Source organism: Dioscorea cayenensis, chromosome 11 (assembly GCF_009730915.1).
Source record: "Dioscorea cayenensis subsp. rotundata cultivar TDr96_F1 chromosome 11, TDr96_F1_v2_PseudoChromosome.rev07_lg8_w22 25.fasta, whole genome shotgun sequence".
Taxonomy (NCBI): Eukaryota; Viridiplantae; Streptophyta; class Magnoliopsida; order Dioscoreales; family Dioscoreaceae; genus Dioscorea; species Dioscorea cayenensis.
In genome coordinates, this window is record NC_052481.1 from 18,405,536 (window position 1) to 18,476,517 (window position 70,982).

General features: G+C 35.0%; 7 protein-coding genes across 12 annotated transcripts; 3 read left to right on the top strand and 4 right to left on the bottom strand.

The window, feature by feature from the left end:
* Positions 1–3,371: 3,371 nt before the first annotated feature.
* Positions 3,372–9,127, bottom strand: LOC120272660 (transcription factor bHLH93-like). Its single transcript, XM_039279539.1, has 5 exons — positions 9,044–9,127; positions 8,807–8,980; positions 8,694–8,715; positions 3,709–3,851; positions 3,372–3,473 (listed from the first exon to the last, which is right to left on the bottom strand). The coding sequence occupies exons 1-5, from the start codon at positions 9,119–9,121 to the stop codon at positions 3,387–3,389; spliced, it is 504 nt and encodes a 167-aa protein (XP_039135473.1). The 5' UTR covers positions 9,122–9,127; the 3' UTR covers positions 3,372–3,386.
* A 747-nt stretch (positions 9,128–9,874) lies between these two features.
* LOC120271681 lies at positions 9,875–12,072 on the top strand. Its single transcript, XM_039278360.1, has 4 exons — positions 9,875–9,919; positions 10,001–10,257; positions 10,364–11,209; positions 11,976–12,072. The coding sequence occupies exons 1-4, from the start codon at positions 9,875–9,877 to the stop codon at positions 12,070–12,072; spliced, it is 1,245 nt and encodes a 414-aa protein (XP_039134294.1).
* Positions 12,073–24,113: 12,041 nt separating this feature from the next.
* Positions 24,114–27,814, bottom strand: LOC120271979 (serine/threonine-protein kinase BSK1-like). The gene is made up of 7 exons (XM_039278675.1): positions 27,280–27,814; positions 27,064–27,200; positions 25,771–25,907; positions 25,529–25,631; positions 25,226–25,311; positions 24,767–24,955; positions 24,114–24,488 (listed from the first exon to the last, which is right to left on the bottom strand). Exons 1-7 carry the CDS (start codon positions 27,303–27,305, stop codon positions 24,405–24,407), a joined length of 762 nt encoding a protein of 253 aa, XP_039134609.1. The 5' UTR covers positions 27,306–27,814; the 3' UTR covers positions 24,114–24,404.
* A 3,793-nt stretch (positions 27,815–31,607) lies between these two features.
* On the top strand, positions 31,608–37,071 carry LOC120272290. Of its 2 annotated transcripts, XM_039279088.1 has the most exons (4): positions 31,608–31,734; positions 31,831–32,010; positions 32,133–32,263; positions 36,062–37,071. In XM_039279088.1, the coding sequence occupies exons 2-4, from the start codon at positions 31,903–31,905 to the stop codon at positions 36,804–36,806; spliced, it is 984 nt and encodes a 327-aa protein (XP_039135022.1). In that variant the 5' UTR covers positions 31,608–31,734; positions 31,831–31,902; the 3' UTR covers positions 36,807–37,071. The 2 variants fall into 2 exon arrangements, with proteins under 2 accessions (XP_039135022.1, XP_039135021.1); XM_039279087.1 differs by having other exon boundaries at positions 31,608–32,010.
* A 1,070-nt stretch (positions 37,072–38,141) lies between these two features.
* LOC120271682 (bifunctional nuclease 2) lies at positions 38,142–43,156 on the top strand. Its single transcript, XM_039278361.1, has 10 exons — positions 38,142–38,619; positions 39,449–39,661; positions 39,747–39,799; positions 39,879–39,935; positions 40,330–40,395; positions 40,516–40,587; positions 40,832–40,941; positions 41,806–41,897; positions 42,012–42,069; positions 42,956–43,156. Exons 1-10 carry the CDS (start codon positions 38,142–38,144, stop codon positions 42,957–42,959), a joined length of 1,203 nt encoding a protein of 400 aa, XP_039134295.1. The 3' UTR covers positions 42,960–43,156.
* Positions 43,157–43,686: 530 nt separating this feature from the next.
* On the bottom strand, positions 43,687–59,219 carry LOC120272332 (serine/threonine-protein kinase ATR). 5 transcript variants are annotated; one of them, XM_039279146.1, is made up of 15 exons: positions 58,982–59,219; positions 58,764–58,908; positions 58,571–58,683; positions 58,158–58,492; positions 57,923–58,047; positions 57,292–57,436; positions 56,616–57,185; positions 56,450–56,525; positions 52,325–52,676; positions 49,749–50,999; positions 46,284–49,647; positions 45,648–46,217; positions 44,708–45,331; positions 44,407–44,601; positions 43,687–44,296 (listed from the first exon to the last, which is right to left on the bottom strand). In XM_039279146.1, the coding sequence occupies exons 1-15, from the start codon at positions 59,139–59,141 to the stop codon at positions 44,129–44,131; spliced, it is 8,193 nt and encodes a 2,730-aa protein (XP_039135080.1). In that variant the 5' UTR covers positions 59,142–59,219; the 3' UTR covers positions 43,687–44,128. The 5 variants fall into 5 exon arrangements, with proteins under 5 accessions (XP_039135080.1, XP_039135079.1, XP_039135081.1 ...); XM_039279145.1 differs by having other exon boundaries at positions 58,158–58,683; XM_039279147.1 differs by lacking the exons at positions 57,923–58,047; positions 58,158–58,492; positions 58,571–58,683; positions 58,764–58,908; positions 58,982–59,219 and having other exon boundaries at positions 56,616–57,121; positions 57,292–57,401.
* A 7,025-nt stretch (positions 59,220–66,244) lies between these two features.
* On the bottom strand, positions 66,245–66,604 carry LOC120271683. The gene has a single exon (XM_039278363.1). The coding sequence runs from the start codon at positions 66,602–66,604 to the stop codon at positions 66,245–66,247; it is 360 nt and encodes a 119-aa protein (XP_039134297.1).
* Positions 66,605–70,982: the final 4,378 nt, after the last annotated feature.

The window sequence follows — 70,982 nt, forward strand, 5'->3', positions numbered from 1 at the left end:
GGTCCACCACGCCACCTCTAAAGGTTGGCCCGTGGGGACCCACTACTGCAGTAGTCGGGCCTTAGCCCGCCATCACCATCCAAACCATTATGTAGATGTAGCAATAATACAATCTGTATAAATCATATCACAGGGTCCTTATCCAGGACAAGCATTCACATATCAAAAATAAACATTATTTCCACAAAGCCAATGTCAAAAGCATAACAATGCATAAAAACTTTCATAAAGTATTCCAATCTAGATAGGTCAACATGTTTAAGAACATTTTCTGTCCAAATGCTAAGAATAGCTCAATAACAAGGGAAGCTCTTTAAGTTGATTGAAACATTGCTTTAGACAATAAAACCAACTAAAATAAATCCACTATAATAACCACAATCCAGATGAACATGGCATTTAGAAATGAAACCCCTTTTCTTGCATAACCATAAATATCAAAAGTATACTTATAAAAATGAAAGGTTTTACAAATCATTTGTAGAAGCAGATTCCAATAGTGTAAAAAGTAATCAGAACAAACATGGCTTTTGGTCTAGGTAAACCTCAAGTTAGTTAGGATCATTCTAGCTTTCTCTTTCCGCAGCTCCCTAAGTCTTCCTCCAAGTACAAGATTAATCACCAAAGTCTAGTCAACCACAACATCCAAGTCCTTTAAAAGTCATGAAAAAATGTGTTCATCTCATCACATATATTTACACATGCCCATATATATTGATCAAAGCCTACTTTACACATCATCAGGTATCTACTTTCACAAGTCTTTACTATTCAACCCTTTCTTATACTCAATTATATCTTAGATCCTTATCATGGTGCCATTACCTCAACATCAATATTTACTTCATCTATAATAATCCCATTGTCAAAATGCTCAAAAGTTGACTATCTCCTCTTAGGAGCATTAAATCAAACTATTATTAGAAATTCACAAGAATATTCAGTTTGGCAATCAACACTTGTCACATATAACTCAAACTATTCATCATCAACCTTCTAAAGAAATTCCATTTACAATAATAATCATAATCATTGACATCCACCCAATAGATACCACAATATGATCAAAATACAATTAAGCACCCTACACTATGCTCACAAGAACAAACCTCATCAACTTTGGTAATCCTGCAGCATAAATGTAATTATGTCATCCATGGTTCTCAAATATTGCAAGGAAAATATTAGCATCAACCTCACTGACTACCCAAAATCATGCATAAGATTCCACAAGTCATTCCAATTCCAATGTACTAGTGTAGTTATATACCCTAGCATTCAAAGGTCCATCAAGTTCCATGTACCATATTTATCACATCATGCCTCAAAACTTTAGAAATTATGCATCACTAGGGAGATTAAATCATCCATTGAACATATATAATCAATTTCACTTATAACACTTAAACTCAATGAACTCATTGTAATAATCAACAATTTCCATTCATCCACCAAGCATGTATGTCCTCAAGTTCAATCTCAACTAACACAACTACATCCTCAGTAAGCTTTCTCATGATTTCCAGAGAATAAACCACAAGACATCCAAATAAACCATAATCTCTAGTGGCCATCTTCACTTTATTTGAACCCACGAAACAGTAATTTTAAAATATGATAAAGCCATGGAAATCAATTTAGAAAGCAAATAAAATATTTTTGATACACAATTAGAATTGTGCACTCAACATAACCCACTCATAGAACATGTCGTCTCGCATGGAGACGCGCACACTGGTCGATGATTTCCTTCCTCCTCGAAGATGTTTCGCCAGCTAGACACAAGCAGGGAACCCAAGAAACAATCAAAACCAAAACTTAGAATCAATATGCATGCATATGTGATGTTACATGTTAGACATGTAACACTAGGGTTCTAGGGCAAAACGACATCATTTTGGACCACCAAATGACCTCAAACCGAAGTAAAACTAGTTCCAATGGATTCCAAGTAAGATGGGCTTCGATTTGGACAAAAGAAATACAAGAAAGGCCAAAGTTTTTCTGTTCTACAGTAACTTCGGATTTGCTACAGTACTGCTACAATCCCTTAAATAATGGTTTCTCGCCGATTTACCACACCAAATCGCAAAAATTTTTTACAAACATTCACACGAATGAATAATAACGACACTGGCTTCGATTTGAGTCCAAAAACAACTCAAGCCAAGGTTTATTTCTAGGGTTTGAAAGATTTTAAAAACGATGAAATACAAAGAAAATACGAAGGAAAAACCTTGAATCGAAGCCTTACCAAGCTCAGGAGAATGAGAGGAAGAGAATAGGAGCGTTGATTTGCCGAAATGCTCCCCAAATGAATTTATTTTTCAAAGATGTTGCTCAGCCGAAATGAAGAAGGAACGAAAAACAAGAAGAAAAAAAGAAAATGACAAACAAAGAATCCACGTTGCTTCTCTTATCCTCATTCAATTTCAATTTTTTTTTTAAATAAAAAAAATTACCAAAATGTCCTTAATAATATGAATAGAAAGAAAATAGTCCAAACGACCGTTTTGCCCCTGGTTTTCGGCTGGTTTGCACACACAACCCACTGTGCAATCATGCAAAAATGCCAATAGTATTAAATGACCATTTTACCTCTAATACATGCATAAGAATTGAAAAAGTCTTTAGGTCAAAAATTAGGACAGGGTACCACACGAAAATTTATGCAGAGGACCCAATACCCTCCACTTAAATAAGCTAAAATTCAAATCCATTTTTTTAGTGGGACAAATAACTTATGCAAGGGGACCCAATTCAAATATACTAAACTATTAGTGTCTTTTATTAATATATTTATATCATTTTGAAATTTTTTTTATTATTCTTTTATTTCCAACAGCCTTTGTAGATTTTCTTCTTTTTTTTCAAAGAATGCGCCTATATTGAATTAAATATAATTATATTAATTAATAATTAAATATTAAATTAAAAAATTTAATATAATATAAGTTTAGAAACGATACTAAAGTATCTAATTGAAGTTGCATAACTGGACCTGAAACTTCGTTTTGTTTGAAGGAAAAGCTGGTTCTTAGAACAACTTTTCTTTCTTTTTTCACTGTGTTACTAGTTCTATTCGTAGCAAGCAAGTCTCATCACAATGCCCCAAAAATTCAAATACTGTGATGATTGCAAGCAAAGGGATAAAAAAAAAAAGAATCATAATTAATTATGAAAGCTCCATGCTAAGTTTGGCTTCATCTGATATTTATTTCTTAGAAATAAACATTTTACAAAATTACATAATCATTAGTCACATAGTAACACAACTCTAATATATATAAATATATATAAACAGATTCTCATCTTCTCACATCATAGATGTCACAATTGATTATTATTGAAAACATTGAACACAAATTGATTGCTCATGTTTCTTGTTACAAGCCCTTTCCACCATAACCAGCACTCCTGAACAATGCTTGCTTGATCTCCTCACATGCCATCCCTGACCTCTTCTCCACATCCTACCATTTTTATCCAATATAAATAAATCAATAAATCAACTTAAATAATTCCACTAGTCCCTAAATATTTAAACATAATATCCAAACCAGATATTTTTATTGGTTGATTTAATTATAACCAAATAATAATAATAATAATAATAATAATAATAATAATAATAATAATAATAATAATAACCGAAATCACTGGTTCAAATAGTTAAACGTTTAAAAATAAATCTCACGTGTGACAAACCTCATAGCAATATTCTTGCAGTCCAAAATCATTGAAACAGGAAATGACACACTGCTGAATCTCAAGGCCCAAAACCTCCAAACTATCCAAAGTAGACAACAACAAGCCAAGTTCCCCAGTGCAGCAAAGCTTTATCCTTGTATCTGTTAGGGAATACAGCTATGTATACAGCTGTATATCTATATTTGTATAGCTACTATATTTATATACCTGTGTATCTATATATATCTTGTACATTGTAGGTTTGATTAATGAAAATTAGTTAATCTTTCCCACCTAACATGGTATCAGAGAGGTTCTCCTAAAACCTTTTTTTTTCGCGTGCCGCCCGCTGCACCTCGTCCCTTGACCCCTCGCGCACCGCGCCGCCCGTAGCGCATCCGCAGCGCGCCTGCCGCCCAGCATGCACCCCTCGGCCCTCGTGCGCGCCGCCCGCCGTCCCTCGCCCCCAGCGCACCACCCGGCCGCCCAGCGCGTCCGCCGCCCTAGCGCGCCCCGGTTGCGATTGACGCCTAGCGCGCGCCTGCCACCCAGCGCACGCCCCCGCGCGTCCGCCGCCCCACGCGCGCCCTCGGCCCCCGCGGTATTTTTTTCTTGAGATCTTCTCCCACGCACCTTGTGCTTTGTGCAGGTGCTCCATGGCTTCTGCTCATGTTTCTTATCTACAAAAGGCGGACGTCATGCTTAATGGCAAGAATTATAAAGCATGGTCTTCCTCTTTACATGTACTCCTTCGTGTACTTAATCTTTGGGGTCATGTTGATGGTCCCCGTTCGCCTCCGGTTTCTTCTACTGCCGTCTCTTCCAGTCCTTCTTCGTCTACAATTACCAGCGCGTCCTCTTCTCCGTCAGCTGACTTGCTCAAGTGGACTGAGGATGATGCCCGTACCATTGCTATCATCTGTCAGTCCTGTAAGCTTCCCATTCGTTTAGCTGTTTGTGATCTTTCTACAGCCAAGGCTATTTGGGATCATCTGCATGCACTCTATCTTCCTTCCAGTCAGGCGTTGTGTTACTCCTTGCTACAGGCTCTCACCTCTAACTATCAGCGTGAGAACTCTGTCTCAGATTTCTTTGCCGTGCTCAGTGATTTATGGCGTCAGTGTGATGAGATGACCCCCTCTCCTTCTCCGACCTGTGCTCAGTATCTTGCCATTACTCAGGATCATGATTATCTCTGCATTTACGAGTTTCTCATGCGTCTTCGCCCTGAGTTCGAGGCCGTTCGGGCTCAGCTACTGCACCAGGTTACACCTCCGTCTTCTAGTAATACTCTGGCATATGTGCTTGCTGAGGAGACTCGTCTTCGGTCCTTAGATATTGTTCCACCACCTGCTGCTCCTCACTTTGTTCTTGCTGCTTCCCAGCAGAACCCAGTGCCGACCATTGCTCCTTTGATGACATCTCCTGGCCTTAGTGCTCATGTCCATCTTTTTTCTCAGTCTCAGGGACCAGTTTCTAGTGCACCTCATCGACAGTCAGTTCGATGTCATTATTGCGATGCTCTTGGCCATGTTCGTCTTGAGTGTCATGAGCTACTGGTGGCTCGGTGACAGAGCCCATGACCCCCACCCCACCCTCAGCTACTCAAGATGGTCCGTTGTCTGCTGAGCAGTTTCAGCAACTTATTCAGCAGCTTTCCAGGAGTCAGATTTCTCCTTCTTTGGCCCCAGTACTCACTCAGGATGTCTCCGACATCTCCACTCACCCATCAGTCGCCTCCGCTCCTACAGGTATTTCTTCATCCTCTTGGTTGCTTGACTCTGGAGCTTCTTTTCATATGACCTATGATGCTACCCACCTTCACTCTCTTCACCCTTTTTCTTCTGATCTTCGTGTCATTATCGCTAATGGCACATCCCTCCCTGTCCCTAGTAATGGCCTCTTACATACCACTCATTTTCATATTCCTGATGTTGCCTTTGTACCCTAGCTCTTGATGAACCTTATTTTTGCTAGCCAGCTTGCTTCTCTTGGTTATCTTGTTATTTTTTGAGTTTGGTTGTCGTCTGTAGGATCATCTTACAAAGACCCTCATTGGAGCTGGTCATCGCTATAGTGGGGTGTATGTGCTCGATCATCTTCGTCTTCTGTCCTCTTCTATGTTACCAGCGGCCTCTATTTCTTGTTTTTCTACTATTCATTTCCATCAGTGGCATAATCGGCTTGGCCATCCTAGTGGTTCTCGTTTGTCTTCTCTTATTCATCATGACATTTTAGGTCGTGTTTCAGTTGATAATTCTCATTCTTATTCGGGTTGTAAGATTGGCAAACAGCTACAGCTCTCATATCCTTCGAGTGTGTCTAGATCTAGTTCTCCGTTTGAATTAGTTCATTCGGATTTTTGGGGTCCTGCCCCGTTTGTTTCCAAGGGTGGACATCGTTATTATGTTATTTTTGTTGATGATTTCTCCCGTTATACTTGGATTTATTTTATGCGTTCTCGTTCCGAGTTTTTAAAGGTTTATATTTGATTTCTCTAATATAGTGCGCACCCAATTTTCTGACACCATTCGTACTTTTTGTTCCGATTCAGGAGGGGAGTATCTTTGTCATGAGTTTCATGAGGTTCTTGCCTCCCACGGCACTCTTCCTCAGCTCTCTTATCCTAGTGCCCATGCTCAGAAATGGCACGCCAGAAAAGAAACATCGTCATATTCTTGAGACCGCTCATACTGTTCTCATTGCCTCCCATGTTCCCCCTCACTTCTGGGTTGAGGCTGTCTCTACTGATGTTTACCTCATTAATCTTCAACCCTCTTCCTTTCTTCAAGGTCGTAGTCCAGGGGAATATCTTTTCTCCAGCCCACCCCGTTATTCTCATCTTCGTGTGTTTGGTTGTTTGTGTTATGTCCTCCTTATGCCTCGAGAGCGGACTAAACTTTCTGCTCAGTTTGTTCCATGTGTCTTCCTTGGTTATAGTCCTGAGCACAAAGGCTATAGGTGTTATGATCCTATTACACGTCGCCTCTATGTCTCGCGTGATGTCTCTTTTGTTGAGGATCGTCCTTTCTTTGTCCCATCCCCTTCCTCTTCTTCTCACTCCTCTACTACATCGATCGATGTTCAGTTTCTCATTGTGTCATCCCCACCTCCACCTATATCTCGTCCATCCTCTCCTCTATCTGTTTCACCAATTGACTGCTGACCCTCCTGTCCAGTTTTCTATTCCCGCTCCTCCTCTTCCTGAGCAGTCACCCCCGGCGCCAACGAGCTTCCTCTTCGTGATCGTCATCCCCCGATCGCCTTAATCTTGCCTCTCAATTTCTTGACCTCCCTATTTCTCCCTCCAATGGCCCTCCAGAGCCATCTTCTTACTGAGAGGTTGTCCAAATACCTAAGTGGCAAGCTGCTATGTCTGCTGAGTTGGAGGCCCTCGAGCGCACCTCTATATGGGATTTGGTTCCCCTTCTTCCTGGTGATGTTCCCATTACCTACAAGTGGGTCTATAAAGTCAAGACTCACTCTGACGGGTCTGTAGAACGGTACAAGGCTTGAATTGTGGTTCGTGGTTTTCAACAGGAGCAGGGACGTGATTATGATGAGACTTTTGCTCCCGTAGCTCATATGACTACCATTCGAGCTCTTATTGCTATAGCTGCTGTTCGACGATGGTCCCTTTTTCAGCTTAATGTGAAGAATGCTTTTCTTCACGGGGATCTTCAGCAGGAGGTTTACATTTTTCCTCCCACTGGTTTTTCTTTTCCTTTTGGTTTGGTCTATAGCCTACGAAAGGCTCTCTATGGTCTCAAACAGGCTCCTCGGGCCTGGTTTAATCGTTTCAGTTTTGCTGTGGTTGCTGCTGGTTTTTAGCCTAGTCCGCATGATTCCACTTTGTTTGTGCACTCTTCCTCTCATGGTCGGACTTTGTTGTTGCTTTATGTGGATGATATGATCATCACTGGTGATGATCCTGTTCATGTGGATTTTGTCAAGCATCATCTTCAGCAACATTTCCAGATGACTGATCTTGGTCGATTGAGCTATTTTTTGGGTATTAAGGTCACTTCTACTTCTACTGGTTTTCAGTTGTCCCAGCAGTGTTACACATCTGATATCCTCGCACGGGCAGCTCTCTCTGACTCTTGTGTTGTGACCACTCCTATGGAGCTACATCTTCAGTTGCGTGCTGATGAGGGGACTCCCTTATCTGATCTGACACACTATCGTCACTTGGTTGGGAGTCTGGTCTATCTTACCCTCGCTCGTCCAGACATTGCCTATGCTATGCATGTTTTGAGTCAGTTTGTTAGTGCACCTACTTCGATTTATTATGCCCATCTTTTGAGGCTTTTACGCTATCTTCAGGCGACTCCGTCTCGAGGTCTTCTTTTCTCTCAGCACAATTCTCTGGAGCTTCGATCTTATTCTAATGCTACTTGGGCTAGTGATCCGTCTGATCATCGTTCTATTACTGGATTCTGTTTGTTCTTGGGCTCTTCTCTCATTGCCTGGAAGTCAAAGAAGCAAACTGGTGTTTCTTGATCTAGCACTGAAGCGGAGCTTCGAGCTATGGCTACTACTGCTGAGGAGATTGTTTGGTTGCGCCGGCTTTTGCATGATCTTGGTGTTGTCTCGCATGCTCCTACTCCTCTACATTGTGACAACACCGTTGCCATTCAGATCACTTTGAATCCAGTCAAACATTCCCTCTCCAAGCATATTGGTGTTGATGCTTTTTTCTTGCGTGATCAATATAGCAAAGGCATTCTGGCTCCCCAGTTTGTTCCCTCTGAGCGTCAGCTTGCGGATCTGTTTACTAAATCTCAGACACGAGCACACCATGACTTTCTCTTGTCCAAACTCTCCATATCTGATCCCCCGTGAGTTTGTAGAGGGTGTTAGGGTATACAGCTGTGTATATAGCTGTATATCTATATTTGTATAGCTACCATATTTATATACCTGTGTATCGATATATACCTTGTACATTGTAGGTTTTGATTAATGAAAATTGGTTAATCTTTTCCACCTAACAGTATCACCATCCCTTCTCTCCACATCAAACTAAATAATGAAAAATAAAAAATAATAATGAGAGATTAATAAAAATAAATAAATACATAAATTAGAATAAAAAGAAAAAAAGGAAAAAAACCTTAGGAGGTGAGTTCTTGACTGAGACATCATCAGAGTTCATCTCCTTGAAAATGTTGAGCAATTTAGAGTTATCAAATCCAAATTGTGCCATCTCTTCACTCAGATTCTTGATCCTTTCCAAAAGCTCCTTCATGTAATCAATTGTGTCCCCCAATATTGATGTTTTATCCATCTACATTTTCCATTTCTTTGTTTTTATAAATCTAAAAAAAATCCCAAAAAAAAAAAGAAAAACCTTGGTGATTTTGGGGATGATGGAACGAAGAAGAGAGAAGCAATCATTGAGATATTTCCTACGGCGGCGTTTAGCCATGAGATTCTTGGACAGAGCGCCATCAGGTTTCCTCTTCTTGGATCACGAGGCGAGGAATGGATGAGGATCGGTGAGGCAATGGTTATTGAGAAGAGGAGGGGATGAGAAGGGATGGAGATCTGGAGTTGTCATTGGATCTAGGTAAAATTGGGAAAAGGAATCAAAGGTGGAGTTGAATCCAGTGAAAGAAGAAGAAGAAGAAGAAGAAGAAGAAGAAGAAAAAGAAAAAGAAAGAGGAGGAGGAAGAAGAGAAGGAGGAAGAAGAGAAGGAGGAGGAGGAGGAGCAAGAGGAGGAGGAAGATGAGAAGGGAAAGTAGAGAGTTCAAGGGGAGGAGAAGAAGAAGAAGAAGTCAGGAGGAGGGGTGGAGAGAAGGAGAAAGAAGGAGGAGAGTGTTGTGTCAGTTGCTCTGAGAATCCACGTGATGAGTAGGTTGCACTGTTGTTAGTCCTTGTTATACATGATGTCACTACATGTATTTATCTTAGTTTAATGTTTTTTAATACTTTGTTGCTTGGTTACTTGTGTAAGTTAGTCAGTTTGTCCCTTAGGTGTTTGTTTGAGAATCCTGTTGACTTATGTTGTTGCTTATCTGGTGTTTACATGAAGTAATGAAGAATGAGCATGAACTGAAGATCATCAGTTCAAGTATTCTGATATTCATCTTCTCTTTTGAGTTCCATTTCTCAACATGCAGTATATCATCTTCTCTATTTTCTTTCAAGCTCTTATCTTAATCAACAGTGGCAGCAGAGATGGCCAATCTAGGTACCAGCTCAAGCAGCTCATCCCAAACCAATGTACCGCTCTTCAATGGGAAAGGTTATGTGCTGTGGAGTCTCAAGATGGAGACCATTCTTGTTTCTCGGGACCTTTGAAAGATCGTTGATAAGGGCTATGATGAGGAAGAAAAGGATGAGCATAAGTTGGATCAGAATATCAAGAGAAATGCTAAGGCACTTGTCATTATACAGCAAAGCTTAGATGAGAAAGTCCTCATCATAATTTCTCAGACGAGAAATGCTAAAAAGGCTTGGGATATATTAAAGAAAGAGTATCAAGGGTGTATAAAGAGTTCAGTTGCGAAATTGTACTCATATCGGCAGGAGTTTGAGATCATGAGGATGAAGAATGGAGAGTCCATTCAGGATTATGTAAGCTAAGTGCTAACTGTCGCTTACCACATTAGAAGCCTTAGAGAGGATCTCACTAAACAAACGGTGGTTGGCAAAATACTTTCACAGTCTTTCGCCGAAGTTCAAACATGTGGTCTCATCCATCATAAAAGCCAAGGATCTCTCTACCCTCACAGTGGATGAACTAAGTGGTTCTTTGAAGGGCCATGAAAGCAGACTTGACATGGAAACAGATCAAGTTGAAGTGAAGGCTTTTCATGCTAAGGGAGAAGGCTCTACATCAAATCCTAATGTCATTACAGGTAGAGGAAGGGGACGTGGAGGTTGCAGAGGAAGAGGTCGTGTGACTGAACAGAAGGAAGGTCAAGGAGAAGGCAGGAAAAGTAAAGCTCACATTCAGTGTTATAATTACAAGAAGTATGGACATTATAAATCCCAATGCTGGCAGAAAGATAACTCAGCTCATGATGTGGAAGAAGACACTAAGGTTACTCAATTGTTCTTGGTGGGAAATGTCTCAGATGAACAAGTTGAAGATGTGTGGTTGTTGGACAGTGGGTGCAACAACCACATGATAGGCATGAAGTCTCTGTTTCAGTCTCTAAATACTACTTATCAGCAAGTTGATCGATTGGGAGACAATCAAATGATGAAAGTAGAAGGCATGGGGACTGAGAGATTTAAGATAAGAGGAGGACAGGTGAAGGAACTTGATAGAGTTCAATTTGTACCAGAAATTGCTCACAATCTTCTCAGTGTTGGGAAACTAGTGGAAGGAGGTTACACTCTTTTCTTTGATGATCAAGTGTGTGTTATTAAACACAAGCAAACAGATGTTGAGCTAGCTCGAATTCAAAAGTCCCAGCATAACTTGTTTCCTCTTTCAATTAATGATGTTAAATCAGCCCATGTAGCAGCAAGCAAACCAGACAACTCTTTCATATGGCATGAGAGGTTTGGTCACATTAATTTTATTAACTTGTAGAAGTTGGCAAAGGACAAACTGGTTCATGGACTTCCAGAAGAAATTACAACACATTCCTGTGAAGGTTGTATATTTGGGAAACAAACCAAGCTCCCATTTCATGTTGAAAGTCTAAGGAGATCAACCAAACCCCTAGAGTTAATTCATGGAGATCTCTATGGTCCCATGCAAACCAAATCGAGGAGAGGCAACTCATACTTCACGTTGCTGGTTGATAATTGCACAAGATATGCTTGGGTGTATTTCTTGCAAGTTAAATCTCAAGCATTGGAATTCTTCAAGGTATTCAAAGCTCAAGTTGAGAAGCAGTTTGAACATAAGCTGAAGGCTTTGAGAACATACCGTGGTCTGTGGAGGCGAATTTACTTCAAATGAGTTTTAGACATATTGTAAAACTCATGGTATTAGAAGACAATTGAAAATTCCCTCATTCACCACAACAAAAATCGGGGTTGTAGAGCGCCAAAATAGAACTGTGGTGGAGATAAGCCGATACATACTGAAGTAGCGTAATCTTCCAACAGATTTATGGGGTGAAGCAATAGCAGCAGCAGTTTTCATCTTGAGCCGATCCCCCACCAAAAGCTCTCAAGAACTACACTCCATATAAAGCATTGCATGGAGTGAAACCATCTATGCAACATCTTAAGACCTTTGGTTGTTTAGCATTTGTTCTCAGTCAACAACGAGACAAATTTGAAACCAAATCAGAAAATGAGTGTTCATTGGCTATAGCAGTGAGTCAAAGGGATATAAGCTATTTGATCCATTGACTGGGAAGCTTCAAGTCAGCAGAGAAGTTGTCTTTTATGAGGAGAAGATTTCGAACTAGAGTAATTCTATTGGTCCACCCCTTATCTCTTCCACATTGAATGAAGCACTGGACTAATGTAATGAAGACACAGCAGTGAGAGAAAATCAAACTTTCTCTCAAAACCATACAGTTCAACAGAATTCTCTCTCCCCTGCTAAAGCATCTCCAGAGAACTCTAATCCAAGGTATAGAATGATATATGAGATATATAACTCATGCTCCTTTGCTGTTGAAGCCAGGGATCCCAATTCATTTGAAGAGGCAAACCAGTAGAATGAATGGAAGATGGACATGGATGAAGAGATGGCTAGTATAGAAAGAAACAAGACATGGACACTGACTACTCTACCAAATGGAAGGAAACTGATCAGCTTAAAGTGGATCTTCAAATCCAAATATCTATCAGATGGCATACTATACAAGAGAAAGGCTCGATTGGTCGCACGGGGTTACTCTCAGGTGAATGGAATAGACTTCGATAAAGTTTTCTCTTTGGTTGCAAGACTGGAAACAGTGAGGTTGTTTCTCGCCGTTGCAGCTCAGAAGCATTGGCAGGTGTTCCAGTTAGATGTGAGGTCAGCTTTCCTCAATGGAGAGCTTCATGAAGAGGTATATGTGATGTAACCTCAAGGCTACATTCAAGCTAGCAAGGAGTGATTGGTTTACAGACTTTATAAAGCTCTTTATGGGCTCCGACAAGCACAACGAGCTTGGTACATGAAGATTGATCTTCATTTCAGTAAGCTTGGTTTTACAAGGAGTCAGAATGAACCAACAGTTTACAAGAAGATTGATGACAACTCAAATGTTTTGCTTCTTTGTTTGTCTGTTGATGATATCTTAGTGATGGGTTCATCACTGTCAATGGTGGATGATTTCAAAGAAAACATGAAACATGTGTTCGAGATGACAGACTTAGGATTACTGCACTACTTTCTAGGTCTTGAAGTGGATCAAAAGCCAGGGATAATTTTGGTTTAAAAAAAGAGATTTGGTGAAACTTTATTAAGGAAGTTTGGCATGATCAATAGCAAACATCAATCCACACCATTAAATGCCAACGAAAAGCTTCAATCAGAGGATAATTCAGGGAGAACAGATGAGAATCATTTTCGAAGCATAGTGGAAGTCTATTGTATCTCTCACACACCTGTCCTGATCTGATGTTTGTTGTGAGCTTAATCTATAAGTTCATTCAAAGACCTACAAAGCACCACTTTGGAGCAGTGAAGAGAATTCTCCACTATACAGCAGGAACCCTCAACATGGGACTTAAATATGAGAGTGTTGAAGATTGTCATTTATATGGATATGTTGACAGTGATTGGGGAAGTTCAGTTGAAGATCGCTAGAGCACCACAGGATGGATCTTTCATTTAGGTTCAGGGGCAGTCGTATGGGCATCAAAACGACAAGAAATTATTGCTATTTCAAGCAAATAGGCCAAATAAGTTGCTGTGATTTCAGCAGCCTGTCAGACAGTTTGGATGCGTCGTCTACTTGCAGATATGGAGGTCCCTCTTATAAGAGCAACCATTCTCCATTGTGACAACTTATCAGTGATTTCTATCGCCCGGAATCCAGCACAACATGGCATAACTAAGAACATAGATGTGCGATTCCATTTCATTAGGAGCTTGATTTCCAACAAGGAAATGGATGTAGTTCACTACAATACTCACCAATAGCTGGCTGATATCCTTACAAAAGCTCTTACAGGACCAAAGCATGAAGCTTTGAGAAATCAGCTAGGTGTTGTAGATTTTCAGAGCAAGGGGAGTGACTGTTGTGTTGGTTGCTCTGAGAATCCACGTGATGAGTAGGTTGCACTGTTGTTAGTGCTTGTCATTTATGCTGTCACTGCATGTATTTATCTTAGTTTAATGTTTTTTTTTAATGTTGTGTTGCTTAGTTACTTGTGTAAGTTCGTTAATTTGTCCCTTAGTTGTTTGTTTGAGAATCCTTTGACTTATGTTGTTGCTTATCTGTTGTTTCAATAAAGTAATGAAGAATGAGCATGAACTGAAGATCATCAGTTCAAGTATTCTGATATTCATCTTCTCGTTTGAGTTCCATTTCTCAGCATACAGTATATCATCTTCTCTATTTCCTTTCAAGCTCTTATCTTAGTCAACAAAGAGATCCCATGTATCTCTTCTTAGGGCTAAGAGCTCTTCTAAGAAAGCATGCTGCTCTTCAACCTCCTCCATTTTTCTCTAACTCTCTCTAATTCTCTATGTCTCATCAAAGAAATAAGCTTGCTTCTGTGCCCATATACCATACCCATACCATATATATATAAATACATACACCAACTAGAAGAATATATATATATATATTGATTTTGATTAATATTAAACAAATTACCAGAGTATGAACTCAAATAAAAAAATAATTTAATATTCATATGAATGTGTTTTAAATTAGTCCAGGGCCAACAATTTTTTTGGTCCATTACAGATTCAAATTTTTGGACGAGCTGAATGAGAGCATAAGTCGATTACACTAAAGTATTAATTTTTTATTTATGCATATTTTTAACGTGATTTATTTATTTGTTATTTAAAAAATTAGGAAGATAAATCACTCAGTGGACAATTTATTTTTATTATTATTTTTATTATTAATTTATTATTAATTTTTTTATACACAACGATTAGAACATGAAACAACTTGTTTAAGTGACTGGATTCTCCATGATTAGAATATTAAATATTGTTCATTCACTATTCACATGTCCCTTGTGCGAGGATGTTGGTTTCTTCTCTTTAGGATTGTCTGGTATAGGAGATTTATTAACTCGATTTAGTCCACATGATATGACTTTAATCACTTGAAGTGACACAGAGTTAATAAATCCCTAAATTGGTCGTTAAACCATTGTAACTGATATACCGCCGTATGTGCCAGTCTTTTGACACCCTTTTATGAGATGGTACTTGTCACTTTTATTTAAAAAAAAACATAAAAATATATTATATAATCATACCTTTATATATAGGAGTTAATATTTTATTTTCCTCTCAAATTATATATACAGAGAGAGAGAGAGAGAGATTCAAATGTTGATTGGTTGCAAAAATCTTTGCAGGGCACGTGACCAGGGGGTTGGGGTATTTTAGACTTGCATAGCTTCAACCAAGCCCTTTTGGGCAAATGATGATGGAAATTTTGTTTGGACCCCAACTAGTGTGGCGCGAAGGTTATCCAATTCAATTATAGTTTATCCCGTTGGAACTTATTCCCTAGGCTGACTAGGGAGAATCTCTTTCTTCTGGAAAGGGCGTCTAGTTGTCTTCCGGCCTTCAGAATGTGTATTCTGCATGTGTTATATTCGAGAAATGAAACCTTATTTTGGAAATATCGTTGGTTTAACGGTATGGCACTGATGAATCTGTGGCCGGATAAATTCAGAGCAAATCGGACTCAAAATAGCATGGTCCAGGAGCTTTGCCATTTATTTGGGGAGGCCCCATTTAGCGAGATTCAAGATACTTGGCAGTATCGAGATTGTCTTGGATTCATTTCACTGGTGCCCACAAATGTTTATAACTTATATCGTTGTGGTCACAAATGTTTTTTTTATAACCGATGGCTACATAACTTTTCTCCGGTAGCACCCATGGCCATAAAGGCCTGTTTGGAGGTTGTTTCTGGTGACTTGGCTGATGTGGAACCCTCCACATCAGCCAAGTCACCGGAAATAGCCCCTCCACGTCAACCAAGTCACCAGAAATAGCCTCCAAACAGTCTTTTACGACCACGGGTGCTACCGGAGAAAAGTTATGTGGCCATCCGATTACAAAAAAAATATTTGTGGCCATAGCGATATAAGTTACAGACATCTATGACCACTAGTGAAATGAAGCCGAATCGTCTTCAGATTCTTGGGGGAGAGCAGGGGACAGAAGATATGGATGTTAACGGGGAATGGTGTTTTTTCAGTAAAGTCATTTTACAATTTTTTAAATGATGGTGGGTTGCACTGCCCAGCGGTTAAGTTCTTCTAGCGTAATTCTTGCCCACGGAAATCACTCTCCTTAACTGGCTTACTTGGAAGAATAAAATTCTTACGCTGGAGAACCTCGAGATTAGAAGATGCAACAAGCTCCCCACGGCTACATGTGTGATGTGTCATTCGGGGACTGAGTCTGCTAATCATTTGGGAAAATTATTTCTGTTATGCCCCTTCGTGAAAATTATTTGGGATTACTTCTCTCATATCCTGGGGTTGCCTGCGCCACAGCAGGAGATGAGCTCTCTTTGGGGCTTGTGGAGATCGCTAGTGCGACCTTCACTTAAAGCCATGAGCGACTTAGTTGTCAAAGCAATTGTGTGGAATGTATGGCTTGCTAGAAATGACTGTATTTTCAATGCTAATGCCATATCTGCTCAGGTTATTTTACTGAAAGTTGATTGCATGCTTTTATCTTGGTTCTCAGCTGTCCCAAATGCCACAAAAGGAGAAGTTGGTAGATTCCATGACAACCATACGTAGAAGTCTGGACTTCATTGGACCTCGTGTGGAGAGCCCAGGTGGGGCTTCACTGGAGCCTCAGGTACAGACACGAGTTAGCGACATCCTGACAGTTTGGGAGGGGGCCCCTCTTTCTCGCAGGGAGCTTGGTTTGTTTTCTTTGGTTCTCTGCTTTTGTTGTACCATTCCTAGTGGTTTTTTGTTTTGTTGTCTCGTCTTTTGGCTCTTTGTAGTATGTTTGTACTGTTCTGATTTTAAATGGAAGTAGTTTATCCACCTTTTCAAAAAAAAAATTCAAAAAGTTGCAATGCAATTTTGATTTAAATTGATTTGAATTATAGTGGTTCTAGTTGTAGCACTAGCAATACTATTATGATATTATTTTCTTTTATTAATTCATGAATTATTCTTAATAATTTTTTTAAGGTAGGAACCAAATAATCTAAATTTGAGTTAAAAACCAAATTAATAAAAATATTTAAGATTTTTAAAAAAAAAAACATATCAACCAATATTAATCAAATCAAATTCTCATAACTCCAAATAATAATTTTCTCAAAAAGAGAAAACTCAAAAACTCTCTTTCTAAATACAAACTTGGGGAATTAGAATCACAACACACTCCCACAAAAAATAATACCTCCAAATTAAGCCATCATTGCGGTGCAAAAGAAGAAGATCTCTTCTATATTAATGACTTGACTTTTTAAGACATTAAACCACCCAATTAATGACTTGACTTTTGTATGACATTAAACAAGTCATTAATTGGTACAAAAGTCAAGTCATTAAATGGGTCTACATGAATAACTTATCTTGCTTATCATCATCAATACATGATTTCTATTTTACATCATTAACTATCAAAAAATATGAAAAAAAAAAAAGACAGAGTACTGCATTATTCCTTGTTGATACATGACTAGAAGTTTGTCATGGTTGTACAAACACGGGAGGATTTTTTAATGGCAATTTGAGATGGAGGAAGACAGGTTTGACCCACAGATTATGTCCGGTATGAAAAAAGATAGGACCTTGTCAGGTTATTTCTTCATCGTGATTAATAGAAGAAGTTAAATATTGCAGGGGTCACGGTAGTCAATAATGTTTGGTTGTTTTGTTGGTATTTGTAAGAAGACAATAGAGAGAAAGAAAGAGAAAGGTTGTTGAAAAGGGAATGTATGTATTCATTGAATGGTAAGTATTTATTGAGGATTGAACATAGTCTCTGGTTCTTTCTAAGATTTTTTGTTGGAGACTTGGATGTTGATGGATAAATATTCACGAGTTGTTGTTTTGATGATGTTGGAAAGAGGTGGTGTCACTGTAATTTTATTTTATTTTTATCTTTAAAAATTTTTCTTCTTTTTATTATAGTGAGTGAATATTATATCAGAATGTTGAACGTTAAAAATAAATATACTTAAATGATGGAGATAAAAATGTTAGAATATATGGCAGGACTTATTTGAGAGGATCTATTGAGAAAGGAATTTATTTGAAATATATTACAATTGTATATATCCTTAAATTACTGGTTGATGGCACATAAGACAAGTGAAATTTTTTATTTGGTGGAGGGTAGAAGAAGAAAAAAATAAAATAAAACCTAAAAAGTGTTTAACGTGATTGGCTTTAGTTTATCTATTTTTGGCTCTTAGTAATGGAATACGCTTAAGAAAAAGCATTCAGACAATTATTTTAAATAAAGGATTTTTAAATGCATACCTTTGTAAAATCATGAATTTACTTAAATACCCTAAAAAAATGATATTTGCTTGTATACCCCTACAAATCAATTATATTTGCTTATATGCCCCTATGGTTAAGTTGACTTTTAATGGTGTTAAATCAATAGATGGAATAAGGGTAAATTACCAAAATGGGTTTGCTTATATACCCATCTAATTTTTTTTTTCTTATTTTGTAGATATTACTCATTTATTCAACAAATAACCATTATGAGTTTGTTAATATACCCATCAAATTTTGTTATTATATTTTATAGACTTTAAATTATTTAAATTATAGATAACCAATGTAATTTTTTTATATACGTTTTAGTTATTTTTAAAAATTATTAAAATCATGAATTTTTGAATAAATTCATATGTTTGAAAGTTTTTACAAACATCTCTAAAATAATTTTACATTATCACATGCTCTTTACAAACACAACCTAAAAATAGGTCAAAAATTACGACAAGTAACAATATATTACAAATAATTTCATACACCTAATCAAAATATAATCACATATGAAATTTATAAGAAAGAAGTCCAATAATTTTTTTTTGAACATCCATCCAATATCAAGTTTTTTGCCATCAAGTTCTCTAAAGGACATAAATTTTTTGAACAAACAATTTTCCCGTAAAATTCTTTAAAACAAATTACATCCAACACCAACTTTTTTAACATCAACTAAAATAAAAATCCACTAATCCAATAGTGTGGTGGAGGATCCAATTAGTACAGTAGTTGTTGGTGTTTGGCTTGCCGACCATGAACACGATTGGGAGGTTCTCTGAGTAAGTTTCGGCTAGCGTTGATCACGTTGAGACCTCTAGCTGTCAAGGTAATGGCACATGCGCAAATGCCACGGCGTCGGATGTAGCCGGTTCTCTGAGTAAGTTTCGGCTACAACGTTGATCACGTTGAGACCTCTAGCTGTCAAGGTAATGGCACATGCGCAAATGCCACGGCGTCGGATGTAGCCGGTTTGATATGTTTCAGTAGGGTTATGTTGAAACCTCCATGGATGGCATAGATGTCTTTGACGCCGATTTGAAAGAGCTGACGAATGAGATGGCGTGGCTTGAAGGGATTGGTGAGAAGGGAACCTCAAAAAATAGCAGCTAAGTGGTTGAGAAGTCTGGGACTTTTTTTTTGGTGGCTTAGGTTAGATGATGTTAAGGATAATTGTGTAATTTTGTTAAGTTGGGTTAAGTTGGAACTATGGTTAATTTCATTAACCCTAACGATGGGTAATGGTAACTAACGGCAGGGATATATAAGTAAAAAAAGTTAGTTTTATGGGGATATGCAAGTAAATAATATTTTTTTATGGGAGGGTATTTAAGTAATTTTATGATTTTGCAAGGGTATGCAAGCAATTTTTCTTTTAAATAATTGGTACTAGTGGCTTATTGATGTACCAATGTGTAAATTTATTTGAATAGATTATTATAGAAGGGTATTTTAAAGCCCAATTTAGAAATAATATATAATAACTTTTTATGTATGTTATTTTAAATCTTAAAAGAAAATAATTACAAACGTTTATGTAATAAAAGTCATAATTTTGATTTTAAAATTGTTTGTTTTTAATTTAGTGCTTCCTTCGTTCCGGAAGTATCAATAATTAAAATTTATCTACATTATTTTATTATGTTGCTAAGTGCGTGGGTATATATTTAATGGTTTTGCTTAATGATTATAATTTTTTTAAAAAAAATTAGTTTAAAATTTTGTAATTCAAAGTAGAATTTGTTTGTTTTCTATGAAAATCCAATGTTTTTTTCATTTATAAAGCATGAACAAGCTACAAATCACAGGTACATATGTAATAGTAAAATTAAACTTTTAACACACATGTTTTATTGTAGAAAACTGATATTTTTTACAAGGTACTCATACCAATAGAGCAGTGGTCATTTCATTCATAGGTAAAAATATTTGCACTTTATAATATTATGGCCTTAAAAAATTTTTGTCACATAAATACTACTTAATTTTTCTTCTGTTACACGTGAGACCATAACGGCCCTTTTTAAGGTTGTTTTTAGTGAGTGTGTTGATGTGGTGCTGATATGGTGCTGGAAACCACTTTAGAACAGGTCATTATGACCTCAGGTGTAACTGAAAAAAAATTAAGTGATTTTTATGTTAAATTTTTTTTTTTAATGGTTGTAGTGTTATAAAATAGAGCAAGATGCCATTGGATCAAATGTATTGTTTTAGTTTTCTAAATAAAAATATGTTTTATTTCAATACTTGCCTTTTAGAGATGCACTTTATTTTATTTCTTTAACTAGTGTTGACTCATAATAGTGCAACACGTGTCTGACATACCAGTTGCCCTATTTTAGTTTGAAAAGACCAAAAAATAAAATTATTAAATATAAATCAAAATTAACATATTTATTTTAAAGACAAAAATTAACAGAGGGCCATCAGTAACTTTTAGCCTAAAATTAGATTTACCGATCTTGGAAATGTGATAAAATTTGAAATTTTTTATTTTTATTAGAATCAATTTTACATAACTTACATCCAACAAATTTTTTTATGATCACAATTTATTATTACTTAAAACACAATTATAATAACTAAATAAAACTATTGTTTCGTCTTTTTAAACAAGTGTAACAAATACAATTATAGTAGGGTGCACTCACACAAGACATAATATGGTTTACTCATACACTCTCATTTAACTGATTCAGAAATTGGATTGTAAATCTACTTTATACAATTAGAGACTCATGACAACATTATATTCAACACATTTTAAACCTAAATAATAAATCTAAACAACAAAATTATGCAAAATAAATCTCAGCCCAGTGCCACAGTATCAAAGACTCTTTGGCCTATTGTTATAATAATTAAACTGTCATTTTATATTTAGTGCTACATTTTAAAATATATACGCTAAATCAAACAACTTAAATTATTCGACTGTAGCAGAAGGCTTGACACTGCATCCAAGTCTAGTTTCATCCAATCGTCTACCGGGTCATCTAGACTTTAAAACAAATATTTTCCTTTTATTTTATTTGTTTAAAAAATATGAACAAACAATATTTATATAAAAAAATATTATAACACCTTCTCACTATCAATATAGTGCTGTAAAAACTGAATCATTTACTTTGTTATAATTTCTAATATTTTTTTTAATCATGAGATAGAGAGAGGATGGATCTTAATTTAAAAAAAAATGATCATTTGCAGGATATAGACAAGAATTAAGCACTTATTGGATAAGAATAATTGCTGTAAGGGTACACATTTGTAGGGCTTGAGATCCGGGATTAGACTAGAGATATGCATATAAAGAAGCAAACAAAAGAAAGCTCCATCACTCTAGTTTGGATGTCATCCATCTCTAATATAATAAGTGGAATATCCATTAGATTCTTCATGTAAAGTGTAAGAGAATGCTAAAAAGTGTTAATCTATTTTAGTATATAAGCATAAACATAGGAAAGAAACAAAGCAAAGAAGACAAAACTCTGTTGCTTAAAAGAAAACCTCAAACTTAATTTAGGTGACTTCTTTATCTAGGCTGTTTACTATTACTATATCATGTTCAGACTGTGAGATACTTCACAGAGACTAAGATACAAGAGGAAGAAGACAGCAGACGGACTAAGATAAGTCAATTGGTTGGACTGTTGGACAAGGAGCATGTGTTGAAAACTTCTAAACTGAAAATAATCTCATAGTAATTTTTATTTGTTATTGTTCCTCAAATCTCTGGGGAGGATGTCCAGGGTTGCAGGCTTGCAGCAAGTTTCATTTTCATATAGCCCAGAAAATTCAAATTGTGATCATTAGGTATAGCTGATTAATTTTAAGGGGCTAAACTTATAGGGGGAAAAAAGTTACCTATGTATTCAACCTAATAAATAATTAGTTAATGAATGGGGGATTATCACTTTTTTGCAATAACAAATCTTAAATAAATACAAACAAAAATAATAAAAACAGTGCTACTTTCATAGTGTCGTATGATTACCCTTAGTCCCAAATAAATTATGGACTAATTTTGATATCATAGGGAATTAAACACTAGCTGATCGTGTTGACGTGAAACTCTATTAAAAGACTATAGTTTTACACTATTTTGTTGTTGATGAATAAAATGGTCTTTGATATTCTGGCTCAAAGGTAAACAAATAATTTTTGAAATTCTAACTTGGATCATCGTGTTTAAACAAATGAACTCTAATATTTTGTTTTTGTTATAGTAAATTGGGATGGCATATGTTTTGGACTGTTTGATAGATCGTATTTTCATTAAATTACTTTGATTTCTTGTTGTATTATTTTGATAGATCATATTTATGTTAACTTAGTTTGATTTCTAGCTATATTATTGAGATGCTTGCAATGTTACATTAGTTGTATTTGTTTCTAAATTTTTTTTACATCTACATAATCCTAATATTTTTAATGATTGCTTACTAGGAGTATGTAAATTAGCAGGGTTGTTGAATAAAAGTTGACTATCATTTTCTTTGTAGACTTGAAACTTCATTTTATTTATCTTGAATAATTTTGTAACTTCAAACCCCAATTATTTTGTTATTGAACTAGTTATCATATGTCAACGTAGGTTGTTTTAAGACCGGTTTTGAGATGCATGCTTACTAAGTTTTACCTAATGGCTATATGCCACCGTTTATTGGCACACTGAGTTCAAAGCTTGACATATATTCTTCAAATTAATTAAGACTATAATTAGAATTTATGTAAATAAGAGATATCTTCTAACAATAGGGTAGTATACACTTAAATTTGACACATAATATTCTTTTCCTAACTACCCTGAATATGTATTTTTTAAATTTATTAAGATTATAATTAGGATTTATATAAATATGTGATATCTTCTAACGATAGGGTAGTATACGACTCAGAATCAAATCAATGATTCTTTTCCTAGCGGTCCTGAATATATATTTTTTTCAAATTAATTAATATTATAATTAGAATTTCTTTAAATTTTAAGTTTTTTAAAGAAAAAATTGTATAAACTATATTTATTTTAAAAAAAATAGTACAAACCGACCATAATAACAACAGTACAAATAGACAACAACGGTATGAATACTAACTTATTTATTTACTAATAGATATTAATGTTGTGCTAACGTTATAAATCGTTTAAATAAATACATTTTATATTTAAAAAATAGTTAAGATCATTGTGATTATATGGATAAAATACTTAATAAATGAATATTTTAAATTTACTTTTTACAAAAAATGAATTGTGGGGCCTGAAAACAAAAAAAAAATTTAAGATTTAAAGATTATAATTATTTGAATGAGATTATTAATAAATGAAAATTTAAGCATAATTTAAAACAAACATAATTTTGACAAAAGGTTCCCAAAATTAAGCTTCACAGAACTGTACATGTACTAGTATTACAAATAAGACCTGAGGCCAAGTAAAAACTAATGTACTTCTGAAACAAAAGTTTCCAATTTTACCATGCCTAGCTAAGTATGCAAGTTTATCATCATTCTAGAACTACAGAAAGACTTGAACTAGATAGAGTCACTAAATTATACAATGAAATACTGTAGTAAAATTAACCAATATTATGGAACTATATATTATCTAAAGTACATTTAATTCAAACCATGTAGATGTATTCCCAGAATTCTGGGCATATTCAATGACAACTGTGGATGTACTATCATTGTCACTCACATGAACTTCCTTCACAAACTAGCTCAACTTCTCATAGAAAAGAAGACCATTGATAGAGAGGAATTAATTCATGATCCTGTTCATTGATGGCAAAACTGAAATCTATGTAGGAAATTAAAATGTACGTAGTAGCTCACAAATTTAATATTCATATTCACATTTATCTATATGCACCAACAGTTAGAGAATATTATTCACAGTTATCTATATGCACCAACAATTAGAGAATATTATTCACAGTTATCTATATGCAACAATCAAAATAGAAAGAAAAAAAAAACCAAAAAACTGATGCATCAAAATGATGAAGTCATAGGTGTTTCTGATGCAAAGATTTACTGCAGTTCAATTTTGGCTTTTGGCAAATGTGGAAATGTGATGCTGCTGTACACCTTGTGTGGAGAAAGGTCAAGTGCGTCATCAGTTATCTCGCTTTCGACCACTCGGAAAGCATGAGAATTTAATTGGTTTTTTTGAGTCTCCTTTGATGGTGGGGGATGGTCCCTGCATCAAATGTGACAAAGCATCAAATCTCACTAATTTCAGGATAAAATTGGGAAGGTTATTGGTTAAATTCCAAGCATATAAAATACAAACACACTGCACACAGCAGATAGAGCCTCGCTCAAAAATTAAAATTGGGAAGGTTATGGGTTATATACAAATTGCAAGCTTACATCATGCTTCACAAGAATTGCATTATTTAAAAAAGGAAAAAAGAAAAATCCCGCACTGGTAACAAAGATATAAAGATATCAAAAATGAAATCACTAGTTGCTCACCACATCATCACTTAAAACCTGTGCAAGGGCTGCAACAACTTCTTGTATAGTGGGCCGGTTGCCGGGATCATACTGCATACAATGTTCAGCAAGGAGCACTACATCTGATGACTGATTTCTCGGATATTTACCCATCAAACGAGGATCGAGAAGCATAGGGAGTTTTTTACCCAACGATATATCTAATGCCTGGCAACATGATACATGAAACATGATTATTACAAATAAATCATAAATTATTTTTTAATACAAGTCCAGAAATGCCGAAAAGAAAATTTGAATGTGCATAATTATAATGCTTTTGGCTGGCTCATAGAAAAGTGAATTGCAGAGACTTTTGATTCACTCCTATGCTTAAGTGCTCCAGTAAAATTGAAAAAAATCTGTCTAAAAGAGAATCAGTAGAAGAAAAGAAGCAGAAATTTATGAGATATCTGACATGTTTAAATGCCTAATTACCTGCTCTTCTGAAATTTGCTTTCCCGTCAGCAGATCTCGTAGCAGAAGGCCAAAACTGTATATCATGCTTTCACAAGTGATCAATCCTACAAAAAGAAAAGAAATTAATTTCTTTTCTTTTTGTAGGAAGGGTTCACGCAATTACATGGCTAAGACTTAATTGTATGACAGTTTTAATTCGAATACAAAACTAAGTACATAATAATATTTTCTTTACCAAAAACGAATAGAGCGCATGACAACTATAACATGGTCAAATATAATGGTCAACTACATAAAATAAATTTCAAGCTAAGTCAATACCGACTGTGGACAATGGAGGCCTATAAGCAATATTAGTGCTGTAACATCTAGCATCCCGGTGATTTTTTACGAGTCCGAAACAAGAAAGACAAGGATTGCCAGCCTGCAAAAGAACAAAAACATCAACAACCGCCAACACCGACATTGTTGCGGAAATTGGTATATAAGGAGATTTGCTTTATTAATCAGTTTTATTATTATCTTAAGATCGATTTCTTATAAAATTAATTACTAATACGCACCTCATCAAAAAGAACTTTATTTGGGTTTAGGTCGAAATATAAAGCACGTCCTTCATTGATGCAATATTCCAAGGCTTCTGCTATATAGTATGCGACTCTCAAGCGCATAGACCACTCCATGGTCTTCCTTTTAGTAGCTGCAGAAACAACTAAGAAATCAATTAATGTCTTAAAACATGATGGAATGAAGATACATGGAAATTTGTGCAAAATGCATATAGAACATGCTATTATCAATCTCAAGAAATAAAATTGGTCAACATAAACAACATATAAATCCATGAAAACTCAAGTGCAATTTAAGGCACAACAAGCAAAAAGATAGACGGTCAACACACCAAAGCAAGTATAATAGTAAGCAACACTTGATGAGAAACAAGTACCATCTACTTTCAAAAATTGCTGACGGTAGTTGAAAAAAAAACCTTATTTTACAATCTTGCATAATAAAAGCAGGGTATAATTTGAGCACACAGAGGTTTGCCCAGCATACTATTATACCAAACATTTTCATGCAGCAGAAAAAATGAAGGGCCTGTGTAAACCAGATGGACTTATCTCCACTTGAAAATCATTCCCAATGGAGAAAATTACAGGAACTATCTCACCCATGTATCCAGAAAAAGCACGAAGCTTGGACAGCTATCCCATCCTGTTTTTCCTGATGCCATTTTGGACACTCTAAAGACATACACTTGGAAGTATATTTTTTTACCTAACTTATACCATGGCAGTGCAAATTTAGAAATAAAATCAATCAACCACCACTAATGCTCTTCCAAAAAAAAAAAGGGTGCTAACAAAGACTTCTCACCCATATGTTTGCTGAATTGATACTGTTGTGAATTCTATAGAGGTGGCATGTGCTTACAAGGAGGAGAAAATCTGGGTTTACAGCACATTATTTTTTTGTCACATTTCCAAACAAGAATTTATTTTAGTCTCTGAACAGTATATATAAGTCCTGGCATGGCTAACTAATCTTAAATATGTAATTAATGAATGAGATTACTTGCTCCAAGAAAGCTGAATTTGTCTAGCATTGACACAAAAACAATAACAACAATACCACAAAGCTCCATGCAACACATACCGATTCAAGCGCAGAACATCAAATAGAGACTCAAAAAGAATCCTAAATTTCATTCAATGACATGACATCTACAAATAACAAAGAATCTTCTCAAAAAGAATCCTAAATTTCATTCAATGACATGACATCTACAAATAACAAAGAATCTACTCAAAAAGAATATTAAACCCAAATCAAGAACAAATACAACGGAGACATACCCTTAAAAAGATGGTTTCCCAGAGAATCATTGGGCATGAACTCCGCAACAAGAAACATCCATGGCCCATCAAAACTATATCCAATCAAAGGCACCAGTCGAGGGTGGCCCGAAACTTCCCGCTCTAATTGCCACATCCTGCAAAACACCACTCCAAATCTCTCACCAAGAATCACAACAAGATCACCAAGAAACAAGGACTTAAACAAGAACGAACCTTGAAAATGGTCGGAGCTTGACCATGCCCTATTGGAGAACTTTTTCACAGCAATTGGCCGGCCGTCACCAAGAATGCCCCTAAAAGTGGAAGTCTGGAGATCACCATCTCCCACTATCGGATATCAAATTCTCTTGAGATAATGAATTTGTAGCGGTTCATTAGGTCAGCAAAATCGTAGCTTCGGAAGGGCATCGTTCCCTCACGAAGCCTTCTTGGAGCTTCAAATGGACTCGTAAGCCTCGATAAAGGGATCAGCGGGAGCTGCGATGGCGCCGGCGCGTTCTCCACGGGGGCTGTAACGCCGGAAAGATGAGGGGACCGGTGGGGAGCTGATGAGGGAGGTTGACGTTGGTGACGGTGGCGGTGACGGTGCCGGTGGCGGTTCCGGTGCCGGTGGCGGTGGCGTCGTCGGGCGGGTCGTCGGCGGCGGGGGTAGTGAAGCAACAACCCATCGATGCGGATTTGGGGGTTTGGGGGAGTGGGAGGGAGCGTTAGGAACCGAGATGATCTCTGTTCTTGTGAAAATCGAGAAGATGATCACTGGCATTGTCTAAATGCCTCTAATCAGTTCATGCTTTTATAGCCCACGTGGTTTTTAATTATGAATTTCAATTTACTTTTACGGTTCCCGCCTATTTCTTTTTTATTTATTTATTTATTTATTTATTTATTCTTTTTCAGTAATGTTATATCATCTACATGATATTAAAATTTTATTTATAAATAAATAAAACTGATTAATATAATAAATTGAGTTATTTTTATGCCGAACATCGATAGTTCCACTCTTTTTCAAAACATACTTGAGAGTTTACGGTGTGTTTGGTGGCTTATCCTAATTGTAAGAAAAAAACAATCATAATTATACTGAGTTAATTAAAATAATTTCACCAAAAAAATTAATCAATGTCATACAATATAACATGATTTTCTAATTAATTCAGCAACTTTAATTGTTTATATTTTTTTAATAAGAATAAAAATTGTCCTTGGTATATATTAACACTTTCATGTATAATATTAAAGAACAATAACAACATCAATCACATTAATTTTAACATTATAAAAATTAAATTAAAGTTGCCTTGTGTTGAACTGAGGCAAGCCGAGTGAATTAAGTATAACAAAGGCGTGCAAATAGTCTATAAAGATGATTGATTCTATTCATGACTTTGTAAGTTCACTGATTTTGTGGATTTAATTTTTTCATGTTTGTTATTTCAATATATAAAAAAAATAAAAATAAAAAAACTTGTAATTTAACATATTTGTAAAATAGGGATAAAACTTTTTTTTGAGAATATATAATTTCTCCAGTTAAAAAAAAAAAAACGTTAACAGGATTAGCTGAATTTAGCTCATTCTTTCTTGATAAAAACAGAATCATCAATTTATTAAAAAACAAACTCATATAGCATAAAAACTTTTTTTTGTGTATATTAATCCATTCTAAAATTCAACTAAATAAATAAATACCCCAAAACCAAAAATAAAAAATTATTAAAAATCATGTTTTTCATGCAGGTAGATTTTTAAATAAATTGATAATTTTCCCCTTGGGGCAAATAAAGAATAGTTGGCATCATTTAGGATTTTTTTTACTTGAAAACCATATATCCTCGAAACTTCAAAAAGAAAGAATTGTTTATGTTTGGTTGCCATCAATCAGGTTTATGGAACATGAACATGCCACTTGCCTCAACCCAACTCTTGGCACACTAGAAAGAATATTAAAAAAAAACACATGTATTTAATTTTTAGCTTTTATTTATTCCAATCCAAATTCTCTAGACTCTTGTCTAAAAATATTTTATTTTCTCATTTTGGAAACTAGAAAGGTAGTTATATGTCAAGGGTTTGATATATGATTTATTCACATTTATTAAAAAATATAAAAGTTTTTTATATACAAAGGTTTTTTAATTTTAATTTTTCTAAGCCATGATAAAAAAAAATTATTTAAGATAATTTAATATATAGCACAACAAAATAACTAAATAATTAGAACACTTTTTTTAAAAAAAAAACTATGTACTACCTATAACACTATTAGGGGATTTTTTTTTATTGGGTTGAAAATTCATTTTATAAAAAAAGAAAGTCGTAAAAAAAAAAAGCATTCCATAGGATGTATGATGAAAAAGAATTGATCAATTAGTTTTGAATTGTTGGATTAAAACTACTTCCTCATAGATTAATTTAGTAAATATAAATATAAATACGTGAGAATGAGTTTGTGAACTTGTTAGTTTATTTGATATTATATTTGATTTGAAGTTTAAAAATTGTAACATTTATTTATATGCATCTCTATCTATAAAGAACAAAAATCTAATATTACAAGATGGAAAAAAAGAGATTGAAAAATTACACATGCTATTATAAATGTGGATATTTATATGAAATTATAAAGTTTTTGTAAAGCCATGTTCATACTTGAAAGAAAAAAATGGGAAAAAGAAAAGAAAAGAAAAGAAAAGAGAATAAAAGAGTAGGGATTCCATGATTAGGAACTAGTGATGACAAGCAAAGTTTAGCAAATGGAATCAATGGAAACTCTATTCCATTTTTCAAACCATATCAATAATTTGATTAGATCTTGTAGTCTCTGTCACACCCAACTACTCTTTGTGAAAACATTTCAAGCCACTCAATAAAATAAAATAAAATAAAAAAAAAATAAACTAGTGTCGGTGTGGAATTAAAAGTACAATAAGATTAGAAAATACCTTTTTCAAAATAAATAAATAAATTATTTCTTTGATCCACTAATTTTCTAAGAAGTACTTATATGAATATGAAGTTCTCTCCTAAAGTATATATATATATATATATATTTTTGCATACATAGAGATTAAGCTCAAAATCACTTGTTTAAGTGATTCAAATATTTATTAATTAAATTAATCCCGTTGGTATTGATAAAAAATTTTGCAACCTAAATTAAAATACTTAATCTTGTTAATATTAATGAACACCACTGTTAATTAATATATAATTTTAATTGTAATTTATTAATAAAAAGATCTTGTCACCACATCCAAACAACCAAATCTCAAAATAGAAATAAAATAAGGTGATTATGATGTGGCATATAAGATCAAAAATAGAAAAAAAAAATCTAAAATGAGCAAAAATAAATAAAACCCTAAAAAATTAAGCTATTTCTCTCAACCTTTCAAGGCACCACTTTAGTTTTAAATTTTTTAAAAAATTAAAAATAAAAAATTCACTCTGAGCCCTTTCTTTGATTTGTACTGAGATTCTTTCTGTCAAGTTTATATAATATATCAATTATAATTAAAATATGTCTTCCCTTTTGATATTAAAAATAAAAAGCCTACGTTGGTGTATAGATTAAGCTAAAAGAATTTTATATTTTTATACTTGATTATTGGCATTTATTAAAAATTAATTATTTTAGTTTAATCAATTTATGAAATTAAAAAAATGGTTGTTTGTATTCTTAATTATTACAAATTTGTGTTTGGTTGAGGAGATTGAAATAAATAATTATAATTTAACTAATTTATGTTTTTAACTAATGATTTTTTTAATAATTTATATGTTTGTTTTTTTATATTTATTAATATTATTTATTTTATTTAATTTTTGAATTTTGCAAACAGAATGTTTGCTACCTTGTTATTCCAAAATGATGTATGGCTAGAGAGGTTGAGATAAATTAAGGTAAGTCATCCTAATTTATTCTTTCTAATGTTAGCCCTATCTTCCCCCACTTGATATTTAAAATAAATTAGTTACTCTTTTGGGGAAAAAAAAAAAGTTGTTGGATATTTCCCTTATTTAATAAATTCATTAAATTTTATATTAAAATTATTTAAATTTAATTAAAAATAATCAAAATAAGAATTTTGTGATCAAAATAAAATAAATAAATAAATAAATAAATAAATGCTAAAGTAATTTTTATTAATTAATAAATTATTTTATTAGCAACTGCTACTTAAATATTGTATTAGTATTGTTTATTCATTAACACTATTTATAAAAAAAATTTATTCAAGTTTACTAAAGTTTAACTTAATTATATTAAAATTTAAAATAATAAAAAATTATTAATGTTAACATTTTTTATAATTACATAATTAAATCTCATTAAAAAAAACTTTTAATAAGTTCCGAAGTGCCAGGAAAAAAAAGAAAAATGAGCACATGGCTCGTCAATGACGTTAGCATTATTTCATTAAACTTAAATTTACTTTATTTTTTAGACATTTTTCCAAATATATAAATGAATATATATTAATATATATATATATATATATTTCGAGACTTTTTTTTTCTTTAAATTGCGTGAAAAATCCCACAAATGGGAGCAAAACCCCGAAATCCCAACCCAAAATCAGATCTACGCCTTCGCGGGGCACTGTTGCAGTCCTCTGCCCGGCCAATTCCTCTCCGTTTTCGTCCAGAATCTGCTATTTTTAGGTCGCATCGGAGCTCTGTTATGCCGGAAAACCCGTAGTTTGGGAGTAATTTGGATTTTTTTTGAGGTTTTTTCTTTGGAATTGATCTGGGATGCAGGCGGAGAGTGGGAACAGAGGCGGCGTGAATTCGAATGTGGTTTCGGAATCGAATGGCTTTGATTCGATTTCCATGGTATCGACTTCGTCCTGTTCTCCGGCTTTGGGTGTGAATTTCATCGAGCACCGGGTTTCGAAGATGGATACGCTTGCCGGGGTCGCGATTAAGTATGGTGTTGAGGTAATTGGGAGTGAATTTGGATTTTGTTAGGGTTTGGGGCTCTTTGTGGTGTTAAATGTTTTGAGCGATTGATGAAATATGGTTAGGAATGTGGTAAAGATTTGAACTTTTTTGGTTTTTAGGTGGCGGATATCAAGAGGATGAATGGCTTGGTGACGGATCTCCAAATGTATGCTCTTAAAACTTTGCATATTCCTCTTCCTGGGAGACACCCTCCATCGCCAATCTTGAAGGATGATTCGGCAAGTAACGGGTACTGTTTTTTGTTTTTTTGTTTTTATTTAAAATCTTCTCTCCAGTTGTCAGTGCTTCTAATTTTGATTGATAAATGTCGCATTCTATCTTTGTCGATCTTTTCTTCAAAATTTTGGCTCTAGTTCTTGAGTCTGGTTGTTGTTTATCATCCTTTGATAACATGTTTGATGATTTGCAAGAAAGGGAATAAAAGGATCGGCGCTTGATATTTGTACTTGTATGAATGCTGTTGTGTTGGACCTTATATAGATCATTGAGTTTTGTAAATGTTTATGAGGGATTTTGGAAGAAATGTTCTCTTTCTGTTTCTTTTCCTTGAGAAGGATATCTCTTTTGGGCTAGTGAAAGTTGAGGACCGCTAATTGTTTATGATATTTAGGTCTTCAATTTGAGGAAAATAAGGGGAACATTGTATGATTTCCTCTATTTCAGGTAACCTTTGTGTCATGAAGTTGGGGAAGTCTCCAACTTTACCTGATAATCACTTCGGTATAAAAATAACTGACATGGGAAAGAGGCTATCATATAAAAAAAAATGCCACAACAGCTTCACTTTATTTCTTCTAAAGTGAGCACCAGAAGTGTGACTTCTGTTTTACTTCCCTTTCTTCAAGGAGCTAAGGCTTTCACCTGACTTACCCAATTTAGCCACCTTCCTTAACACCTACTTAGCAAAGATATGTTTGCGGAAGTACGGAGCACTGACTTTCGATGTTCACTTTTTTGAGTTCCTTGCCCAATGATTTATGTAATTTTTCCTTTTGATGTAATGGATAAAAATGCCAGTGGTCAGCCATAAATAAATAATCATATTTATGAATAAATCACTGGACTTTGCAGGTGTTGCTATGACGAGAACTATTTAATTTGGATGAAATGCTTGATTTCCTTCCCTTTCTTTTTATTGTTAAAGATATGAGAACAACTGATTTTTTTATCTTTGAACACCAATTGTTGATTGAAGAAAAGAACCAACCCTTCAAGTTTAGTCATGATGGGGGCAAATGGATGGATATCAAATGAAGGATTGAACATTTCCACCCAAAATTTTCATGATAGTGCTTCTTTGTCATTTTTCCCCTCCCATGGTTCAGTGTTTCTATATTGGTCTTGGGCAAGTTGTTTGATTGGCAAATGATCTATGTTCATGAATAAATTTACATGTCATGACATGTATTAACCCATCTGATAGGGGGATAAAGATGCACACAATAAATCAACTATTTGTGGAGTGTTTGTTCATTGTTGCATCTGCAATAGAACCAAATGCCAGCTTTTGTTGTGCCTTATTGGCCTAGATAACTCTGATTTTTATCCCTGCCCCCCATGGGGAATAAGTTCAGCCCACCATGGGACAAACTGTACATATAGTGATTACTTTCCAGATACACATCTTTAAATTTTTTAGTGGCCAATATCTATATATATATCGAATCATGTGTAATACCACTTTTGTTGGCTATTAGAATATTCAAATATCAGTGAAAATATTTTAATCAAAATAATTCAATGTATTATATATACATATATATATAAACATTTGTGATTCGATGTTGAAGAAATTAATTTCATGTTCTATTTTTCAAAAATTTAAAAAACAGAGAGAAATGTATAACATGCCAATGGCATTATTGGTATTTGGCATTTGTGTGTGCCAAACGCATTCGAGAATAGTAACATTGTCTATCCAAACATAACCAAAATATCATGGAGATTATGAGGTAAAATGTTGGTCCTCATGCAAGCATAATAATCATCTGTGAGCTGCAAAGTCTTATTCCAAATTTAAAACATGCTACCACCAACAATTTGCTGTTTTGTTTATGTTGTAGTTTCTTCCCTATTATGCCAACACCAACAATGTGTTGTAATTTTTGAAATACAAGAATGATGATATTTGCATTTCTTTTAGTTGTACACAGCCCCCTTTATTGTTGCTAACTGGTAGCTATCAATAACTTTAGGACCCATATACTAGAGTTTCTTTTTATAGCCAAGCCTTGATTTTGTCTCCTAAAACATTGTTGAAGTAGGTCTTGTTTAATAAGTTTGGTTTAAAACTTGTTTCTGAAAATATTTTCATATTAATTTGATCATTTAAACCATTTTTTAATATTTTTATATTTCTGTTAAAATTATTAAAAACATTTAGGAAATGGAAATATTTCCGAAACAATCAATATATTGTTACAAAAGAACAATTTGGAGTAAAGAAAACATCTAACTCCATTCTTTATATCAGAAACCTTGGTGTTATGTCTTTCTTTGTTTGAAGAGAATTCACTCCCATAATTTTCCATTTCTTCACCAATCTTTACTATGAGGGGAAACAATTTTTTTTTTCCTTCGCCCATATATATATATATATATATATAGGTTTTTAGCAATTTTGGTGTTTCAATAAAATAGAAATGAAATAATCCTATTTCAACCAGCTTCAAGGAGATCATGGCAAGTTTCAGCATCACTGGTCCATCTAGGAGAAATTTCAGAATCATGATCCTAACTTTTGGTGTGAAAATCAGCTTCATGAAAACATTAGGTACCCGTGTAAACTTGTAGAAAATAATATTTCTCTATCCTGTGGTTAATTACTAAAGAAAGCAAGTGAGAATCTTCAGGGCAGGCTTTGCAATATGTTAAGCTTGTTCACTCTTAAGACAAATATCTCTTTGTGGGAGAAAGAATGAACTATTACTTCCAAGATCAAATACATTGATGGTGCCGACTGCTGAGTTTTCAATTAAGGAATGAGATTTAATCTGAGTTGAAAGTGAAGCTGTGGTAGCTTCCTTTTTCTTCCACAAATTTTTATTGCCTAAAATAGTAGACTTGTTCCTTTCTTGTTTTCTGCTTGCAACTATTTTGTTAGTTTAAAAATGAACCTTCACTATTATCTAAACTCCTAGGCATTGTTTGAGTATCAAAGTAGACGACAGCACCAGAATGGAAAGGAGATCATGCTTTGGTTAATTGGTTCAAAAAATTAGTGGAAGTTTCTAGTTTCTGTACCAATAAGAAAGAGTATTCTAGTCCAAAGTATCAATACAAGAACTAGTGCATGATGCATTAAATTAAGTTTCCTAGCTTATGATAATTTCACTTGGGTTTGACTCATTTGAGAAGGGTAGAAGCTACCTTTGCAAGTGTTCGTCACTCAAAAATTGCTATCATCTTGATTTTTACTCTTTGAAACTTTAAAATGTAGAGATTTTATAACTCGTTCAACAGAAATTTGGATTGGACCATGGATTGACAGTTTGATATCATATTCTTATAGGGGCTGATTTAGGACTTGAGAATTTTCTTTTTTCTTAGTTGCATATATTGATTCTATTTCTGTGAGTTTGCTCTTGATGCCTTACTTCTGAAATTTTATTAACTATTCAAGCATCATAGTGCTCAGAGATGGTGAAATCATTATGCTTTTTTAACTATTGATTATGGATACAACCTATATGTCAACTTCTTGTGATTAAATTATCTGATAGTTGAGGGTGTCCATCATGACAAATAGTTCAACTGACATTCTCATTGGAGTAGGCTATTGTTGACATTTGAAGTTCAATCAGTATTTAATCTGATAGTGTTTTGTTTATATTGTTTGTCTAGCTACTTCCTCTTTGTAATGAAAATTTTATTTGATTCTTGTTAATGGTTTACTTGTTTTTGACAACCACTGCTGCTAGTTGAATTGTGTATTTACGAACTTGTTTCATGATTCCTCTATCATACATTGCAAATTTGCAATTGCAGAGAAATTTAGTTTGTCTAAGAGTCTCAATTGTTATCGCAGAAAACAAACTTCAAATCAGCATAATGACGGTATCTTAGACTCATTTCAATCTCTTAAGTTGAAGCCACCCACTCACCGGAAAGTCTCAGTAGCTATGAGCACTTTGCAGGGATACTATAACCTTACACCGTCACGGAAAGCAGTGCACTCAGAAGGAACAGAAATGGCTGTATATAAAAGTAAAACAGGCAGGGCTCTCTTCTCAGAAGATGATCCCTTGCCTAAACAGTCACCTGCTTCTGATCCACTCATGAACCATCACCACAAGACTAGAAGTTTAGTTAATGGATTCTTACCTGAGAATGGGAAGGTTGCAGACCAAGCGGCAGTTATTAGCGTTGGGGAAAGCAGCGACTCAGAGAGAGCAAACAGTGAAAAGTCTGTGAGGAGGCGACAAAAAGCTGATACTGATCCTTTTTCATGGGTGCCACGAGTGCTATTTGAGGACTCCAGTGTTGTATTATCTGGGAAAACAGCGAAAGGAACAGCCTCCAAACCAAAGATTGGAAGCCAGACAGATAATGATATCATCCGGCCGAATGCCATTTCTGCTGGAGATTCGTCCATGGCTAATGCATTTTCGGCTGTTCGAAAATCGTCAAGCACCTCCAGTTTGCAAGATTCTGAGAATGGGTCTTCTGTTTGGTCACCCTGGAACTTGAAGCCTGATATGATTGCTAAACCTATTTTAGATGGATTACCTAATCCAATGAATATATGGAGAAACAAGGCGGCGTTAGACTAGTTCTGCTAATCAACATGTTGTTCCGGTCTCTCGATTTTGTTCATCTCAATCCAGTGCTCGCCGCATCCCATTTGATCAAGTTTTCCATCATTCAGCAAGTGAGACACGACGAAATATATATTGTATGTATCATTATAAGAAATGGAAATAGAAACTCAGATAAGTCATAAGTTTAGATGATCAAGCTGTTACATGTTAGGACACTGTACTGAATCTTCTCAAGTAGTGTTATATTCATCAAATGTGATATCAAATTTTTACACTATTTGTTTTCTTACTTTATTGTTTGATGTATTTCATCTAATTGTAAAGATGAAATGCTAACAGAACCAATAAATGAAGTATCTGTTGATGTATGCTTATGTGCTATAATTTGTGAATGAAAGGGACAATTGGCTATTGTTTATTTCATGGTAGCAAACCAGAATGTGGTGGTTAATCTTTGAACCTTGGTTTGTGTTTTATATTTGGCTGATCTAATTGGACCTGAAATTTACATAATTAAAATATTTTTGTTATCAAAATTTCAAAAAATAATACATAAATTCAATTTCTTGTAATATAACTACATCAAACAAACAATAAGCATAAAACAATCATAGCTAATAAATACAATAAATACAATATATATATATTACAAATAAGTGACAAGCCTCACTTAAATGAGAACTGAGAAGTCAAACTAAGAGAACTGAGAAGTCAAACAATGAGAAAAAAACAATTATACCAAATAAATATAATATATATATATATATATACAAACGAAAGTCAGAAATATGCATAGTATTGTAAAATTATGGAACTGAGTAGAGCATGATTACAGCAAAAGTACTTAAAAAATAACAACAATAAAGATGGATACAAAGTTTACATGAAAAATCTCCAAAATAAATTAGGGTAAAAACCACAAGCAAAGTAAAAGAATTTCACTATAATAAAAATATGAGTTACAAGTTTTTTATTAAAAAAAAGAACAACAACTTCTTCTTTCCTCTCCTCTCATGTAATAAAAGTAACACAGCTTTTTCATAGGCAAGAGTGTAATGTGAATAAAGGTTAATTAACTTATCTAATCTCACCCACCAACCAAAAATACTGTAGTCATTTTTGACAAATAAAAACATCACATAAATATAGCCCATCATCCATATTATTTTATCATATAGAATTTTAGGTTTTCTTTAAAACAAACACTTTATTCAAAAACCAAGTATCAAAAGGCCAAATAAATATTTTACGCGAGAGATCCGATATAAGAATTTATCACCGCCAAGTGTATAAATATAATAAATATAATGGTATTTAAACCAAATTAATTGATTGGGAATCTATATCATGTTTGATAATCTCAAAGCACAAGTGTCTCCCAGAGAAGAGTTCGACAACAGATCCTTTGAGAGCGAACGATCGAAGTTCCACATCATTGCTTTCCTTTTCTTTCCTAATTCGCCTTCCCTTCTTCTTCTTCTTCTTCTTCTTCTTCACCTCCGCCCAGATACCTTCTCCCCTTCTCTTCTCCGGCGACGCACCGACATGCTCTGGATCCAATGCCGCCTCCCTCCAACGCTGTCTCCCCCAGTCAACCTCCTCTCTTCGACCTCTAATCGAATCCCCAATCACAACCCTTGTTCCCTTTCCTTCTCTCCCAAGTTCTTGAATCCCATCCGGCTGCTTTGCGTCCAATTCGATTCCATCCGAAGCCGGCACCGCCGCTCTGCTGTTCTCTCTTGCAAGGGATCATCGGACGATCATCGGTTGGTGGATGGACCTGGAGATGAGGATCAGTTTATTGAGGCCTTTCTCCTCGTCTCAGGTGAATTCGTTGGTTCTTTTCAGTATCTTTTTTTTTTTCTAGTTTTTCTCTCTCGATGTTTAAATGGATATATTGCTATGATCTGTTGTGATTTTGATTGAGAAATATATGTTTTTTTTTTTTAACTGCATTTTGGATTTTTGTTCTGTTAATGTTATGTTGATAGATAATACACTTGCATTTATCGGTTTTTGATCCTGATGCTATGAAGAATCATTCGTGTGCAATGCTGGTAGCGTAGTGTTTGAAGCTTATCAACTACTGAATTCGCCATCTTCTCTTGATTTGTTCTCAAATTTGATAATATTCTTCGAGTTTTAACTCACTGATCAGGTTTAGGGATTGAGGTGTTGTTATGCTGTTGGCTGAAGAGTGAAATGCTGCAAGGTGTTTAGGTATATTTTTTGGATGACCTTTATCAATTACCTTGCTTTCACAGGTGAATGTTGGTGAGCTATGATGCAGGAAGAACTTTTTACATGTAGCCAGCTCAGATTTTATCATGGGAAGTTGATCTGCATGTGCTAGTATGGTTCTTCTTATTAGCTATCCTTGCAAAATTTTACATCATCTTGAAATTGAAAGCTGACTTTCTACGTGAATGAATAAATTGAATGATGATATGGCTTTTTGAATTTGACTTGGCTATTTATTATGCTGTGCATATTCTCTAGAAGCCATTTATTGGGGTCATTCTAAAATTTGTTGATGGTTTGTGACTAAATTCTGCGCTTTTCTTCATTATAGTTCTATTGTGAAGTGTTGTTTATGTTCAATATTTCTTTAGCTCTATGTAATTCTTAGACATTCATTGTATATTTAAGTGCAGAAACTGTCAGGCATTACAACCTTTGGAAAAACGGTTTTGTAAATGACACAAGATGGCAACCGCCTGGTCATATGTATCCTTTTTCCAATCACACAAAGGGGCCAAACTCAGATGTCAGTTCCATTGGTTATGGGTTCCTTCGTCGATATCAAAGCCCTACAATCTTTCTTAAAATTGCTTGTGAGGAGGATCTGTTCTTGCCAGTGGTTGTAGGTGTGTATATGCCAATGGTGTCAGCTTATTTTGGGCATAGTTTGGTGCATATAAAATTGATAGCCATTATCATTTTTTAATGAAGGGGAAAATGCTGTTGATATGCTTATGGCTTCTTTTGGAGAAGATGTGGATGAGGTAATTCTCAAATTTTTATACTGTGTGTTTGCATAATTATTCAACTATAATTTCATTACGGAATATGGGCTTCATGCAGGAATGTCTAGATCTGTATCAGTTGGTACAAAATTTGGTGGGGAAGTTTGGCTCTGTGGTAAGACATTTTGTGCCTGAGCGCTGCTTGTCTCAATAAGCATAGAAAATGTTCAAACTATGTTTGAACTTGACTTGAACTTGTTTAAATTGTCAAGCCAAACTTAAATGGAAATTCAGAAACTTGAAACTATGTAATAGAAGCTATCTCTAATTTTTCAGAAATATATTATAAACAGTCATCTATTTGCCAATGGGTTGCTGCTATTATTATGAAATACAGCTCAGGCTGTAAGGTTAGGGTAGTGGCCTTGACCACAAGAAATATTCAGAGCCTTGCATTGGTGAAGTAGACCATGGCATGGTCATCAGCTAGGAACACTTCTTGGAAGGTCTAACATAGTAAATTTTGGAAAATAAATTGTATCTTTAAATCTATTATTTTCTATTTGCAGGTAAAAATGGTGCGGATCACAAAAAGAGTACTCAATACATACTGTGCTCAAATTTTCTTCGAGAAGGTTTGTAATTATCTGCCTACTTAAATCTCTGCAGTCCTAGAATATGAATTTTATAAATTATAATAATTTTTAGAGTATATTGAATTTGTGAAGTGATGGTGTATATCCTCTTTTATGTAGTTTGAAGATAGAAGCAATTTTAGCATTGATGCACACCCCTCAGATGCTATTACTTTGGCAAAAAGGTCAAAGGTACGGCATACAGCATCTGCTGTGAACAGGTTTTCTTTTTGATGCTATAAATGTCTCTATTGATTGTTTTTTACGCTTTGGTGTTATATGATGTTGCTTGTTATCAAGGCTAGTTTTGGATGTTACTAATATTATATTCTCCAGTTTCGTAACTCCTTTCTTGTCTGCTTCAGTTTTTTGGTTTTATCTTTGTAGAGTGTGTGTTATTATTTATTAATCAGATTTAGAACTCATTTTGATGCAGGCACCAATCTATGTAAGCAAGGATGTTGTTCTAAAAGACACGATAAAAAATCTATATGGGACATGGAGAAGATCTAGTGTTAAAACCGTCTATGATGTAACCTTGGACAGGTAGCATTCATTCTCAAGCCTCATAACTGATGCCTTCAACTACAATTAGTAAAAGATATCTGCATTCTTCCCAAATAAGAGCTTGTAACTGATCATGTTTGTTAAAAGCACAGCATATTCAATAAGACTGTACCACTAAAAATGAGCAAGTTTGATCACTACGGTCAGCTTCTATGTGATTTTTTAACATTACACCTTAATTATTATTGACTATAAGCTATTTTGCAAGTAGCATCAAATTCGCACCCGTATTCCCTTTGACTCTAGTTACAAACCATTATAATACTGCAAATCATGGCAAATAAAACATGCAGAAATTGTTGTCAATCTCAGTTCAGGAATGCTCGTTTTTTCTGTATGTAGAAAAATGAAAAATTTTAAATATGCAGCAATATGAAACCAGGCTAACTGTATGCAGAAAGATCTATTAGGGCCCTTAAGTTATATTTTGGGTGTTGACTATAAAACTGTTTACCATGTTGCATTTGTTTCTGTTATTATTCAACTACAGTTTTGTACAATTTTTTAACCAAAATAATCATTTTATTCCTTGCAGTCTCATTTTTATTTTGACATATTTTAAAGTTTTGTTTTCAAGACCATCACGTAACTATGTTTCTGTCTCATAAGCTTAGTGTGGCACATGTTCTCTTTTTCTTTTTTCTCTAATTGTCATGGAATGACAACACATTCTAATATTTTCTGCTAAAAAATTGTGACAATTACATGCCTCTGTCTTTCTTCATCTTTAGAAAGTGGTTTCCCTTTAACATATTCCCAGCCCAAAAGATCCTAGATTAGCATACCATTTGACAGTTTTTGTTGCAGTATTGACAACTGAGGATTGAGTGATTTTTTTTTCAGTGCAGCAGATGGTCCTGATAAGCTCCTTGAGGAGCTTGATTTAATGAAGAAGATGGATATAGCAGTGCTGGAGGAAAGTTATGAAGATGCAGGCAAGTCTTTAAAAAGAAAGTCTTTCAATTCTTACTGAAGAAATTAGCTAGAATTATAAATGTTTCAATAATGCATGTGGTATATGCCAATTGTAACACATTGTTTGTTAATAGCTATATGGAGAGACAAACTCATGAACCTTCGCGCTCCAAAAGATGGACTTCAGATGAAGTAAGGTTTGAACACTATCCTGATGTCCCCTAATATTCAACTTGTGAGTAGAATATTTTGTTTGCATCTTGTATTTTCCTCGTCTTAAAATTGCTGCTTATCTTGTTGTGGATTGACCAAAAGACATGTCACACTTCATTTCAATATTAGACTATTCCACTACTTATTTATGCCATTAGTAGTCTCTTATGCTAAACCAAAAATTTTTCCAAATCTTTTTTTATCGGGGCCTATGAGACCACTTAGTAATGTCGGATGAGGAAAGAATAAAGGAAATCATGTCAAGTATGATATCAAGTTTGCATGCTTAAGGGATGATCCAGACAATGAAGACCATCTCCACTCTGCACTCTGCAGATGCTATTAACTAGAAAGTCATGTATGTATATATATATTTGTGTGTTTTTTGGTATAGTTAAATAATCTTATCTAGTCATGAATTAGGTTATCCTTGTGCACTAAGTTTTGTGTTTTTCTAGTGGATCTCTCGGATTATGTGTCATGCAAACAAGTTGTTTGGATGTTTTTCCATTTTTTTTTTTTTTAGACCATAATTTTTGGACCTCCACACACAAGCTCTTATTATGGCATTCTTTTACAGAGTTCTTGAAACATCTAGTTTAATTGGATTATTGTTAGAGTTTGCCATCTCTGACTTTTTTTATTGCTCTTATCTGACATAAAGGCTGATGTCATAAAATCTATGCACTAAATAGTATGCAGTTAAGATTAGTAATTGCAGATCATGGTCTAATAACTCTTGTGTTTGGTTGTCATGAAGATAGGTTTAAGAAGTGCAAGTAAGATAGGGTTAATTGCATTGTTTGTGTATCTTTGCATTCCTCTCTTAACGGTAGTTGTTATTTGTCAATGCGGTTTCATGCAGCTAAGAATTTAATGTTTTCAAGTGATGGATAGTTCACCTCCAAGAACAATAGTTGAAGCCGAAGCAAGGTATGTACAGCTGCATTTATATATAAAAAACCTTGAAATGTGAAGCTGAATGTGCTCATATTGCTTGGGCTTGGGAGCTGAGTCGTGGTTGTGTATTTTTTATTGACTACTTATATATTCGGTGTAAATAATATATATGGGCTTTTTGGTGTGTGCGCTTTTATTCAAGTTTCATTTTCATTAAAACTTACAAATGTGGTTCAGTTTTTTTCAAAATGCTTTAGAGAACATGCCTACGGAGCTTACTTCCCAAAACTTTTTTTATTTTTCTTTGCTTCGTATCATTATCTCACTCTCTGCATCAGTGGTTAAAAACAAAAGGCACAAGTTTGTTGCTCTATTTGTCAAATTATTGATTTCAGAAGTCAAGGAAAAATTCGTTGTGATGTTAACACGATGGAAGAAGAAAATAAATAAAAAAACAAATAATAAATAGGGGGGTAAAATATAAAGGCCATATTAAATACTTCTAAAATAATAAATCGAAACTACAATATAATAAACTAATAAAGGAAAGGAACAAAAACTCATTTAAGTGATAAAAACAAAAAAAAACAAAAACATATTTGCTCCATTCTTATTTATTAAAACAGAAGACGAAGAAGAAAAAGAAGAAGCATCCCTGCACTTGACATTGTCGATAAACAGTTTTTCACAACTTAATGATCACAATAGATTCAACAGTTTGATTCCACTATACATCATGGTTTATATGTACACTTATAATACCTTTAGTTTTAAGTTAACAAAACTCAATAATACAACAGCTCAAGCATCACAACGGATAAGACTTGTTAGTTTCAATTATATAATGCATATCCTTGTTTTCTCTCCATCCAAAATTGCACACCTGATGGATGGGTGCATCAGACCAAAATATAACAAAGCATGCGGTTGAACCCCCACAATCAACTGGTCTTTGTAACAAGGCTATTCATCCGGAAGTCATCAGATAATCTGGCGATGGATAACTTAGTAACACCATCTGCAGACATTTTTAGGACCAAAAAGGATCAAGTGATGCCTCCATTTCAGTGTATTCATCTTGACAAGCCAAAACATGATGGTAGAATCAAAGGGATAGAGGGGATACTTCCACCAACACCTAAAACCAAGCCATCCACCAGATGTACATCTTTCCGAGGTTTTTGTGTGATACTGCTTCGGCTATCAAGCGTCGTGCCTGTCCTTCTACAGCTAAAGGAAGAGATGGTGCCGCACCCACACCAACCACAACTCCTTGCAACCGAGCTTTGATGTTGCTAATTGCCCTCTGAAATTTAAGCAACAGAAAGTTCAAATCAGTTTCCAATAGTAGAATAGAGATTGGTTAGTACTTTACTAGTGTATGCTCATGAGAAATGGCGCAGATTTTTGTCAGACCTGAGCATGGGGATTTTGAACCTCTACTCCACTAGACTTATGAGATTTCGTCCACTCAACCAAGGGATCATGGATGAAAGTTTCAAGAACACTCATTAAAGTCTCCTTGTGTGCCCTTAGCACTGACAATGTGATCTCACATACCTTCAAAAAGACACCCTCGTAACCAGTGATGCCCAGACCATCAATCATGTTCTGCCAATAAGAAAACAATAAATGAATTAAGGATCATGTGATGTGATCGAGTACAATGAGACCCTTGAAAACTCAGAATACATGAACAGAAGTACAAAATTCCTACCTGTGTCAACCTGAAAGGTACCAGCTCAGGCTTCTCTAACTGCAAACCCTTATCAAACAAGCAGCTGAAATCCACATGAACAGTGTCACCAGTGGTGGAATCAAAAAGGATATTTTCCCCATGTCTGTCACCTAACCCTACAATATGCCCTACCATGGACCAGACAGCAGAGGTGTGAGCATAAGCAACCCTGGCCCGGAACCAAGCTGCTGGTTCCGAGAATGTGATCAGGAACCACTTGTGAAAAACTGGAGGGAACATCGGGAGAATCTTTGACTTGAGCATCTCATCTTCGGGCATCTTTCCTGAACACTGATCATATATCCTCTTGACCAGAGGATGGGTCTTCTGACGATCAAACTTCCCATCGGCTACATAGATGTCTTGAAGAATCTGTCGAAGCCCACGAGTGTGAGGCACCCATTCTACCATTCCACAATCCTCGGTAAGTGGTATTACTGCAAACGTGCGAATGTAGAGTTTTCTCCTCCGGCTCTCAGGGAATTTGGATAGCAGACGGTTGATCATTGCAGTGAACTCCATCATGCGAGCATCTTTCCTAAGATCATCCTTGGGTTTGCAAAGAAATGGATGATGAGCCCCATCACTTCCAAGAAAGACAACCTGAAATTTGAAACAGTAAATATATATTAAAAAAAAACAGATGTCACAGACAAGCTTGCTATCAACGGAAAGAAGTCAAGTAATCTAAAATTCTAAAACTAGAATCATTGATAATAGAAAAACATTGCACCATCTCTCATGTATTGGCTTGAAGGATTAAGTTTGTGATTTTTGCTGCCCACATCTAGCTTCATTTGTTTTTTTCACACAAATTAGTCTCCTTGATTCCCACTGTCCCTCCAAACATTTTGACGTTCTAATGTCTTCATTTTTATATTAAAAGCAGAATAATCTCACAATAATAATCTCAATTTACCTTCTTTGGCCGCTGAAGAGATGAAAGAACTTCAGCCTCATCTGCTATACCAATTATGGTAACATGATCAGAATCCGAGAAAACATTAACATCAGGCGGATCAGAGGCACTTGCATCATAAGATGGTAATGTAACAGTGAGAGCTTGTTGAAGTGGCATTATAATTCCTAGTGGCATCATTCGTTTTAATGCACTGAACTCAGTCAGGATGTTAATTATCCTTGCTTTTGGTTGCCCAGGATGAAAGCACAGCTTTATCAGATGATCAATTAGGCTGGCAAATTGAGTAAACAGGCTGCTGTTGTCTTTCCCACGTCGGATCCCTTTACGTGCTGCCTGTATAATCTCAGCAGCAGCTTCACGTCTTGCAGCAACAGTTGACTTTGACACTGCAGCCATCATCCAAAGAGCTTGCTGGGGATATTCTTGCAAAACAGATGTAATAATATGCTTAACAATTCGAACAATATCTTCATTTTGGTGGCAGATCCGGGAGATCAACTGAGACAAAACTGTAAGCCATTGATACGTGGGGAGATCTTTCAGGCAACCCCGCATGATGCTCAAGACCTGAAAAGCAGAAGTCAGAGGAGGAAAGACGGTGAGAAAGCAATTGTGCTAAAATTGAGCATATACCCTTGTATGGACAGTTTTCAAAGACTTGTTGGACGATAACCCATCCCTAAGATACCAGCTTCCAAATTCAAACCAAAGAGTTAACAATCTTGGTAGAGCTTGAAAGAGATCCTTATGGCCTCTGTGGAGTCCTTTTGCATAAAACAGTAACACATCAGGAAGGTAAGACCACCAAGGCTTCTCCTCCGTGTTGGAACTCAAAGATTGATTGCTAACAGAAGAAGATGACATCATTCCTTGTCCAGACCGCATACCCATTAGAGTATCCTCCTGCCTTTTCCTAGCATCAACAAGCAAATCATCACAATATTTGGCCATGAAAAAATATCCCTTCTCCCACTTAGGTTGTAACTCTCTGACTCTAGAATAAAGGTTGATAATGTCTTCCTTCTGCTTTTGACCAGTGCAATGAATCCATCTCGTGTACAAAAGAATTGTTTTAGCAACATTATGATTTTCTTTTGATGCCTGTGTGGTAGAAAAAGTTAGTGGATTAGGTAGAATGAGTGAAAGGCTAGTGAGAGACGAGATGGCAGCAGATCCCAAAACTTCTGCTGGCATGTTGAGAAGCAACTGCTGCAGTTCAGATAATGCAGAATCACATTTTCTTGTGCTCCAAAGAAGTTTTGCCTTCTCAATGTGAACATTTGGAGCACCTGAAGCTTGGGCTTCTAACACTGCTCGGTTAGCTGTTTCATAATGACCTGCAGAGCGGCACAGCTTTGCATATTGAAGCCAACAATTCCCAACTTGAGCTCCCATATTACTTGCAGTGAAAACTAACCGGCGGAAAGCTAGCAATGGCTCCCTTGCCCAAAGGGATGGTTGTGTGAAGCGAAGACGACTGTCCCAGTCCTTTATTAATTTTGAATATCCAGGAAGATCTTCACAAAACTGCTTTTCAAGAAATGATTCATCCCCAAGAAGAGCATGGAAGTCTTCCAATTCACGTATCATGTGAAGTTTTACCACAAATGGGTATGCACGCATGTAGGAGTCCATACCTGCAGCTGCCAAGGGGGCAAGCAATGCTTGTTTAGCCTGGGCAATCCTCTCAGCAACCAGAAACTGGTCTTTCTTCATCATTGCCTGGATAATCTTGGCAAGGCCCAAGTCAAAGGAAGCATTGCTCTCGATGTTGCTACATATTAAACCCTCTTTATCTGCAACGGAGAGATATTCTTCCATCAGATCCCATCTCCCTAACCTCCAAGCAGCCTGCACTCCTTGCATGCTCCACGTCTTCTTATATTGAGGTATTCTACAAATCAAACCATCAACATGGGTAACCATCGCTTGAAGGTGGCACATGTTCAACAAACTCTTCAGAACGTCTGCATGCCTCTGAACAGACTGAGGTTCCATCTGCAAAGCCTGTTCACATGAAGTCAGTACTTCAGCCCAATTTCCTACCTTTTCATTGATAACAAAATGGTCTTGAAGGTTTGAAGATTTCCTCAAGTTCGCAAAACCAGAAAGACCATCAGGCTCATCTAAACCACTATATATTTCCAACAAAAAAGAGATATCTTCGTCCGCAAATATCCCACTATTCTCAGCCGCTGGGTTAAAAGAACCTGATTTCTCCCGCACATGCGACTCAAAGTACATTAGAGCACGAGCATGCGCCTGGCAACGAAAGGAAGACTTCGCAAGGGTAACTTTTGGTATGGCAGACAGCAACCCTGAGACATTACTGCACTGGACAAGGAGGTCCTGCGAATCCACATGTGGATTAGACCCACTTTTCAACTTGGCAGTTTGCTTTGATCCTGATGCACACATTGACTGCGAGAGAGCAATTTCTTGTTTGAGATCATCAACCCATTGCCCAAGATTATCAAGAAGTGTAAACACAGCCTGGACACAAACCTCACTCTGCCCACCTGTGATGCCATGAACAGCAGCAGCACTGTTCTCTGAAGCTTCTGCATCAAGAACTGTTAATATCTCCTCATTTATGCCATTACGAGCCTCATGGGTACCATGGCAGACAGCATTTAGTACAAGATAAGGTAACAGGTAAAGAGCTGTCTGCATGTCATGACGAACAATCCCACGGCATGCACTGAAAATACCAGAACGGGAACCAGTTGCATGTGCAGTTAACTTCCTGATCCAGAAGAAAATCCATCTTCTGAATGACATTGTTGGACGATAAATGGGACCAGGGGATGTGGTGTCAGTCGCACTAGGAAGTTGGAATCTTGATGTCAAGCATGGTGCAATAATATCCTTAACATAATTAGAAAAGCGGTCCCACAATCTCTGACCCCTCTTTCTTGCTGTACTTTCATTGGAGCCTTCAGAATTGTCTATCTCCACATGCTCCTGTATGCTTCCACTGAGCGACTCTTGGCATCCTGCCAGCTTGAGAAGCTCCTGTATAGCCAATGCTGCTGAATCCTGGACAATGGTATCAGAAGCAGCTCTAAATGCCCTCGCTAAATGCTTGTGGATTAACTCAAAGATTAGATCATCATCAGAACAAGCAATCTTAAAACGCTCACTAGATATTCCCTTAAACTTAGCAGGGTCAACAGCACCAAGTGCCCCTAAGCAATCTGCACAGACTAATTTCAGCCTCTGCCCTACAGCAGTTCTTGATTCCTCTGCACACCCTCTGAGCAAGGACGTGATCAAGGAACTAATTACATCCAAATCTGTGAGGGACTCACCAGATATAAGAACCATGACATCTTCTCTTTTTATGTTCAACAATTTGCTCAACTCACAGGCCACCATATACCTCACATTTAAGCTCTCATGGTTCAGACCATCAATGGCATCTCTTAATTGATCTCTGAGGGTCATTGATCCCCTTACCTCCTGTATAACTTTGTTTACTTCTGATACCTCTGGTACACTAGGTAGCAGTGGGAGTTCACGTATTTGCTGCTTAAGAACCAATTTGTTCTCAAGAATCAGGTCTTCCAAAACTTCAACCATTTTTTTCAAATGCAAAGAAGGCATTTCCATGCACCGTTCCAAGGATGGAATAAAGGCCGCTACAACTTGAGATATCACATGCTTAGTGCTAGAAGGTGAAAGCTTCGCCAATTGTTTGATAAAGAAATGCAAAACATTAAGACCATCAGTTTGAAGGGCTTCTTTGTCAATTGCATACATCAGTAGGACCATGATTTTGGGCACATAAGTACTGAGATAAGAGCCCATCATCTCAATCAACTTTTCTATCCGTTTCAATGCCTGCTTCTGAATCAAGAGGTCATCAGCATGAAGCATTTTCCTATCAATGCTGTTTAGCAGACCAACAAAATGATTTTTCAGAAAACCAGGAAGATCATCAGAGCCTGTCAAAATTGTAGCCACGTCCTGGATCATCTTAGGAACTCTTATTGTCCTGACAATAACACATTAACAACAATAAACAGTACACAAATATAAGGTCCATTTTGAAGGCAAAGAATTTATGTATGAAAGCACTTAAATGAATAATATTACCTTTTGTCGATTTCATCCATGTCCCCCTCACCAGTAAAACACAGAAGTTCATCTAAGAGTTGGGGCAAAGCAGCTGAAAAAATCTCTCTATTGTCAGATCCTGTTTCTACCTGATAAAAATGCAAAACAGAGGATAACTCCTGCCCATCTGCATGGAAAAGCGCAAAAGCAAGCACTTTTGGCAACCAATTAACAACCAGTGGTACAAGATCTGTGTTCAAATAGTTTGCCAACTCATGCAATATGATGACTGCTTGATGGTTATGCTTTTGAGAAACCACAAGCTTAGGGATAACAAAAGGAACCATTTTTCCAATAAGTTCCTCAACCCTGACTCCAACAACAGCTTCTGCAAATTCTTTGACCATGGCTGGTCGACTCACAAGCCTTAAACAAAGATGATCAAAGAGCACATCTCGAATATGAAAAGATTTAGAGAAAATTAGTTCAAAACCACCTTTACGATTAACAAAGCAAGACTTCTTTATTAACCTTGAAGCAGTAATTCTTACAATCAGATTAGGATTATCAAGCTGATCAACAAACAAGATAAGTCCACCCACAAAAAGTTGATTGTGGCTGCCAATGACACTCATAACCTCAGCCATTGATTCCAGGAGAGTCTCAAAGACTTGTGGATCTTCTGCTCCTGCCAAAGCATGTTTTATTCTATCAAAAATTCCGTGCTCTTTTGTATTGCATGTTCCCTCTTCATCCATAAATAAGCAATCTAGAATGTGATTCTGAAGAAAGCAGCTTATTTCAGAAGAAAATGCTTCCCTCATGGCCCTTGTTTTGTGAAGCAGACAAAAATCAATATACTCAATCCACTGTAATCTTGTTTTCAGCAGAACATCTCTGGCTGAATGCCTAAGAATACGAGACATTACTTGAACACCAACAGTTTGGAGCTCCTCTGACAACTCAACAGAAATAAGCTGAAAGAAAATGTGGTGCAGATAAATAAAATCAAAATCAACATTAGGGCTTCCTGTTGGTAGATGGGGCATGCTGACACTACGCCATTGCTCTTGGTTGTGCACAACAGAATTGTCACACTGAGGACACCAGAATCCTCGCAATAAAATATCCAAGGTATTAATATGAATTTCATAACTATCACCAAAGAACAACTTGCAAGAACCATCCACTGCATATGAGGGTTCAATAGAGTGATGAAGACATGACAAGTATCCAAGGGAAAGGAGAACAGATTTGCAAACTTGATCACCTCTATTGCTACCCATTGACCTGGGAATTTATCAAGAGTAAACAATATTAACAACAAATTCAGAACTACAGCATGTTTCTTAAACAAGAAAGCTTATAGAATCAGTCATCACCAACTAGTTTTATAATGGAATTCACATTCTCACTAATAGCATTACTGACTTATGACCTTAGGCTTTCTACAGTGAAAGCAAATCATGTTTCCTTTCCATGTGTGAGCAGACTCTCAAAGAGGCTACAAGCATTCAACAAGATTTGGTAACATGGTATTTCAAATTTTCATATTAAAGCCTTCTTAAACTATGAACATAGGCTAGCAGGCATTTTATCAAAGATCTTTCTCTACATGAAACCTAGTAAGATGATATCAAAGATCCTGAGCTTCCAAAAAAAAAATAGAAAGAAAGATTCTATGATCATGTAATTCCCATCAACCTGAACACAAAGAGAACTGAAGTCACTGTTTGTCCAGCCAACTCTTAAACGAAAGGCTTACAAAAATTGAGATGGTGAAACTTCGGTGGGAACTAACAACTTGAGACTGGGGTTCTTAGCTCAACAAAACATCTCATCTCATCAAAGGGAATAGAAAGCATTCATCCAGAGAATCTCAAGCACTTGGTAGATAATTCGAGGCCCACTTTGAGCAATTCATATTTCCATCCCTTGATTGGATTTGTATATATAACAATTGTCTAATACTGCTCAGAATCTTAAAGTGGAACTATGGACACATAAGAAAAAGGTCTGTCAATCATGAGACAGCTTATTAGGCTGCAAACCCGCTTACTTTTCAGAGAAAGAAGCAAATAATTTTGTAGTTGACCGCAATAGAACCTGTATACTGATTTTTCACAAGTTCAGGCATGTTGAGCACATTTTATACAAAGTCACAAACAACCAAACCCATTTGATCTATAGGGAAACCAAACCAATGGTAGAATTGATAGAATAGAACAATGAGACAAAACATAAAAGAGATGATAGAGCAACCTATCTAAAACATAAAAGCAGCATAACATCAAGTAAACAAAAACCAAGATTAATTCAATCTTTAATCAAAAAAATAAATAACATGCTAATGCTTCAAATTAAGGAACTTGATCATTCATAACGTCTTCAATCAGGCTTCAAAGCATTAGCTTGTTTACTCTCCCTATGAAGTGGCAATTTTCAAAATCAAAATTATGCAAAAATGATCAAACAAATAGTTGTCTAACTATGGAAACAATCAAATTAAGTTATTGAATAATAGCCAGAATTAGGCCATCATATAAAGCCGGAAAATATGGTTGAGTTAAAGAGAGAGGTTGAAAACCTTTAAAAAAAATAACATATCTACTTACTTCAGTCTATTCCACATACTTGCCAGCGGAAGGTGACCTGAGTACAAGACAATCACAGGCATTGATATCAAAGCTTCAGCTTTAACTACTTCAGCTTCATCAAGGATAGCCAAGTCAAAAACTTCAAGAATGGAGTCAATGCTTTTCTTCATGCTAATTTTAGATAAAACTTGAATACAGAGGCATTTTAGCTTCCATAGAGTATGATCTTGTGACACAAAACAGGGATTTTTCCATGCCAATTTTAGTAATTCTACAAGATCAGCATGTTTTACAATTTCACAGTTAAAGCTTGTTGTGTCATTCAAGTAATCATCATCTTGAAACAACTTCATCCTTGTGAGAAGAAAACCTGCGTTACGTATACAGCTTAATAAATAGTATTGAAACATACTATGAAAGGCGTCGCAACATATGGGTAGTATGTTAACATCAAACTTTAGAAAGCAAAAACAATAAAATCTGAAATTGTCCAGAACACAACCAATAAATGGCAACACTAGAGCACAAACTGACTACAATATGGATCTTGTGACTATCATAGGTCACAAGAAATAAAAAATAATAACAACATGAAAAAGAGTAGGATTTGTCATACATTTCTCTTGATCGCCCGAATAAAATAGCAGATAACTCTAAAGAAAACAGAACAATACCAGAAATTCATTAATAAGACATAAGAGTTATATAATTTATAGCACTGAATCTATCACCAGGACTCAGACTCATTTTGTTTGAATCACACATGATGAAAACCTGGCGACAAACAGGATTGACAGAGTTGATTAGGCAAAATAGATTGGATTTCTTGTTCAAATACCTCAACATGCAAAAAAGGCATATATTGTTCAACACATCAACTAAGATGCTGACAACAAAACCTTGTCTTTCTCCTTCATGTTGATATGATTGCACAACAGTAGCTTGTACTTGTACAGGTACTCAAAGTCACTCCTAATTGCGTCAATTACGCCATTAAAACCCATTGTCAAAGCCTAATTGTGAAAGGATTTTTTCCTTGTTAGTAGACTTTTAGTATCATGTCAAATGCAAACCAAATACATTATGAACTCAATCCAAACCAAAAAACTAAGCTAATAGGATGAAAGATGTAGATTTATATATTATGAAACTAATGTTATGAAAATATTTTTTTTTAAATAATATTATGAAAACAAATAATGAATAAATCTCAGTGCGACCATCACAAAATAAAAAATGAAGTAGCACTCCTCCTAAAATATAAATTAAACTAATGTTATACCACTGCATTAATCCATGCCATCCCCATACTTTCGAATTTCTCTTTCTAACATACATTAACCCATGTGACCCCAGCCATCTTATTCATATTTGCTTTTAAGGTTTTTTTCTAACGTTATTTTTATTTTTAGATTTTATTCCCCCATTTCTCTTTGCACTCAATGTTCATTCGTTTAAAGTTTCAGTCATGTCCTATTAAATTCATGTATTTGTATCTTAAATCTAATATAGATTTTCACAAACTCTACTGAAATTTAGATAAGTTCATGTTCAAAACATTTTAATTTTTATAACTTCATCTATGGTTTCAAGCTTTGATCATCATAACCTTTTTTGTCAAAAAATAAAAAGAAGAAGAAAACCAACTAAATGTGATAAAGAAATATGACTGCATTTGCATTGAATATTTTCACTGCAAAACAACAACCATAAATAAACAAGCTAAACTTGAATCAATGCAAAATATTTTTACATGTCTTCAATTTTGAACATATAAGCTCATCCTACTCTAATTTCTAAGTGAATAAGTAATGATCCAATAAAACTAACTCACAAAATAGCATCAATGGTAATCATATTAAGAGCTTCAGGAGGTAGTGAGACATATTTTTACTTTATCATGTTCTAAATTCAATTTACTTCTAAAAGTTTGAGTTATCTCGAATATTTCCCTATTTGGCAATTACTCTTGAAAGTAAGGTTGGACATAGATCGATCTATGGTATGGGTTTTTAAAAGAAAGACTAGGGTTTACGGAAGATGATAAAATCTTTTGTCATCTCTTGTTGAAGAAGAGAGCTTTAAAGCAAAATGAAACACAGAAGTTAGAATTACATGCACCGATGTACATTAAACAAAGAAAACCAAAGAGGGTTGGAGTCATATGAGTTATTATATAGTAAGGGATGATGTGATAGATGAGTTAAAGAGGCATAACGTTAGTTTTGTAAATATTTTAGGAAAAGCGTTATTGTAATAATTATTTATTTTAATAATGTTATAACCCCTATTTATATCTATATTTATTAAATGGGATGAGCGTCTAATCCCCATTTATCCACCACAATAACATGGCTATGTTCATAATCCTAAAAAACATATTTTCTTATACACATCTAAAAATTAGAGATAAATCCATTTAAATATATATATATATATATAGTCTATAACCATAAGCCAAGATCAAATTGACTCACTCATCAAAATAATTTTATTTTAACTAATATTGATTAAATTAAAATTTGGTCAACTTCACAGGTATGTTTTCCATCCAAAACCATTTCAAACATCCAAATCTTCAACCCAACATCCAAACCCCCTTCCAAACATGCCCTAGGGGTTTAAATACATAAATTTTATAATATAAACACGACTAAGCTTTTGGTTTTTAAATGCATAAATTTTACATGCTGCTATGAAAATCTTCAATAACTAACGATTGTTGAGAGCACAGACTCCTTAGTTATTTCACATTTTAAAAATATATTAATATTTTATTTGATAAGGCGATGAGATTAAGTTTGGGGAACACAAACAAGAATTCAATTTTTAAAGGGGATTAAAGAAAGCTATTTTCCCCCGCACTATACAGGAAGTAGGCCATTTTTATTGGGTGGGGAGAAGGGAAAAGGGGACACTGGATAATATCTCTTATTGAATTAACCGATGCAATGCAAAGCAATGGCGTTGACTTCATGAATAAAGGTGGAATTGGGCTGGAAGACAACCACAATGCATAGGATTAAACAGCAAGCTATCCTTTTTTCCCCTTCCAATCTTGCACTGTCGCCCACCAAATAACTAAATTTCCTTTGCAATTTGCTTCTCAAATGGATGTGCGATTTCCTGATTGACTGAATAAATAATATGACTAAGGATGGTCCGCAAATATCCTTGTGTCCTTTTAAATAAAAAGGAATCTGATGATAGGTTTCAGATTAGTTTTCAAATGTAATTTTGATTTGCACCAAAGAGAAATCCCTCAAGATTCGTTTTCAATGAATTTTATTTGTTGAATGGGCTCTCATTCCACGCCAAATGCGAAGCAAACCAAAACAATCAAAGAGAGAACTAGCAATTCATTGATAAATCTATAGACTCCAACCTACTTCTAGAAATACATGCCAGAGGTACCACACTCTTATAAAGAGATCAACAATAACCCTAACTAGATTTTTTAGTTGGTAGATAAGAACATCAGGCTAAGAGAATTATTTTCAAATATTGGGTTAGAGCAAAAACTTTTTTTTAAACTAACCAAAGTTTGGCTTAAATTAATATATTTTTGTTCAAATAATTAATTTTTTATAAAATTGATGTACAGTGCTTATCCCACTTCGTTTGGCCAAGCGAATAGGTGTAAAGACAATATTATCTTCTTAAACTAAACTAGGGCAAAAGCCTAACAAGACATAAATAACCATGAAACTAAATAATACGGCTATAACAACAACAAAGCATAAGTTTTTTTCTTGTATAATTGAACTAGGAAAATAAGCAGAAATATTTTAGCAGATGACTAATAGTAAAAAATAAGCAAGCATATATTCTCCAAAAATGTGCCTCCATTTAGATGAAACTGAAAGGTAGTTATTACACATATGTAACCACCACCAATACAACTGCTCTATTAAACATGAAGCTATGGAAAAAGAATGCTATTTTGCCAGCCAGGCTTTTATATGCATAAAATTGAAAGTAAGTTATTGAATACATAACCTAGTACTAATGGGGAATATTTTATGGACATAATCGAAGTTGAAAATGAATATGCCAAGAAGATGCAATTGCCTTTTGTGTTAAGAACACACAAGTTCAAACTTGAAAAATAAATGAGAAAATTTGAAATAGATAAGTTCTCACCTTGTAGAAGCAGAACACTATGAACAGCTTCCAAATATATGGATATATCAAATTCAAGAAAGTCTTCTTCTTTAGCCTAAAAAACATCAATTAATCAAAAAGCTAAGAACAAACAGCCATCAACTAAAAGTTCTGGAAACAAGTTTTTCTATTCTTTCTAATTTACCTGCTTGCATATCCAAGGTATCCATGAAAGCACTTGCTGAAAGATGTTGACAGAAAGCCCCATTTCAGGATAATCATAATAGGCAAGACAAAGCATGCTAAGAGCTCTTAATGCAGTTGCTGGCTTCAATGAAACAGTTCTGCAACATTCAGGTTTAAGAAGACCAACAAATTTTAAGAGTGATTTTTGTAGCTCAAGTGCATATTCTTCATCCAACTTGCATGACAGTAAACCAGCAGTGCCATTACCAAAAAGTATGTTTGACCTCTGAAGCAACTTATTTTCTTCTATTTTTTGACGTTTACGGTGATAGTCATCATTGCTCTCAACTGATCGTTTCTGGCCAGCTTTTGGTAACACAAGTTTCTTGGTACTTTCCAACATGTTTCTTCCAACATCAACATCTTTATCAGCCAAGCAACCACAGCAAACATCAATAACCATTCTGATGCAATTAATTAATGGCAAGCAAGGTGTTGGAGAGCACAACAAAGACAAGATGATTCCTGGCCTCCAAATATGAGTAGGGCAAATTTTAGCAATACGTAAGTATGCACTACACATAGCAACCTGAAAAGACTTAGCAATTCATCATCTTTCATACCTTAATGTAATTCATGCCTAGGAAAAAACTCAGCAAGTAAGAAAGCACCAAACATGGAGCCAGGGGTCAAACCTGAAGTTCAGAGCTTTGTGTCCTCTGAATTGACACAGGAAAAATCTTGGCTATTTCACCAGCTATGTTCTCAACAACATCATCTTGACAGGCTGATAATAATGCATGAAGACAAGTGCCTAGGGCAGAATCATAAGCTGTATCTCTGCAACAAAGCCTTGTCAGTCTCTCCTAATGCCTCACCACAAAAGGTACCACTAGAAGCAAAAGAAGGAAGATGCGCAAGTCCAAATAAAAATTAATAATAAGAATAAACAAAGGCTAATATCTAGTAAACTCGCACTTACCAACCTAGAGGTCCTTGAGATATTTTTATAATTTAGTTGATCTGAATGAGTTTAAAAGTCTGAGAAATATATAAACAGAGATAAACTCAACCTGAAATGAATGGCCAAAGTTAAAGGATTAATATTGATCAATGAATAGGAATTCTATGGCATTCCCCTACAAACACAAGATTTATTTTAACAAGGAAGCCCATAATAATCCCCTATACATAACTGAAGATTACTCCACAATGTAAATCACACAACAGTCATAGATGGTGTCCAATGGAAATCAATGATACCTATACTAATTGCAGAAACTATAGCTCAACGACCACAAGAGGAATGTCAAAAATATAATGTACCTGAATATGGAAACTTCCTTATCATCTTGCTCCGAAATACATGATATTGATTTGATGATCTCTTCAACAGGAACTACATCTACATCTATAACGGTCGCCACTATCCGTGCAAAATCAAAGCAAGCCTGACAAGATATCGGAAACATAAAGGAGACTTCTGAGATATAAATCACAAGAAAATTTTACTACTTCAACCATCTTCAAAAACAGATGAATCATCCAACAACTCACCCACCATGTGCAGTGTCGCATCTCCATAGCACAAAAAGGAACATGCTTTATAAACAAAAGATGTGCTAACAAGCCCTTCCACATATAACGTCCCCTCTGTCAGGAACCTGCAAACAAGCTTAACCAGCCACGCAGCAAAATGCTGCCACCTCACCTCACTGGTAAGATCAACCAACACCCCAGGACCATCTGGTGGGCGACAACTAGCAAGTAGCTCCCCAAAAAGCACTGGAGCATCGGATATCAAAGAAAACGACTCACAAAAACACTTTACTGACACTTTATTCAAAGGAACTGGGGCAGATTTCTTCTTATACAGCAAAGCAATACAGGAAACATCTGTGCATTTGATTCGGGTCACATTCAGATTGTAAATTGAAATACAGGGATATGATATGAGCAAGAATTGGAGACTACCTTCGACAGCGACCATAGCGTCCAAAAAGACCTGGCGATAAGCTTCACGGTCGCCCGAACGGAGGAGGGTGAGGAGGGAAGAGATAGTGTCAAAAATAATCCCATGACGAACTCTGAAAGAGAGACAAAACAAGGATTAGATCTCAAATTGGGGATGAGATAAGAAAATAGGGTTAGGGTTTAGAGTCGGGACCGGAAGGCAGGTTCCGCGAGGAACGGGAGGATACGGCCAAATGCTGGGAGGACGGCGGCGGAGCGGCCATGGAAGAAGACGCCAGGGAAGTTGCGGGCGGTGTGGGAGAGAAGCTTGAGGACGGCCGTGACCTCGCGCTCGTTTGCTGTGAAACCTTGCAGGATTAAGGAAAACCAAGAACCAAGAAAGAGATGGAGGAGTAGAGAGAGAAGATATACCGGTGGAGGAGGGAAGCACGTAGGCGAGGAGGAGATTGGGAAGGACGGTACGGAACTTGGTCTCAAGGGGGTCCTCACCGGCGCCGGAAATGGAGGAGGAGGAGGAGGAGGCTGCGATCCTCTCGCGCAGTTCGTGGATGAGGTTGGAGAGGTTCGCCATGGAAGGCGGCGAGGGTTTCCCTCGCCCTCGCACTCGCACTGGCCAAGATGATGGAGATTTCCCTCCTGATTTCGAATGGATTAAGAATTAAACTTGGGTTATTTAAAATAATAATAATACACACACATATATATATATGTAGATATATTTATTTATAATATAGGTTTTTTTTCTAAAATGTTTTTATTTTTTATTTTTTTATTTTTATTTTTATTTTTATTTTTATTTTAAGAGAGAGGTGGGCAAGTGATAAGCCAATTTTTTTTTAGTAATGATATTTAGACCGAATTAATAGGTCGAATTAATAGTCGAAATAATTTGGATGCCAAGTTGGCATCTATGTTAATATCCATGTTATTCTTTATTTTATTTTTTTTTTATAAAAAAATAATTTCTTTTTTTATCATCTAATAAGTTAAAAACCCCCTCTCTAAACTCTAAATAATAAATATCAAATATCAAATCCCCTACGGGATTTAATGTTTATAATTTAAGGTTTAGGATTTAAGATTTAGGGTTTATGTTTTAGGATTTAGGGTTTAGGGTTTATGTTTTTTAATTTTTGGTAAAAGATTTTATGATATTTGATTTAATATTTTAAGGTATTATTAGTGTTTAGAGTTTAGAATAAATTTGTAAACTTAAAAATTATAAAACAAAAGTTTAGATTATAAAAAAATTATATCTTTTGTAAAAAAAGAGATAGATAAAGAAAGATGTGAATGTTGACATAGATGCCAACTTGGCATCCAAGCCATTCAGATTACTAATTCGGCTTATTAATTCAACCTAAATAGCATTACTTTTTTTTATAAAATTTAAATATTTACGTAAATATGTAGGTCAATTATTTTTTTAATATTAAAATTAAGAAATAAAAAAACCAGTCCAAATAATAGAGGTTGGATTGATAAAAAAGCCACCAGTATTATCTAAATATTGTTTTTTATTAAATAATAAAATAAATATTTAATCACTACTTAACAATAATTTATGAGTAATTAAACCAATTAAGTGTCGAAGTTGATGCTGAATTTAATTTAAAATAGCAGTAATTACCATAAAATAATCAAGGAAATAAACAAAAAGTCCCCTTTGAACTCGGTTATTAAAAAAAGCCTTGCAAGTTCCAATATTTACACTAAGTCCTTTTTTTGATGAGTTTTTTTTTTCAATCCTTCTGTCAGCAAACTGAGTGAAATTTGGAGTGTTTTGATGAAGATGCCCTCCATTCATTGTCTTGTCATCAAACATTGGGAAGCAAGTTAGGCGGTTCCAAATTCCAAAGAGTAAATGGTGATCATAGATTAGTTTTCTATTTAGAATCGTGGCGTTGTGCTTGTGAATTTGTTTTTCTATTTATAATTGTGAGTTTCCATATACAATACAAGTTTTTTAATTAGTATACTTTGTTTTCATCTAATATTTTACCTCCCGATTAAGATACAACATTTACATATACAAAAATTAAGTGAAAAGAAAGGAAAAAGAGATTGAAGTAATTGCTATCCGTACACCTTTTAAAAGTTGGGCATGACTTAGCGAGATTTTTCCCACCAACATTGAAGAGCAATTTTGGAATTATTTAAAAAAAGAAGCTAACGAAGTGGGGTGCAATGACTAAAAAGTAAATAAACTAAAAGGAATTGTCTATCAAATTCAAATGTCAGAAGGAATGATTGGAATATTTTAAAAATTTTAGGGACATGTAATTGATTTTTCCTAAAATAATTTACTTGTTGTAAAAATCTTTATTCATGCTTCATCTTGTTTAATTGTATTTTGTTGTTTGAAAATTCATTATAAAACATTTATCTTAATGTTTATTTTCAATTTTCTTTCATGATTATTATAGATTTTTGTTTTAATTTTTTGTATTATTGTATTTTTAATATATTCAAAATGTTCTTTCACTTTGCTTAAAGTTTTTGACTTGATTATTAATTTAAAAACAACTCAAAACATAATTATATCAATTTTTTTTTAATGTGACATTTTGCTAGTTTTAAAAAATTTTATAACACATTTTCTCCTACTATTACAAATCTTCCGACCCCGATGCTATCTTGATCCTTAACATCTCCATAGGGCAACTCTCCTTGAATTATCTTTATTCGTTGCTATTAGGTAAACGTCCCTACCATCAAGATTGGTTATGAGTTATTCATATAATCATATTAGGATTGGTCACTTGGAAGTCCAAATTCCTCTCTCTTAATGGAAGATGTTAGAAATCATTTGCCTAGACGGGGATTTGGAATTGCCTCCTAGACTTTTGAATTGCCACTTTTTAAGTTGGCAATGGAACCATCATGTCCTTCTGGCATGGTCATTGAATTGATGGTCGAGTTTTTCTGATTATTTGGCCATATCTATTATACAGCTAGCATAACCATGCTAACTTGGTGAGCGAATTCCTAGCTATCACTGTCATCCTCCTTTCACCCAAGGCTGCAAACCTACTAAAGCTTTTTTCAGGTCTTGATGCTAATCAACCAAATACTCGGTCAAGCTCTAAAAAAGTAACCGGATCTTCTCCATCATATATTTTTACCCCTTTCTAGTTTAAGGTGCTCAATTAGCTAGATTTGGTGGAAAAGCATGTCCTCACAAAATCACACACTTTAACTAGTTAATCTAGGATAATAAAATCTAAAAGAGGTTGTTTCAGACTCCTTGCAGATAGGCGTGAGTTAAAAAATCCGGATTCAATAATCTGATCTATTATAAAATTATTGACCCAAATGTTTAACTACCCAATCCAAATTTCGAGATGAAAGCTAGATCAAATCTAGGTATGAAGAAAATAAAAACCGAGTACTTGGATCCAATCCAACTTTTAGCATATTCCTATTTATTAATAATTTAATATTATATTCAAAATGTGTAGGTTTAGCCAATTCTTCCATTTATAATCAGCAATTTATTCATTTGACTTCCGCTTAAAAATATAAAAGCAAAGATGAATTAAATAAATTCAAAAAGGCACTCAAATCCTGGTAAAAAAAACTATGAAAATTGAAACATAGACAATTATTAAAAAGCTAAATGAATAGGACATTAAAGTATGTAAAAATTCTAAACATCATAAATAAAGCTTTAAACATGCGCACTTAAGAGGAAAAAACTTTTTGACCAACGGTACCATTGTTAGGAGCTAATTTGAATAATATTAAGTGTCCATATTTATATGCTATTAAAAATCATTTCATTTATCAAATTATAAAAAGAAAAGCAAAAAACTATTCTCTTTTTTTTTAGGTAAAGTAATAATTTTGCTCAAAACAAATCTTTATTGAACATGAAATAAATTATCGAAAACAAATATTTCAAATTAAGTAAAATTTAAATTTGATTCCAGACATCTATATTTTAATCTGGTTTAAACCAAGTACTTGTTTAAATCGGATTGGATGCGGATTGTGCTTTTGCTAATTCAAAGAACTTAGTACCCAGTTTTGCTCACCCCTGTCTATGGCAACATGCATTTTTTGTTGAGAATTCACACTCAAGAAATCTCTTCTTCTATCTTATTGAAAAAGAAAAGCAACTATAGCTTCATACCAGACTTACAAAAAACAAATAATAGAAAGTGAAAGACAACTACGTTTCATTACCTAAAGACATGGTAACTAACCCCTAATAAATAGAAGAGAACAATAGCAAACATGAGATTAACTTTGAATAAGTCAACATGACTTATTCACCAAGAAACCTACAGATCCAACAAATCCTCCCTTAAACTAACTTGCAAAGTGCAATTAGTTTACTTCTAATGCCAAACAAACACCAAGTAGCTCCCTCAGCTTTAAGAACACCTCCAGCTTCAAAGACTTTGTCATAATGTTAGCAATTTGATCTTTTAAGCCACAATGCACTAACTCAACAACCCCATCTTTTGTTAAATCACGGAGAAAATGAAATCTAACATCAATGTGTTTACTTCTACCATGCACAACAGGATTCTTTGAGAGTTTTATAGCTGAGCTATTATCACAATAGACAGTAGTGCATTTACTTTGTTCTTGACCAACTTTTTCAAGAATCTTGTGCATCCACACACATTGACATGCACATGAGGCTGCAGCTATGAATTATACTTTAGTTGTGGAGAGTGTGACCACTGGTTGCTTCTTTGAGGACCATGCAACAGCACCTAAGCTTAACAGGAACACATATCCAAACGTACTCTTTCGATCCTCAATGTCTCCTGCATAGTCACTATCAGAGTAGGCCATCAAACTTTCTCCTCCTCCTCACATGTAAAGAATCCCCAACTCAACAGTACCTTTTAAGTATCGAATGATCCGTTTCACTGCTTGTTGATGAATTTTAGTGGGTCTCTCCATGAACCGATTAACTAGACTAACCACATACATTAGTTCTGGTCTAGTGACGGTCAAATACATGAGTCTGCCTACCATTTGCTTATAAGTGTTAGCATCAACACTAGCACCACCTTCATCCTTCACAAGTTTGAACCCAGGCACAATTGGATTTTTCACAGGATTGCAATGCTCCATGCCAAACCTCTCAGCACTTCTTTAGCATATTTCTTCTGACTTTATGAAGATTCCCTTAGATCTTTGCACAACTTCCACACCAAGGAAATATTTCATTTTTCCAAGATCAGACATATCATACTCTTGCTTCATGGAATTCTTGAATCTCTCAAATGTAGCTTCATCATTCCCCGTGAATAAGAGATCATTCACATACAAGCTAACCACAAGATATCTTCCTCCTTCTTCTGACTTTATAAATAATGTATGCTCAGAAGGACACGTTTCAAACCCTTCCATGACAAAATATGACTCAATTTTGCTGTACCAAGCTCGAGGAGCTTGTTTGAGTCCATATAGGGCCTTCTTAAGTCTATACACCTTATCTTCGACACCTTTCTTCTCATAGCCTCGAGGTTGTTCAATGAACACTGCCTCATTCAACTCACCATGCAAAAAGGCACTTTTTACATCGAGCTGATACACACAACACCCTTTGTGAGTTGCAAGAGCTAGAATCATTCTAATGGTGTCCTAATGTGCCACTGGAGAAAAAACCTCTGTGTAATCTACTCCAAACTGCTGGATGTATCCCTTGGCCACAAGTCGAGCTTCATACTTATCAACCTCTCCATTCTCATTCAACTTGGTCTTGAATATCCATTTCACTCCTATCTCTTTAGCTCCATCTGGTAATGCAATTAGCTCTGAAGTTTCAGTCTTCTCGATGGCTTTAATTTCTAAATCCATAGTTTTTCTCCATTTCACGCTTTTGACAGCTTCTTCAAAAGACACAGGATCACCACTAACTGAATTAAACAACACAAAATTATTTCTTTCCTCCTCAGCACATACATAGTCCTCTATCCATGCTGGTGCTCTTCTAATCCTCCCTTGAACAAGACTTCTTGAATTGTCTCTAATTGAGTCATTTGATGAAGAATCAATAGCTCTTTCTTCCATTCGCTCTTCTTCTGATGAAGAATCAATAGCTCTTTATTTTATTCGCTCTTCTTCTTCACTGCTATCTTTTTCCTCATTCTCCCTCAATTCATCTTCATCTCTCCACTCAAGAGTATCACAGTGAGCTTCTTCAACAATTTTATTCCAATTCCACTTCTCGTATTCCTCAAAGACGACATGTTTGCTTATCACAACTTTCTTTAACATAGGATCATATAATCTGTAAGCTTTTGATTCTTCACTTACGCCTAAGAGAACAAACCGGAAACTCTTGTTATCAAGCTTTTGCCTTTTGTTTCCTGGAATATGCACATGACCAATGCAACCAAATGCCCTAAAGTGATTAACAGAAGGTTTGAACCCACACCAAGCTTCCTCCGGAGTCTTGTCTCTCACTGCCAATGTAGAGCACCGATTGAGCACATGAATAGCCCAGTTGACAGCTTCAAGCCAGAATTCTTTAGGAACTTATTTCTCTGACAACATGAAACGTACCATGTTCATAATGGTTCGGTTTTTTCTCTCAGTAACCCCATTTTATTGTGGGGTGTAGGATGTAGTGAGTTTCCTACAAATGCCATTAGAGCTGCAAAACTTGTTAAATTCAAGTGAGGTGAACTCCCGATCTCTGTCAATACAAAGACAACATATAGAGTTTTCAGTTTCTTTTTCTACCAAACTCTTAAAATTTTTAAATGTAACAAAAGCTTCTGATTTGGAATTCAAGAAATAAACCCATATTTTTCTATTATAATCATCTATAAAGGTGATCAAGTACCTCTTTTGGCTATTAGACTCAGGTGTGATGGGGCCGCAGATGTCAGCATGCACGAGTTGAAGTCTTTGAGAAGCTCTCCACAAACTCTTCTTTGGGATGGGATCTCGATGTTGTTTGCCTACCATGCAGATAGTGCACTATTTTGAAGAAGCTTCAAGTGCTTATAGAACAAGATTCACAAACCTTTGGAATTTAGATGTCCAAATCTTCAGTGCCATAAGTAAGTCTTATCTTCGGATGTAGTCTGAAAGCATGCTGGGGTTGAAGCTTGAGTTTGCACAGAGGCAAGTATGATGAACATCCTGTTAGTGGACATTGTAGTTTGCATGATTAAGCCTTTTATAGGATGATATATCTTACACTCTCCATGTTGAACTAGAATGGCCAGATTGTCTTCTTGCAATTGGCCGATACTAAGCAAATTATTTTTAAGCTCAGGAATATAGAACACTTCCCCAATCACCTGAACAGTTCCATTGACTTGCAATCTAATGCTCCCTTTCCTCATCACTGTCATCTTTGAGTTGTTGCCAAGCTTCACAACTTGTCTGAAAGTCTCATCTAGGTTAAGAAACCATTGCTTGTTACCACTCATGTGGTTGTTGTAGCCAGAGTCAAGTAACCATGCTTCCTTTCTTTTAGAATTATGAGCTCCACATAGGTCATTAACAATACCTCTTGTTCTACATCAACTTTAGCATAATTTACACCTTTTTCCCAACTAGACACTCGTATTGGAAGTGTCATAGTTTATGGCACTTGTAGCACTCGATAATTGCCTTGTTGAATAGTTTCTTGCCTCTGCTTCTCCCTCGACCTTGAACTGAACCTCAATTTCTACCTCTCCCTTCAAACCTTGCTTAATGAGTAATCTTCAAAGCCTGCTCATCTCCTTCACCACGGCTATTCATTCTCTGCTCATGAACTAATAAGCTGCTTTGTAACTCATCAATTGTCAACACATCCAAGTCATTGGACTCCTCCACTGAGCATACAATATAATCAAATCTTGAGGTCATTGATCTCAAGATTTTCTCGATAATCACAACCTGCTCCATCTTCTCACCATAAGCTTTTATCTTGTTTGCAACTGTTAGTGTCCGAGCAAAATACTCGTCCATCTTCTCTCCCTCTCTCATCTGAAGAACTTCAAATTCCTTTCTTAATGCTTGCAACTGAGCCCTCTTCACTCTTGATGTATCTTGATATTTTTGTTTCATCGAATCTCATATGCTTTTTGAGTATTCCTTATCAAGGATTGTTTCTAAGATCATACGATCTATGGCCTGAAAAAGGTCATTCTTCATCTTTAAGTCTCTTAAATGTAGATCTTCAAGTGTTTTCTTCTGTGTCTCTGTTGGCTCAACTCCATCAGCTATTGTAGGGATCCCCGTCTCCACCAAAGGCCAGTACTCCTTCGATCAGAGAAAATTCTCCATGAGCATAGCCCAATGGTCATAGTGGCCATCGAATTTAGGTATTGCAGGCTGAACAAAGCTGTCTCTTTCGGTTGGCATCTCTACTGGTTCAATGATTCACACTTCCAATTCCACTCTCTCTTTTGTTAGGAGACTGCAGTTCCTAACTACACTCAATCAGGCCTTTTGAAAGGGCTCTGATACCACTGTTGAGAATTCAGTACACTCAAGATGTAGAAATCTCTTCTTCTATCTTATTGAAAAAAAAAGCAACTATGGCTTCATACCAGCCTTACAAAAAACAAATAATAGAAAGTGAAAGACAACCACGTTTTCATTACCTAAATACATGGTAAATAACCCCTAATAAATAGAAGAGAACAATAACAAACATTAGATTAACTTTGAATAAGTCAACATGACTTATTCGCCAAGAAACCTACAGATCCAACATTTTTTATCATGCCACAAAGGAGTCTGTTAGTCATCTCTTCATCACTTGCCATTTGGCCTCCGGTATTAGAGATCATTTTCATTAAATCTTTAACATTCCTCACCCATATTCCTCACTTGCAAGGTTTAAGGATAAGTTAATCTCTTAATCAAATCCATGTGTTGGAACATGTTGTTAGAACATAAAAAATAACATTTTTAATTGCATGGCTCGCTCACCTCTATCTATTGCTCTTAAAATGATTTATATGATACTTTCTTGGATCTATTCGATCCCTAAAGATTCATTCCCACTATCAAGTGAAGTATTGATTTTTCTGAGTTCCTTCAACGTCAACTCAGGCGATCACCCACTTAACATTAGGGTTGGCTAAAGCTCGTATTGTCAATGATGGCATATCTTTTGTGTGCTATCAACCTTCCCCTCAACTACCTTCCCAATGCTATACTTATTCACTCATGATGATTATGTAATAATCCCTATTTTTTCTTGTATATTATCCTTTCTATCCCTTTGTCTTTTGTATTATCCATACTTTATACTCCATTTTCTTTTGTGTACTTAAGGATGGCAATAATGCCCAAACCCGACCTGACCCGAGTTTGACGGGAAAAACCCGGTTTGACCGGGTTGCAGGTCAGGTTCGGGTAATATCCAACTAATGTAAAGCGGGTGCAGGTGCGGGTGCGGGTATGGGAATCCTAATACCGGACACAAACCCGAACCCCGAACCTGACCCTAAATTCAATTAACAAATATACCCAATTATATATATTTAATTTTTTTGTTAGGGTTTTTTAAATTCCTACTCTATGGTGTTGAATTTGTCTATTTTATGTTGCTTTGAATATATATTTTCAATTCCTACTCTATGGTGTTCATTTAAACAAAAAAACTATGATTTTTATTGATATTTTTAATTTTTATTTGGTATTTTAATTTAAATTTTAAATGTTTTTAAATAGGGTCAAGGCGGGGCTGGTATTCCCGCGTGTACCAGATTACCCATCGGGTATGGGTGTGGATTGGGGTTTTGAAAACCCATCTGATTTGGGTTCAGGTTCGTGTATGGGGGCGGGGTAGCGGGTTCGGGTGCTGGTATGGCAAAACCCACACCCGACCCGACCCATTATCATCCCTATGTGTACTCTACTTTTTATGTACAGAGTTTTTTGTATTATTTTTTTTATTAATGAATATAATGTATTCACTTATAAATATATTAATATATATATATGAGAATAGTATATATCAGGTTATTTGTCTAAATGACAATTGTATTCAATATTTTAACAGTGTAAAAATAAAAATGAACAAAAATGACAAGATTTATATAATTATCATATTAAGTATTTTAAAAATAAAAAGGACAAATAAAAATATCACCGTAAAATAGCACACTCAAAACCCGTTTAAGCCAATATATATATATATATATATATATAATAAATAAATAAATAAATAAAATAACGTACCATAGGTGAATGCATGTATGAAATTGGATAATTTACATGCCATCACAGTCCATCTTTGGGCATAATAATAGGACTTATATACCCACCTTTTCCATTGTCATTCCACACTTTAATCTTGAATATTTGGTTTGGTTCCTACACTATTCAATGCGTCAAATATTTATTTATTTATTTACTATATGCATTCTGCCACCTCAATTTTTTTTTAAAACAAAGTCTGGTTTGTCTACTTTGAAGGAAACATTTGTTCTTAAAAGCTTTTTACCAAAAAAAAAAAAAGGAGGAAATACTGCGTTAATTCAAATATGCATGCAAAGCCTTCTTAGCCAAAGTGTGAGCGGCTAAGTTGATAAAATTTACATTAATATCACTAAATAGAGACATTAACTCCAAATAATCACCAATATTAATGCTATCATAGATCCTAGATCCTGAATGAGATTTTTTTTTTTTATTTGTTTGATTTATCCATGTTTAACGAAGCACGATTTGTCACATCAAAAAAGTACATAGATATAGAGTTATTATGTTAATATATTTATATCTCACCTTTACGCGAGCTAAATTTTGAACTTATTTTTTTTTATAAAAATATAAATATTATATATAAAAAAATCCAATGTTAATAACCAATTTCTCACTTCTCAATAATATAAAGAATAAAAACATAAATAATAAAAGAAATTCACTTCCTCAAACAAAAAAAAAACCTCATTATAGCAAATTTTGATATATTGCAGCTTATAATATTAAATATCATTCCCGGGAAAAAACAAATTATACTGGTTGACAAAGTGAGGAAACATGCACTTCACTTGTTGTTGTATTGAAGTACACAGTGATTCTACTCAAGTTCTTTGAAATTGCTCTCTTATGCATGTTATACATGATACCTACATTAATTAATTCCATTATAAAAATAATAAATAAATAATAAAAAGGGTTGATGAGAACAATAGTGGGAGTAGAGTTATCTAGTTAGGACAACCTCCTTCATTTATATCCCATATAAATATATATTTAATGCTTGTTAAACATAAACAGCATATGACTACATTTATGCAACATATATAAATATAAATATAAACTTAAATATATAAATAAATTAATATATATATATATATACACATGGACTTGTTCAAAAGGTTCTTTATAGAATTGAATTCCATGCACAAGTAACAATCACCCAATCCCATCATTTACTCACCACCTCTTTCTTCACGTGCTAAGGCATCACTCTGAGGATCTGATCTACCAGAAGTTATGAGGGTGAAAGAGAAATATATATATATATATATATATAATATACATTTGTTCTTATTCTTACTTTGCCTAGTAACTTTATTAAAAATAATAATAATAATAATAAATAAATTTATTATTCTGAAGTTATTATTTTCACTTTGATTTTTTTTAAAATATTCACAATAAAAACTTGATAAAAGGTCAAGAGTTTCAATGCATGTTTACTTTACCCTGAAGGCCCATGCTGATTTTTTTTTAAAATATAATAATAAGAGAGGGTTGTTATTTCTTAATTAAAGGATTATTATAATGCTTCATTGTTTTTTTTAAAGCATAATGTTCCATTTAAAATTACATGATGTTAATTTTGATATGTACATGAACATATAATTTAAAAACCAGTAATATATTTTGTTTGTACAAACACTTTCAACGCCCACTGTACTGACTTCACTTATCACATGCAGATATATTTTTATTTTAATAATTTATAAAATAGATAAATCTTGCCCGAGGCACATATGCACAAACACGGTATAATTAAGATTCAAACTTATCTCTACAATAAAAATCCAAATACTCTACATAAAAAGAGAATGCCGAAAAAGACAAAGGTGCTAAAAGACAAAAATCATTGATTTAAATTCCTATTTTCCATGGCCATAAACAATCAAGACAGAAAAAAGTATATATACACACATATCAACATCAAATACTCATGCACCACGATAAAATTTAGGTTCAAATCCGTCTCTTCAATAAAGATCCATATACTCAACATAAAAAGAGTGGCAAAAAACAAAAATAACAAGAGACAAAGAAATCGTTGGCTTAATTTTCTATTTTCCATGCCCATAAACAATGAATATATATATATATATACACACACATATAAACATCAAAGAGTCATACACCATGATAAATGAAGAGCATGTAAATGCTTAGCATTTGCTTTTTGTAAGGAAGTTTTACATAAATAAATTAAAGAGCAAATGCAAATGCTCAA

Coding starts and splice junctions, on each gene's coding strand:
- LOC120272660 (XM_039279539.1), bottom strand. CDS start 9,121: ATGGCTAAACGCCGCCGTAGGAAATATCTCAATGATTGCTTCTCTCTT. Junction 8,981..9,043: donor TCATCCCCAAAATCACCAAG/GTTTTTCTTTTT, acceptor TGGAAAATGTAG/ATGGATAAAACATCAATATT. Junction 3,474..3,708: donor TGCAAGAATATTGCTATGAG/GTTTGTCACACG, acceptor TAAAAATGGTAG/GATGTGGAGAAGAGGTCAGG.
- LOC120271681 (XM_039278360.1), top strand. CDS start 9,875: ATGGCCAATCTAGGTACCAGCTCAAGCAGCTCATCCCAAACCAAT. Junction 9,920..10,000: donor GCAGCTCATCCCAAACCAAT/GTACCGCTCTTC, acceptor GACCTTTGAAAG/ATCGTTGATAAGGGCTATGA. Junction 11,210..11,975: donor TCTTTCATATGGCATGAGAG/GTTTGGTCACAT, acceptor CATTGGCTATAG/CAGTGAGTCAAAGGGATATA.
- LOC120271979 (XM_039278675.1), bottom strand. CDS start 27,305: ATGGTCAAGCTCCGACCATTTTCAAG. Junction 27,201..27,279: donor AAGCTCCGACCATTTTCAAG/GTTCGTTCTTGT, acceptor GGTGTTTTGCAG/GATGTGGCAATTAGAGCGGG. Junction 24,489..24,766: donor AGGTTTTAAGTGATGATGTG/GTGAGCAACTAG, acceptor CATTTGATGCAG/GGACCATCCCCCACCATCAA.
- LOC120272290 (XM_039279087.1), top strand. CDS start 31,825: ATGCAGGCGGAGAGTGGGAACAGAGGCGGCGTGAATTCGAATGTGGTT. Junction 32,011..32,132: donor CGATTAAGTATGGTGTTGAG/GTAATTGGGAGT, acceptor TTTGGTTTTTAG/GTGGCGGATATCAAGAGGAT. Junction 32,264..36,061: donor GATGATTCGGCAAGTAACGG/GTACTGTTTTTT, acceptor TTGTTATCGCAG/AAAACAAACTTCAAATCAGC.
- LOC120271682 (XM_039278361.1), top strand. CDS start 38,142: ATGTTTGATAATCTCAAAGCACAAGTGTCTCCCAGAGAAGAGTTCGAC. Junction 40,396..40,515: donor CTCAAATTTTCTTCGAGAAG/GTTTGTAATTAT, acceptor TCTTTTATGTAG/TTTGAAGATAGAAGCAATTT. Junction 40,588..40,831: donor CTTTGGCAAAAAGGTCAAAG/GTACGGCATACA, acceptor ATTTTGATGCAG/GCACCAATCTATGTAAGCAA.
- LOC120272332 (XM_039279145.1), bottom strand. CDS start 59,141: ATGGCGAACCTCTCCAACCTCATCCACGAACTGCGCGAGAGGATCGCA. Junction 58,909..58,981: donor CGTGCTTCCCTCCTCCACCG/GTATATCTTCTC, acceptor AAGGTTTCACAG/CAAACGAGCGCGAGGTCACG. Junction 58,684..58,763: donor CTCGCGGAACCTGCCTTCCG/GTCCCGACTCTA, acceptor TCTCTCTTTCAG/AGTTCGTCATGGGATTATTT.
- LOC120271683 (XM_039278363.1), bottom strand. CDS start 66,604: ATGAAACAAAAATATCAAGATACATCAAGAGTGAAGAGGGCTCAGTTG.